Source organism: Labrus mixtus, chromosome 9 (genome assembly GCF_963584025.1).
Source record: "Labrus mixtus chromosome 9, fLabMix1.1, whole genome shotgun sequence".
Lineage (NCBI taxonomy): Eukaryota > Metazoa > Chordata > Actinopteri > Labriformes > Labridae > Labrus > Labrus mixtus.
In genome coordinates this window covers 27,367,868-27,439,956 of record NC_083620.1, presented here as the reverse complement: position 1 = coordinate 27,439,956, position 72,089 = coordinate 27,367,868, and the positions used below count along the sequence as shown (strand labels likewise).

Sequence of the window (72,089 nt, the reverse complement as noted above, 5' to 3'; positions counted from 1 at the left end):
GTGAACTCGGAGCAAATAACATGTTGGAAGTACAAACCGGTTTGCTTTCAATTCTACATTAAATCTCATAAATGCAGAAACGCCTAAAAACCTGACAGATGGTTCTGACATCTTTGACCTGATTCAATCACCACCAGCTAATTGATAAAAAGAGGAGATTCAAGTTCAGGCTCTTTGTGTGAAAACTGTGCGATGCTCTAAGTCTCAGATCTCAGTGTAATGCTGAACATGTACATGTGTGCATCCTGTTGATAAATGCTGTGGTTAGTGCGTGCGCCCCATGTGTGGAGGCTGTAGTCCTCAAAGCGGGCGGCCCGGGCCTGAATCCAACCTGTGGCTCCTTTCCCGCATCTTATTCCACTGTCCTATCTCTCCAATAAAGGCACAAAAAGCCCAAAAATAAATCTTTAAAAAAATAAAATTGGATGTTAGAATTAGTATTTTTGTTCTAGTTGTGTGGATGCAGCCATGCAGACAGAGCACTGACTAATACCGTGACTCCACATGCTTTGTAGTCTGATTCATTTTAGCTTCCAGGGGCATTTTGGTCTGCACCCGTTGAGAACATCCCCCCCGTACTGTAAATCCTCAGCGGTGTGATGCTAAGCTACTGTATATTATGATGAATGTGTAGATAAACCCTATCTCGAGTTGCAGCCACAGGATGTACTCAGAAAAAAAGAGCTGCACTGTAATATGTCGACTCTGTGGTTGAAAAATGTTAAAGAACATTATAAATAACTTCAAGGCAGTGAGCTCATGGAACATCCACCTGTGCAGCGACAGTCTGCGTAGTTTAACAGACAATTGAATAGCAGATCAATGAGCGGAAGGTTTGGTATCTGTTGGTGTGGTTTCTCTTCAGCCCGTGACAGTCTCTGCGGCGGTATAGATTTCCATGAGGCTTTGACAGCGTCGTCGCAGAGGAAGTGTTTGTTTGGTGAGTACGGTGGCTTCGCCCGCTTCCTCGTTTCTGCGTTCTCACTCTGAGACGGAGGAAGTCAGAGCTCGCTTTCAGGAGAGGAGAGCTTCTCGGTCCTCTGCAGAGAGTGTTAACGTGTGAGTCTGTAAAATAGGTCAAACGATCGATCTGAATCCGATGCACAAAGACGCGATACGATGCACTTAATTCTCCCCTTTTAGATTCAAACATTCAGGTTTGTATTCAAGACGCTCTTTTAGTTTTAGTGCTGTGATGGTAAGATGACACCCAACTCTACCCAGGATGTTTCAGAGATACAAGTTTAAGTTGAACTTTTCCTCCTGATCGTAGGGAGGACGAGTTTTATTCATAACTTAAATGAGACTAAACTTGATCCCACTGGATTGAATTGAGGAAGTCCTACTAAAAATAAAATTCCCTTCTACCAAAGATTTGAAATAAATTAGATTTAAGGTCTTATTTTTATCAGTGCTGCTCTACAAACCTCCACAGGGCCTCTAAAGAAATCTGTCTGTTTTCATGAAGTCCCTACAGGTCACATCTACGGCCTCCGTCCCATATTGTATCATTAATAACTCGCTGGGAATCAAACCTGTAAATCAACAATGACACAACAATCTACTTCCTGAATCTCAAAACAAAAAAAGGAACTGTCATAAAGTGACAGCAGCTTTTTTTTTTAATCCTCTGGGTCACTGCAGTCATTACTTCTGTAAATATTCAAACTCAGCTAATCAGACATTAAAAAGAGGCTGCTGGGAAGTCTAAAGAAATGAGTCCTACAAGATCATCAGTTCCCGGTTGGGTTGAAATGTCCCCTGGATGTGAGCCGTCTGATGCCAACTCGTCAGAAACAGAAAGAATAACAAACTGAACTTTTCTCCTGTTTGTGCTTCATTTAAATATTCTCTAAATGACTGATATGAAAGCGGTCTTTTCTGCAGAACAGCTGACATCTTTAGTTCTTCTATACACAATAATTTTCTTCTCTAATTTGGAAACCTAAAGTGAAACAAAAGCAGCTCCTTGTTTCCTCATGAGCTCATTATCATGTTGTGAAGGTGTGAAGATGAACTCTGAGATAACTTTTTAGGATATCAAAATACTGAAACCGACGTTAACGACAGTTTAAATGTTAGAGATTAGCTTAGCGTTTTAGGATCCTCCTGTCCAGACAAATACTGCAGTCTGTGGGAACTGGAGGGGGGCCCGTTCACTTCCTGAGCACTGACCCTGATCCTGATTTATGCAGGACCAGACGCTGAACCATCAGTAAACACAACCTGAGTGGAAAAGGTTTCACACGGTCTACACTCCTCACCTCTGATGGGGACGCAGGTGGGGATCTGAGGCTTCCACTTCCCGTGAGTACACCTGGACACGCGCACCTTGTTGCTGATGTGGTAGCCCGGCTCGCAGAAGAGGTGGATGGTGCTCTTCTGGTGGAAACCTCGACACGGCGACGGGTCGCAGCGGAAGCCTCCATGTTCAGGAACCAGAGGGTGAGTGCAGTTACTCTGCCGGCCTGCACACACACACACACACACACACACACACACACACACACACACACACACAAACAAAGAAGAAAAGTCTTTAAATGCAAAATCATTAAGGTTTATATTCCTCTGCATTAAAACAACATTTCCCATCAGCCCCTCTCCCTCCTTAGCCCTCCTCCCCCCAAACCTCAGCATGCATCTGTTTTCTTTTGGCTTCAATGAGGAGGATAAACACTCCTTCCACAAACAACAACCTTCACACACACCTCAGAGATTTCTCTTCAGTTTCTGCTGTAAAATAATCTCTGACCAGGACTCTGGAGGCTGTTTTGTAAAATACAGAATTGTCCTTTAAACTGACATTAATTCATAGATTTTAAAACACCAAAAACAGCACAAGTCATATAAACGTGTCGTCCATCAACTGTAGAATCAGGGTATTTATCGAGCAGCTTCTGACTGGTTTATTGAAGGGATGTTTTATGATGACGTCCAATCACTGGGGCAGTAAATGTAATCAGTTCAAGCAATAAAATAACAGCCCTGCAGTTTGGAAAGCACCACACTCTGCAGCCTTGAGCCTGAGACACACACACAGGCAAGATAGTTTCTTTTCCACAAAATAAAACCAACTCTGATGAAGCTCAGTTCAATTTCCCCTTGGACGAATCAACACCTGTGTGTCTGTTTGTTTTTATTTGTTGTGTTTTCAGCGCTCTGTGAGAGGAGGAGCACACAGAGTGAGGGTTGATGGATGGAGAGTGAGGAAAACTTTCAGTGTGAAAGGTCATAAAAGGTGATGTTGCTACTGTAAACAAAACTCATGACGTGGACGTGTTAAAGGCTCTGCAGAGGGTCAGAGATACCTGCAGAATATTTACACATAAATACATGCTGCAGACTTCAAGCTCCTCCCCCTGCATCTCACTGCTCATTCAGGGAAAAACACTCACACTGAAAAGTTGCTGACACCCTCCTAGCTGTGTTGCCCAGTGGGCCGCTTCGCCCCCGAGCAGCGAGCAGTCTTACCCACTTCCTCTATTTCATCACCTTCAACCTAAAAACGTCTACGTCTGCAGAATGATGATTCTGCTGCTTCTGAAAGCTGCTTCACATGAGCATGAACATCACACAATCATCTCAGTATCTACAAGTGAAGCTCCAACTAGACCAAAAGTCGATCTTTCTCTGGTTGTCCCCAACAGAAGTACAAATATAAACCATCAAGTTATTCACACAGTTAGAAAAGGGAAGTCAGAGCAACAGTCCCAAGAGGTGACAGCAGCTTCTGAAAACGGAGTCGATAAAAATCTAAACTTCTATGAACTCGTGAAGAAAAAGGCAGATCTGATTAATCAAAAAAGGGAAGAACAAGACGGCTCGTTTTCAAACCTCAGAAAACCGAGCGAGCGCCCTGAGCTGTGCAGAACGTCGCCTCACATCCTGCATGTTAAAGTTCATTTAGTGTTTCACAATCAGTCATCATGTAGTGATCAAAACCGGGAGCGGGATCTAAATTCATTAAAATAAGGCTTTCTTATGACTGCTGTGTCTGAGGTTGTTTTTAGCATCTCACAGTTGAGACACGTCTCATGTGTGTCTCGATGAAATGACATGAAATGCAAAAGATGATCTGTTTACTTTTCTCACTTTTTCATTATTACTGAGATGCAGCAGACCAACTTTAAATCCCTTTGAAGTGTGGATATATACCTCTCAATATTCACCAAGGGCTTTTGAATCTGTTCTTTTAAAAAGACACAACGACTGAAACAAAAATGCAACAAGAGAAATTTGTAAACCTGCCTGTGATAGAAAGTAATCTGTGTATCTTGTTTTTTAAAGACTGAATTTTCCCTTTTAAATTCTGCTGTATTCCCTTCATTCTTCTGTATCTGATGTCAGTTTTTCCACAGCCTGAGACTTACAGGACACTTTTCATGCTTCCTAAAATGCACTGAACTCCTGACAACTTCCTGAAATATTCAGGTCGAGCTGCATGTGTCTGAATTTTTCACACCGACTTTACCTGGAGTTTTCCTGCCAGCCCCCTAATACATTTTTCTGTGTGAAGTAGGGGTGAGCAGACGTGAGAATGCAGCAGGAACAATTCAGAAAAATGCAGCGCAGGAGGAGAGCAGGAAGGGGCGGTGACGTTTAAATCCTACAACTGGTGTAAGACTACATGAAATGTCCTGAAATGTCCAGGAGTTCAAATGTACAACCAGCTTCAGTGAATGCGTGACTGTAATGAGGGGATGCATTATCAGAGGTGGGGGGGGGGGGGGGGGGGGGTTTGTGTGGACTGTAGGGGTCAGAGGTTGTACCTGCAGTGAGGATCGGAGAGGAGGCCAGGAGGAGGAGTCCACCGAGCAGACTGAAGCGTCCACATGAAGACAGGACTGACGCAGACATCAAAGTGGACTTCCTAAAAGAGAGAAGAGAGATGAAGTCACTAACACACACACTAACACACACACACACACACACACACACTAACACACACACACACACACACACTAACACACACACACACACACACACTAACACACACACACACACACACACACACACACTAACACACACACAAGAAGTGTGGTTAAGTATGTTTAAAGAGAAGCAGAAGGTCACACCTCTCTCACTAACAGCTCTGCTTAAAGATTTCAGCCTCAGTTTAGTGAATCACATCTGGGGATGAAAACATTGTTTTTTTAAAGAGTTTCAGCTGTGAGACAGTTTTCTAGTTTTCAGATGTTTGCGTTTAACCAGAGACGGCAGATGGGGCCGAGCCAGCTGCCGTCTTCACTCACACCTCTCAGAGCAGCTGAAACCACTTAAGAACTTCATGTTTGTTTGACAAACAAAAACCTGACATTTGAACCACAGCAGACTTCCTGCCTGTGCTCTACAAAACCTTCAAGCTGGCGTCAGCAGCAGGAATCAACCAATCACTGATGTTAGTACAGCCTTTAGAAATATCAAAACAACTATTTAATTTCCTAATGTGGTTTAATACGGAAGCCCGAAGGGGACAATACATCCAGTGTAACTCTGTTGTCCTGTGATACAGAGCACGTTTTGGTTGTTTTCTCAAGAGATTATCTATCTCATGATCTCGGGATAACAGCGCTGGTTTTCCTTCGATAACAAGCGAAATATCTTAAGAATACGAAAACAGGGGAAATTCACTTCTTATCAAGAGAAAAAACCAGCGATGTTATCCCGAGATAATGACAAAGATGAGATGAGATCTGGAGAAAACAACCGACTTAATTATCACAGGAAAACACAGATAAATTCAATGTGTTGATTTATGTCCTCTAAGGGCTTCCGTGATTTAAATCTCCCCGTGAGGAGCTTTAAAGGTTTGTTGATGTTGGCGCCCCCTGTGGACAAAGAGGGATGTGGCATCGTTTTGCGGATCTTGTCCTGTACATGCAGAAGTTTTGTTTTCAGGCAAAAATCTCTTTGATTTTTTTTGGCGTGCAAAGATGTAAAAAAAAAAAGGTGTTTTGGCAGCGTATCGATGAATCTCCTCGACTGACACTAACACTGAGACAGAGTGTGAAATAATCCCAGAGAAATAAATAACGTCTCTCTATGTGCTGCTTTTTGAAGGTCATAAAGAGACATCAGTATTCATTTCAGTCTGTTTTATAACAAGATTTCTAAATGTGTTGGATCGCCACCTTCAGTTTGTACGAGCTGCTGAGGTCATGTTCAATTCTACAATTCACTTATCAGACACTTTTATCCAAAGCGACGTACATCAGAGAGTAAGAACAACACAAGCAAGGATCTAGAAAAAAGAGAACAATGTCAGTAAGAGCAAACGATCAGCTTTGAGTCTGATTGGACACACAGGTGCTGACAGGAAGTGACCAGAGGCAAAGCACAACATTGAGGGCAGTTCTTGAGAGCTCTAATCAGTATAGAAACCATCTTATAAGTCGTCGTTATCAAACAAAAACCATCGTCATTACCATCATCATCATCAATAATATGGAGACCATCATCATTAAGTTAGTAGGTATTCATGAAAGAGCTGGGTCTTTAGCTTTTTCTTAAAGGTGCAGAGGGACTCTGCTGATCACATGGAGTTCAATATTCAAAATGTTCCTCTCGATGCTAAAGACAATAAACACAATGATTCACGACTTTACGATTATTTAATGCAAAACTGTTCCATACGATATTTAGACGACAACAATCAGTTACTTTCTGACCTGAGAAGTCACTTTATCGGCTAACAATCGATATGAAACTCTGCTGTTTCGTTCTGTTATCAAACAATATATATTATTATATATATACTATATTTTGGAACATGTATAAACGCGGGTCAATAGTGAAAGTGTCACCACCCACAGTTTAAAGTTTCATCACTGAACATAGAGACAGCTGACAGCAGCTACACAAACCTGATCACCACAACAACACCACCACACTCCTTCTCCAGATGACTTACAGCAGCCCGGTCTCACACACACACTTCCTGTCACAGAGTTCGTGCCATGCAGAGCCGACCTCTGCCACACAGTCTGTGTAAATGCCACTGTGTGTTTCTGGTGGGTGTGTAGGTGTGCTCTGGTGTTTAAAGGTTTCTGTTTGGAACCTAATCTCACGAGATAGCAGTCATCTGTGGAGCAGCGAGGGACGCCCCCCTCCCACCGCCTCAGTGTGCCAGGAGGGCACACACACACACACACACACACACACACACACACACACACACACACACACACACAGATCCAACATTATAGAGGTTTAACAAAGTCATACAGACATGCATTAAAACACACACACACACACACACACACACACACACAGCTCTGTCTGCACAGTCTGCGTGGGAGATCTGGCTCTTAGTCATCGCTCCTCTCTCTGCGATATTAGAACTTCTGCTGTAATGTTTGTCGAGCCGGGAACAGAAAGGCTGCAGGATTATTATGACAGCACCACATATTCTTCCAAATTCATCCTCAGCTCCCTTCTCCTGAGAGAACTGCACACTGTAATGTTATTTCATGTATTTTGTGACATCATTATGGTAACAATGAAACCTGTGAAAAGTCTCGCTCAGCTGTCATTCTGACCATATTCTCACGATTTAAATGATTACAAAGTCGTGATAAAAAGATGTGACGCATCAACGCCGACACAGTTAGGATCACTAATAAGAGCAAACTGGATGAGATTTGAAATGTCACTTTCCCCCTACTGATTTCTGCTCACACCATCTGCTGCAGGACGAACACTGAAGGCTGCACAGAATATAAAGACGACTCCACGTCTGAGGCGTCACTACAAACTGCTGCAGCTGCACGAACTCATTCTGATGACAAAAACATGTTACATAGGACCTACGTATTTCAGCCCAACATCCTTTGTGCTTTCTGAGAAGTGATGATTAATATAACTTTATTTATACGGCGCTGTTCTTCAGAAAGGTGTTATTTTAAAAAGGGTGACACTGGGTTACGTCAACGGAAAGAAACGCTGTTTTTCTTTTGATTGGAGGAAAATAATTAATCAGCTTTTTATCTTTTTATTTAGCTTTATTATGCTGGTATCTTCACACTGCATGTAAATTTACCTGAAATGAGCGTGATCTAGAAACACAGTTAAGCAGTGAGTACAGTATGTTATTCTTCTTTTCTCTAGTCCCTCAATTAAACAACTTTTATACACGAGGGGAGGAGTCAGCCGGCCGTCCGGGCGATGTAAACAAAGTGAAGATAGGACTCTGAAAACTCTGAAAACATCACAGACAGTGGGACTCGGGTGTTACACCCATTGTAGACAGTCATGACTCACAGAGTTATTTTTAGAGGAGATACTTGATTTCTACATTTAAGTGTGAAAAATCACATATAAAGACTTTAATGCATGAACTCATCGTACCGCGCTGCGTTGTGATTGGTCTCTGGTGTGAGTTGTGTCTTGGATGAGCGAGTTGTTTGTCTTCCTACAACAGAAGGATGAAACATCGTTACATCATGTACTAGCTTCTTATCAGGTATCACTTCTGACTCCAAGAACTGTCAGCAGCTGTAACCTTCACTCTCACGGGTCCATCATGTAAGAAACTCTCTCTCCGTCTTTAGTGAAGACCTTTTCATGTTTTTGCTCCGTCATCTTGGTCTGAGCCACAGGCCCGTGTTTAACTCCAACGATGTAGGCTATTAGTTCCGGAGATTTTATAATCAGGGTCAAGGATCTACTGATGCACATGTTTATTCTTCATCCCCTGAAGTCATTTCTGCTTGATGTTTGTTGTTTGTGTGAAGCTTCTTGCTCCTTTGTGAAAGAGATTTTTGTATCAATGGGAATACTCCCGGTTAAAAAAATATTATAATAAGAGTGGGTATTTAAGTATTCAAAAATGCAGACAGAATCACAGTCTGGGAGCTCCAGAGGTAAAAGCTCGGTCAACTTTCACTTGCTGTAAAACATGGTATCAGTATTGATGTGCAAACCGAGAGTGCTTTGACTGGAGTCATTGCTAAACATCAGTCATCTTTGTGGGAAAATGTGGTCACATCCAGACACCAGAGGGGAAAGTTCAGACCTCTTATCTTACAAAAGTTTCTCAGTTTAAGTAGTTCTGCAGAGAAGTTTCAGAGGATGTGGAGACAGCAGCAGCAGCTCAGTCTGTAGGGCGGGAACGAGAGGGTCTGGTTGCTGGAGAGGTGCCAGGTCACTTCCGAGTACTGCAGAGGTGCACTCGTATTGAACAAGACACTGAACTTCCACAAGCTCAGGAGCGCTCCCTGTGGGCCGCCTCCCCTCCCTTTGACATCTCTGCGTTAAAGCAGATCCTTTAGGTGTGTATGTCTGGATGTGTGTGAGAAACATGTCTCAATAACAGGGTGTGAACTTGGATTTCCCCCGGAGGATTAATAAAGTATAAAGAACTTTAACTGTTACACCTGGACAGGTATGGTTCTGTTTGTCTCTAATAGGATTATAACTTCAGGTGTGGCTCTCTTTACATAAATATGTTCTGTATGTCGCCGTCTGTTTGCTTAATTGCTTAATGTTCTCTCTTTTTTTTTTTTTAAACCACAAGAGGATGTGTGGGAGGGTTAGTGTGGGCTGATTGGGATTTTTTTGTTGTTGCATATTTGTCTTCTATGAAAGGGGAATTCTGACATTTAACAACCAGTGTCCTATTTTTATATTTTTCGGTCTAAAAAAAATTCACACCTGCCCTAAAAAAAATAATCAGAAATGCTCGGCGTCGATCGCTTCAGCCGACAGAAGTCTATCGGATGAAATGAGCAAAACTAAACCCGACAAAAGTGGACATGATGAAGGATGATGAAGGATGATGTCAGAGGTAGATCTTCTTGTAAAAGGTGAGACCTTTGTTTATTCTTTTAAACCATATACACAGTGGTCAAACTTTTTTCCTTTAGAGACAACAGACTCCATTCAACAGGAGCAGGCGTTTGACATTCAGCCCATGGGCGTTTCAAACATTCAAACACATCCATGTTTATCAGACCGGGTCTGGGCAGCCAACAGTCACAGTCATGGAGGTCGTGCAGCGAGATTCGGTCCATGCATGTTTAACTGGAGCCCTACATGGTAATGTGCACACAGTCTCTTACTGGTGGTCAAAACAATATTGCATTATATTGCAGGCTCACAGGAAATGATGCATTTTCTGTTTCCAGGTACAACAGAGGTTTGTTTGGTATAAACAGAGGAAGGAGGGGGGGGGGGGGGGGGGGGTTAAAGAAGATTAATATTTCCAGATAACGCTGCAGGAAGCTCTCTAGATTAAGTCAGATGATCACATCTGACCCCTGGAGGTTTCGCTCTGACTCTCAGTTTGTTCTCTTCACCCCTCTGAACCACATCTGACCGTCTGTCGGGTTGATCAGTAGCTGCAGAGGAGACTCCTGCGCTGATGAACTTTGCTCTCTCCGCTCGGATGATTTTCTGAATGAGTCTGACAAACAAGGACAAACCCTGCAGGGACCTGGGATTCAAGTTCACCTTCAGGATGTTGTTTTTGCTCTCTGATCGAGATCTACCTTTAGGAAATCAACATGCAAACACTATTCTTATTAGACTAATGTTTCATAAGACTCCTACATGATTACAAAATATGCAAAAGAGTTTGAGCCGATGAGGTTTTAGAAGTCCGCTGGACACATTTTGCAATATTTAAAATACCACAAGGAGGAAGAGAAACACATTTCATCACACCCTCTAAACTTCCCCTTAGCTGTAATTTGAGTGGATTTACAGTGTGCAGGATTTAGTGAAAACTAGAGCACTTAGAGTTCAGATTTTTTACACAGTGATGACCACTGTCCTGACTCTTTACCTCCAAACATGTGGGAAAACCCTTTACAGACTTTAAAGTAAACAAAGAGTCCATATTTGGTTTGTCCAATCTGGGCTTCTGCAGAAACTTTCAGATGCATCATGAAGGGCTCCATGTTGGAATGACCTCCTCTTAACAACCTCACTAGTCCCTTAATTTAAACTGAAGAGTAAGCATGTTAGCATGTTAGCATGTTAGCATCACCTCCACCTGCCCTGCCTGTATGCTGTGATGGTCGAGGGTCTGTGGTGCTTTCAGCCAGTTTCCACAATGAACACTGAACCTGCACACTGTGGAAGTGCTGATGCTGCATTTCTGAGCCGGTCACAGGGACGCAGTGAGCGGAGAGGGGTGCACAACTCGAATCACCCACCAACTTTTTTTTTAACCAAGCAGATGATTTTCTGAGATTTTTGTAAATATTACAGATTGTTTTGTTTGTATTTGTCTGCATTGTTTAGTTAAGTGTTGTGCAAATCTCCTGAATAACTATTCAAACAAACAAAGAAACAAATGTGTGAGAGACAATATGACTGTAAATTCAAATGGACGGAGCAACAGCTGCCTGGAAGTGAAGCTAAAATGTTTAGAGCTCCCCCTGCTGGCTGGCAGCAGTATAAGTCATAAGACCCGCCCTCCTCCATGTTAGATGATGTGACATGAGTCCAAGTTCTTGTGGCCTGTTGTCATAAGTTTATAGACGCGCTCCTCATATAAAAACTGTTCAGTCAAGACCAAAAACTATCTTTTTTTTTTAAATACTGAGGCTTTACACCGAGATGATGAATGACTAGAATACTGTGTAGCACGCTGCATGAAAGTAGAATCAGCCAGGCTCGTATTTTCCTACTTCCTCACTCCCTAACCTCCTTTCCTTCTTTTAAAATTGGTCATAATATCTTCATTAATGAGATTATTTCTCCTACACGGTCAGTTTTCAGAGTTTGAATGTCTCTAGTTTTAGTGTTTAGCTGATGATGTTTAGTGTTTAGTATAAATAAAGTTGTATTGAATCATACTGTGTAACCTTCAACAGTCAGATGGGAGTTACTCTGGAGAGAAGGAGACACAAGAGTCTCACTTCAGTTCTGTTACCTCAAGTGGTGTCACCTGAGGTAACAGACCTTCACAGCAGGGCGAGGGTTCACAAACAGACACACACCTCCAAAACACACACACACACACACACATCCAGAATACACACACACACCTCACCATAGTGAAAATAATCCCTTAAAATAAACCCCCCAAACTCTAAATTAAAATCTGTCACCCCTCTTTGAAAACCTGAAATCCTCGACACCCCGGGGTGCTACATAATCGTCTCCTCTCCTCTTTAATCCGGTCAGTCATACCTGTCGGACCCCCCTCAGTGAACCCTGGACCCCCAATAGAGACTGTATAGAAACGGTTTATTATGTAGAAAAGCTGCTTTGTTCCTCAGCAACACGGAGAGAGGTAAGAGAAGCTTCGTGAGTTCACCATCAGGTTCCTGCTCTGATTAGTGATTCAAATCGTCCTTTATCACAATGATTAGACTCTTCATAACGCAGCAGTAAATATGAGCTCTGCATGAAATAAAAACTACAATAACAAGAATCCAGCCTGTTTCATCATAAATACAGAAAAACACAGCGCTGGTGATGCTCACACAATCAGTCAGAGCACGAATCCATCGATGCGTTCTCACATTTAAATCCCATCTTTCGTCCCCTGCTCTGTTTGAATGGAGCAGAATAAACGTGATAAATGTCTCACCTGAGGGCTGTAAACAGACAGCAGCGGTGTGACGGTGCAGAGGAGAGTCTGGTTGGTCTCTGCACGGATCCTGATCCCTCTCCTGGTTCAGGTTTTTTTTTACAAAAAAGAGGAAGGAGTGAATGTGTGGGGTCTGGTTTCGGGTCCTCTTGCTGACGCTCGCAGCTCCTGCTCAGCAACAAGTGAGACCTTTTCAGCTCTCCGGTCCTGACTCATCGATCAGCTGTGTTTGACACAGACCACACGCGCTTCCTATTGGCTGATCGAGACCGCCTAACCCCGCCCACATGCGCGGCTCACGCTCGCTCGCTCGCTCACACACACACACACACACACACACACACACAATGATACAGACAGGTATTCTTCCCTCTGTATCTCACAGGTGTTTTACTCTATTATGCCATTTTTTAAGCAATTCCTCCCCAACTTGTTTCCCTATAAGTCGTATTTGACTGTTTTTCTTTCTTAATTAGTCCATTAAAAAAAAAAAAAATGAATAAGGGCTCCCACCCCAACCCAAAACCAGACCCCAATAAACCTAGAAGGAAGCAGTACATTAACCCAGAGAGAATGTCTAGTGCCGTGTTGCTCAAACATGACAAATATTCTCTCTGGGTAACACAAAGATCAGTGGGCTGCTGCTCTTTCAACAGAACTAATCAATCTCTAAATAACAAATGTTGCATCAAGACGATTTACAAAAAAAGCAGGTCTACTGTACTCTGCTGCTGCTCAGTACAATCATGGAGAAACACAATATATCCTTCATTCATACGCTGATGACATACAGTTGTATATTTCTCTGTCGTCAGATGATTTAAGTCCTATTTTAAAAATTAACAGACTGCATAAAATATATTATCTCCTGGATGTTTAGCAATTTTTAAAGCTAAATACAGACAAGACTGGATTACTCATTGTTGGTAAAAAAAAAAAAACACAGGCACAGTCACCCCTGTCAAAACTCTGATCAATCATATCCCAAACAGATGTAGATAGGGGAAGAGAATAGAAACACCTGGAGATATATAAGTATTCCTTTGCCTCAACAGTTGTACTTTAATTAAAAGATCAAGTTTAACTGTAGTAATGTCCCAATATATTCCCCAAACAAATTCTTCATCACATATGTATTTTATTTTCTGTTATTAATCTTTCTTTTTTGTTGTTTGTGTTTATATCTTTGTCCTTTGGTTAAGTTATGACTTAACCCGTTTGTGAAATAATGTTTGTGTAATCTGTACGTAAGCTAAAAGGTAAAATAAATAAAACATTGTTGGAAAAAAAAAAGAAAGAGAAACAGCATTTCAGTAATTGTGTAATTCAGACAGAGTACAAGTGTTTTTTTGTTGCAATGTTTGGTAATTAAAAAGAGAAATTATCCAGTACCGGGCCCCTACATCTACTTTTGTTGCCGTGGTTTCGAAACAGGTAACAATATCTTTTTCTACTTTTACTATCGCATCAAAGTTTAAGTATGGTGACAACCCAATCTTAAATTACACACTAAACTCCAAATGCAGGTATTTTATATGAAACTAACTGAAAACTTGACTTTCTGTCACAGAGAGCACAAACACAGCTGACCTGAGGTCTGTGCCTCTTGTCTCTGGGTGGAGGTCCCACCTCTCCTTTTAGTCTGTTTATAGTGAAGCTGCAGAGTTTCAGTCTGCAGAGCTGCAGCTCAGCATGCTGCTGCGACTGACTGGCGACTTGACGGAAGTGCTAAAAATAAAACAGTGCTGACTCTGCTGCTGACATACAACCGGAAAATTATTTTTAAAAAAAGCAGCTTATCAGGCAGCAGGAGGAAACTTATACCAGGTATGTTTTCAGTCAATCTGCTTATCTACAGTATGACGTTCAGATTCAAGTCTCTATATATGTAAAATCCTGTGACTCGCTGCAGCCTCATTTATCTGAACAGATGTTTTGGTGGATTATCTCCTCTTCTTTTCTGGTAAAGTTTTATTCTCTTGATTAAATTTTTGATTTTAAAGGGTCAAAACACACTTCACCATGTTTCTCTAACACTAGTATGTTTATCTAGTCTGTCTACAAACCCCCGAATGATGAGAAGAGTCCATCCTCTCTGTCAATTGCCTGCTTTCACTGTGAAAGACAAGAAGAAAAACAGGAAGACAAAAACGTTCCATTCTTCAGTAGAAATGTCAGCAGAGCCGTGGGTGAAACAGGCCTGGAGTGTTGAGAATAAACATTTCAAACACACGAGAGGAACAGACAGCACACAGGAGGGATGACTTTTAAAAAATCTGTATTTGCAAAGTGAAATCTAGGGTTTTTTTTACAATACCAGTGAGATTTACAAAAAACAGGATGGTGCAGGAACGACTGTCGGAACCTGATGTTTGACAGAACATGTCATCAAAACCAGCTTTTCACACCAGAAGAGAGTCAATGAGAACCAGATGAGTCCATAAGAGAGTTTATGTTGTCACATATTTGATAGAGCAGGCTGCTGATTGGCAGAGGAAACCAGGTAGGGGTTTTCCAAGAAGCAAGACTTTACCTGGACAGTCGTCAAGATGCTGCAGAGCAAGGCACTAAACCCTGAACGGGAGGAGTACAGCTGCTAATCGCCTGCTAATAATCAAGAATGAACAGAAGAGCTTTGGGGCGCTCTTCTTTGTGAAGCAGAAAAAGGCGCCAACAGAAACGAGTCGCAGCAGTCCTGCTTCTTGAAAAAATCCCCTTTTTGACTCATGCACTCAGTAACCACATGTCTTATTGAAAATCCTCAATCTGAAGAAGTGCCCGCCACTGTTTTTGAAAATTGTCAGGAATGTTAATGAGCACTTCAGCCTGAAGGAGCAAACACCACCGGGCCACAAAAAATGATGTCAAGACTTTTCAGATACGAGCGATGAGGAGAGGAAGCGTCCTGGATTCTCCTTTCAACATCTCCAACAGTCGTAGTTTCAATTCAGAGTCACAATCTGTCAAGTAGTGATCGATAATGTTAAGGCATGAACTGAATATGCACACAGACGTAGCTTCACAGAGCTCACACACACATGCTCTCACACTCACACACATTTACACTCACACACACACAGCAGTAGAATCTGGTTCACTAAGTGTGTTTACAGTCTACTGAATCAGCAACATCAGTCCAACAGTAGAAGAAACCGATAAGTGATTTTCACATTGACGATAAAAGAAAAGAAAAAAACAGATGTAATGTGTGATGAAGTGTAACAGGAACATCCTCAAAGTGTTTCATGTCAGTTTGTTTGTGTACAGCTGAACTGAAGGAACGCCAACACAACAAACGAGTATTAGAGACGCTGATATGAGAATGAATAAAGTTAGAAGAATATTTCTAAAAGTTCACAAAGAGAGCTCAAAGTATGAGGCTGATTAAATGATGAATTGTAACTTTGTGCAGAGCACAGCAGGGTCCAAACTCAGAGTGTTTTCTCTCTGTGGGCTGCAGTGTGCGAACCTCATCACAACACGAGGAGCTCTTACCCTTAAAGCAACCAGCCTTAGTGTTTCTACCTCCAAAGATCGTGTCCTTCTTATCAAACTATCACCTTTTCTTGCTGCTATAATAACTCAGATGATCATTTGTTCCTCTCAGCGGCTCTAATACTCCGTCAGAATCCAGATTACAGCCGATCATGTCGTTGGTCTCTCAAACAGAAAAGCAGGAAACACGACAGATACATTTACCAGGACTGATCAGGAGGAGGGGTCTCACCTTCAGTATGAGGTGTGTTTGTTGTTAACCCATTCACCTGTCTTTAGAGTTAAGTGATGAATCAACATGTGCAGTCTGTCACTGGATTTAAAAGTGGCATCCATATTCAAATATGAGATTCTGACTCTCTCACACTAACTGATTTAATTCCTCCTCTCCAGCTGATTGTCTGTCAGCCCATCGCTTCATTCAGCTCGGCCTTCCTGTCTCTTGATTATAAACATTAGAACTCTCTACGTGTTTCGTAATGTGTGAGTCATGATTGACCCACTTCAGACCAAAAAAAGATCCAGAAACTGACACAGCTAAAAAAAAAAATGTTTCTGCCTGCCGAGCTGAAGAGGAGACAAAGTACAAAAACGCCCACCGCAAAGATTCTTCTTCTCAGTGAACGTTTCTGAGGAAAGAATTGAAGCGGTGGGAACAAAGTTGAAGATTAATCAACGTGCAGCCCGCAGACTGAACATGCTCTGAGGCACGATCACATGATGATACGTGTTGTTAATTGAAGCTACGTTTCTCTGCTTGCACTGTTAGCCTGTAGCTGCAGACAAACGATGCTGAGGAGGGAGCACGATCTCTGTGGTTTTGAGGTGCAGCCTAATGGACTGAGCATCAGTAACCACAGTGAAAACAAACCCTGAAGGCTACTGCTGCTTTTCTGCAGAAGTTATCGAGTCTCACATCCACCAACATGCACAGCTACATATCAACAAACACGATGACGGCCACTTTACATTTCTCTTCACACCAAAGCTACTGCTCTCTGCAGGTTCAGTATATTCGACAATTTTAGAAAACAAAACTGGGAGCTTGGAATAAAACCAACTTCCCGGTTTAAAAAAAAAAAGTCTTCCTCCTACTCTGTGCTGCTATTCTTCACAAGGCCTCACAGTCACTGATATAGCAGTGAGTATCAAATCTGTTTATGTGTGTAATAAATGTGTGCTACAACGCAGAGAAAACCTGCAACCCTGTCTTTGTAAAGTCGTGGACACATAAAGTAAGTATCCCTGACAGGAGGCCGCATCTTAACACCAGAAAGTGTTTCTTTGTATTTCTTGAAGGGAGAAGCTAACCAGTGGGTTTTTAGTAATCTGTGTCTGATCTGACTGGAGGACGCTCTCTGCAGCAGCTGATCTGGAAGACAGAACGATTGGAAACAGCAGTCTTAGCACAGAGAGTGGAAGGTGTCTACATCCTGTGTTTATGTGCATCTGTGAGAGAGAGGGAAGACGTAACCATGGCCCCCGTCTTTGTTACTATTTTCATTGCTACCAGAGAGATACAGTGTGAAACTACAGAAGTCTTCTGATGAAGCCTGACCCAACACAAAAGGAGAAGAGGAACAACAGTAACAAGAGCGGAGACGAGTTGAGCGGAACTCGGTTTCTGGGCGGCTGCTGAGGCGGTCTGTAGGGGACGTTTGGTGCAGGGGATATGAAAGTTAATGTAGTGTTCTAAGCAGCGTTATTAACTCCACCATGGACCCCGACTTCAGCCTGTTACGAGAACATCTGTAGAGGCTGTTTCTGTGGTCGCAGGGAGTTTTAATAAACATATTTCCTGCCTTGCTAGCAGAGCAAAATGTTGGTAATTACAAAAAAATCTAAACAAAGCTGCTTTTCTTCCTCAGCAGTTATACTCCTTTGGGCTTTTTTTTTAAAATAAAGCACTCTCACATCAGGAGCTGCAATTAAAGAATAATCGATTCAATCGGATAAAGAGGCGTAAAGGAACACGACGAGCTCTCCTCAGCGTCAGCAGAAAATCAGAAAAACTAACAACAGCGATGATGTCAACAGACTGACACCGCAGAATAAAAACAACTCAGTCATTGATTGCCTAAAAAGCAGCTTGTGCTCGTTTTCTACCTCAAGTAGACGTTATTTCAGTTTGAGTCATCGTCTGTGGAAATCACTCATCTAAAAAGGTGACGCTGATGAAACCAGACACCCAAATAGACTGAAGTTAAATTGGGACTATTTTTTTTTTAGCTGTTATGTCAGGATGTCTTATCTGTTCAGATGTAGTCTGTTATTCTCCCTCATGTTTCTGTAAAAACCGTCCTGCTCACATGTCGTAGTCTAGAGTAATAAAATACACAAAATAAAAAGTCTAGTGTCTATCATGTGAAATTAACCGGGAGTGCAGCTTCTATCTCTTATCAACAGTGCTTCAAAACATCGATCACATCTTTCTCTAAAATAAACCGTGAAACAAATCATCATCATAATAAAAACAATCACAAAATAGAGATATTAAAACATCAAAACTGATATATCTCTCTATGTTCATTGTACTTACACAGGGAAATAAAGAGGGGGGAAAAAAAAGAGTAAAATTCATCTGTTAAAAAAAACACAACTCCAGTGTTGATCTCCTGACGTAGTGTGTGTGTGTTTGTTTACAACAGGAAGCTAGTGTTTATCCGGCTACAATAAAAGTCTGACTCATTTCTGAGTGTAAAGTTTTCCTCCCTCAGTAGTAGGTTCTGGGTGTGATGAGGATCGAGTCTGAGTCTGGGATCCGTCTGCGTCAGAAGTCTTTGTAGTGAGAACATTCGGCTCCCAGATCCTCAAATAGTGAGAAAAAAAAAAGTGTCTCCAATTGTTTCTGAAGCCGGACAGCGAACCCACGTCGCCTTCCAAACATCAGCTCGGTGTGCAAAACCACCTTCACACTTCAAATCCAGCTCAGGTCCAAATGGAAATATTAAAAGCAGAACTCTTTCCAGGTCAGGCCCTTCGATTGGAACAAAATGTTTAAAAGAAGTAAAATCACTCGACAGGCGGGTTGTGGCTTCTCTGCTCTTCTTCTCACATGTATGAGCCATGAAACACCGTCATTAACAGTGTTTCCAACAGGTTTACACACACACACACACACACACACACACACACACACACACACACACACACACACACACACACACACACACACACACACACACACACACACACACACACACACACACACACACACACACACACACACACACACACACACACACACACACACACACACACACACACACACACACACACACACACACACACACACACACACACACACACACACACACACACACACACACACAGCCTTATTGCCTCTTGTAAAGGGAGCACACTCCCCTCGGTTCAGTGATTCACAGAGGAAAAAGAGAATACTCCTGCACTCCTGCTCTGAAGCTCTGAGCACAGTTTTGACCTCTCGTCTGTGTGCAGGAGGATCCGGATCCACCTGAACCTGCACACGCTGCCCTCCACAGTCCGGAGGTCTTAAGTGTCACATGTCTCATCTCATCCTGTTCTGCCTCATCAGAGGGACAATGCAGGACGGCGGGCCCGCCTTCGTCAGGAACGGATGCTTGAGGAGCTCGCTGGCCGAGGCCCTCTGAGCCGGATCACGCACCAACATCCGGTCCAGGAAGCCCTTGAGGAGAGGAGAGACCTGTGGGAGAGGGAGGAGAACATGCAGAGTGTTTATTAAAGGTGGGAGTAAGTAAGCTACACATCAGGTAGCTGGTCGTGCATTAGAAGTTGGATGTTGCGGACTAAAAACAACACAAGTTTTTGTGATGCTCTTTCATCTATAGTTTGATAAATTCAGACATTTTGCACATTTGGTGACTAGACTCACATATTTGAACTTGCTCATTGATATATGACTAAAACAGCAACAATTAAACAATAAATCAAGACAATGAAAATTAAATTCATGGAAAACTACAGCGCTAAGCAAACCTATCTCTTTGTTATTTCTCATACTAAACTAAGTGTCTTTGAACATTATTACCACCATAATTGGCAGATTATTTGAAAACTATAAAAAATAAATCACTTTTACAGTCAGAGAATCTGAACCAAAGGTGGAGAACAGACAGACAAAAACACACTTTAGTTGCTGTGTTCATGCGTTTGTGTATTTTCCTGCTGTGGGAATACACTTATTAATTTCCATTTCGATATGAGTTCTCGTCTGGCTTTAATCATTGTGGATGCAGGGACACACAGAGAGCTTATGAGTCATGATGTCTGCACACTGAGTTCACTGTTTCCCTCTCGATCTGAGATACACAAGCATATATTATCCTTAAGTATATTATGTTAAAAAAAAAAACAAGAGGCTAATGCTGAAAGACAAAAAATGATTAACAGAGTTAAAACACATTTTTACTCTAAAGTGGGTTTAATGTTCCATCTTATTTACATAATGATGCCATCATGTCCATGTTTGTTTATTCAAGCGAGAAGCCCTAGTGTTTGTAAGTCCATTTTATTCAGAACTCTGACCTACATTTATATTATGAAAGGTGCCACATGAACAGAGTTTATATTAATTATTATGACTGAAAGCAGCCAGGAACTGAGATATATGTCCTTCAAAATGTCTTTTCTTTGTTTCTCACTCTTTGGCAGACTCCAAAACACAACAACCTTAAAGGTCACATATTATGCAAAATCCACTTCACCATGTTTCTCTAACTCTAACATGTGTTTCTAGTCTGTCTACAAACCCCCCAATGATGAGAAAAGTCCATCCTCTCCGTCTTCTGCCTACTCCACTTTTCAGAAAATGTGTGCTCAAACAGGCCGTTTGGAGATTTCCCCTTCATGACATCACAAAGGGCAGTAGCCCCTCCCCCAGGTGGGTGACACTCCCACAGCTAGGTGTTTGTTCTGCCCTCTGAGTCTGCCTTCTCTCCGTAAACAATAGGACATGGAGCGAGAAAGCACCGAGCACACCCAAGCCCTTCCAGAGAGGGGGCGTGGTCAGACACAGCTCATTTACATATTTAAAGGTACAGACACAGAAACAGCCTGTTCTGAGCAGGGTTGAAATAGAGGGCTGTTTCGGGGCGCTCTCAGACGTTTTTACACTGGTTGAAAAGGAGGATAAACTAAATAAATGTCCCAGGTTATAACCAAACTGTTGATCACAGCCACTGTGGTTAAAATATAAAAGGACTCGTCAAATGATTGACTTGGTTTAGCTACAGCGGAACAACAACAACATCCTGATGTATTCCTGGAACAGTCTCCTCTTGTTGCCTCACACAGCCGGTGTGGTCTCTGTACCTACCTTGTGCAGGTTCTTCAGTTTGGGGGGCAGGTTGTCTCGGATCATTTTCATGGCTTTGAGCGGCGGCTCGTTGAAGTACGGCGGCTCTCCATCGACCATCTCTATGACCATGATCCCAAGAGACCAGATATCCACCTGCACACAGCGAGGAGACGTCATCAACATTAATAAAAAGTGGGCTTGTTGGGAGGTTAAGATTTAAAACTATGGTTAAATACTGAGTATGAGTCTTACCTCCGGCCCATAAGGCAGTCTGGATATGAGCTCTGGTGCCATCCAGTACGGCGTCCCAACCAGAGACTTCCTTCTTTGCACTTCTTTAGACACCTGAGCGCAGAACCCGAAGTCTGAAAGCTTCACCTGGAGACAGGGAGAGAGAGATGGAGGGAGAAAGAGAAGGAGGGAGAACGAGATGGAGGGAGAACGAGATGGGTGAAAAGGGGAAAACAGAGGGACACCAATGTCAGTATTTATTTCCACAGAGTAAACAACACAGAAACTCTAAACCCAAAAGTGATACAGATGCACCGATCCATTTTTACTCAGTTCTGATCGGATTGTGCTGCCTGTCTTCACACACAACAGAGAACAACTTAGTAACCAAGAGTTTTTCACATCTTAATAGTGTATGTGACGTTTAATAAATCAAATGACTGCAGATCGATACATGAATCAATGCTCAGTAAATTCATACCATCAGTCACTATTCTGTCTCGGGTTAAAAATAAACGTTTGGAGGAATGTCTGGCTCTGCAGTTCAGATGGTTCATTATTGCATTTTATAGATAAAGTATTTCACTATAGAAAATAAGACTTTTGAAAATGGGAAGATGAAGAAAACTATTTGAGCTCCTACTACATCAAATTGAGTTTCTGATGCACAGCTTCATTTTCATGCTTTAACAGTTGAGTAGTCTGGTCTGTGAATTATTTCCCACGGTCTTAATTAACATCCACCCCTCTTTATGAGAAGGTCTGTGCATGGCTGGATATCTGAAAAGAGAAGCAGCCTTTCATGTTGCCCACATGGGGGAGGACCGCTCCCCACAGGTGGTTCAGAAAGAGGAACCGAACAAACTTGGCATGATGACCATTACACACATAAACACTCCTGTAGACTGATACCATAACATGATGGCTGACACCGGCCTCCTGAGCATCACTAAAAACATCTTTAGTTGGAGAGAAACCATGACATTAATACTCGACTTAACCACAACACAGATCAAATGTTTTCTTCACCTACTTTTTACATAACCCCACCTACTGCCGAGAAACATTTCAGGCTTGGTTTAGTCTGCTTCCTCTGCCAGACCAAACAGGTCAAACCAAACCCAGCACTGCAACACTCGAGCGAGCAACAGAAAGCTTTATGTGAAAACATGTGACCTGAGATCACACATCTTCCTCTTAATAACCACTACAGCTGATGAAATGAAAAATAACTAAATTACACAAGTCCTCTTCTGGAATTTGTATAAAAAAACATACATGTCCAAAATGTATTTAATAAAACAACAAAAAAAACAATCAACTGTGAGCTAAACTATTTCCATCTTTGGTGCACATATTGAATTTTTAGCCTGCGTCTCATTTTGACACCAATGACAGCATGTTAGAAGCTTAAATGTTATTTTAAATTTTGTGTTTGCAGGTGAAAAAAAGTGTTTCATTAGCAGGCGTTTAAGAAACTAAACTAGTGACCACGGGTGCTTTTTTCTGCATAGCTGTGCTCTGTGATCGGTGTGACTGCCGGGTCTGCCTGGACATGCATGCTGCTGCAGGCTGAGGAGTGGATGGGTGAAACAAACCACAACTCATACAAGACATTTAACCACCAACACTCATGAGGGAGGCTGTGGTTTTTCACCTTAGTTCATCTGAACTTCACATGTGTGACGTGTTATATAGGTCATGTTGATGTAGGTGTGAAGGAAGGGACTCAGCAAAAAGCTGCGCAGGCCGGGCCGAGCTTACGAGCACATAAATGAACAAACTAAATGCAGGGTTACTAAGCAACATGTCATCACATATCATTTGGAAAACGAAGAAATGTGCCAAAATTCTCAAAATCTCAAATTGTGCAGAAAATATGAGCAACGACAGTTAATGCCAAATGACTTTAAACTGAAATTAAGTCAAGGCTCGGATGATTTGTTGTTTATACACGATGAAAAAACTGCTTATTTTAAACCTTAATTCCTGTGTTTTGTGTACTTGCTGTAATATACCACCTCATTTTCATGTGTGCTAAATGGATGCATCTCACTGCTGCAAAACTCTTCTCAGCATGAACAAAAAGGGATTGATTGTTGACGAAGTTTTGCTGAATTCAAATAGTTGTATCACCCTGAAGAGCAATGCAAAGGCAGAGCACTGAAGACATTTAGCAGGAGGCTTTGTTAGACACATGGTAACGATGTGGCTGAAACCTCATCTAAGCAGAAGCATGCATGCATGAATTCTGCAGCAGAAACAAGTGCTACATTTGGCAAGTGTTAAACTAAAGACAGGATATATTTGAACTGAACCTGAGACCAGAGACTGCCGGAGTCAGAGACCATATACTGTATGGACGCTGACTTTGACAAATCAGAGGTTTCATGTTGGTTTCATTTTCTGCATAAAGCAGAAACTTGCCAGTCAACAGGCAGGAAGTGGACAGGCATCAGCCCCAGCAGTGGTGAGCAGAGAGGCACTCGGTTCCTTTTACAGACCAACAATTTCCTTTATTTATTTCTAGTCAAACTAGGTTAAGTTCTTCCCCTGGCTGAGGTGCTGTGCCGAGGCTTTGCATTATGCAAAACACTCTGAAGGGTGTTTGTATTTGCAGCATGGGGTCATTAAAGGCCTTTCTTATCAGCAATCACGTTGACATGTCGGAGCAGAAGACGGACAGACGAAGCTCAAAACATGAACGATCGCTGTAATGTTTGTCATCACATGTCCGGTTAAATAGCTCGTTTAAATGTAACACTACCAGAATTAATGTTGTTTAAATATACACTGGTCTAGGTGTCTGCCATGAAAAGCCCTAATATTCTTTAATACTCATTAAGTGCAGCCTCACACACAGTTTGTTGATTGAAATACAAACGCAGATGTGTGAAATTAGAGAGAGAACTGTGTGATAACATTTCATTTCCTTTAACTAATACGGATACGTTTTCTGCATTCCAGGAAGCTTTTCATGTATTTAATGTCAGCATTTATTCCTTTTACAAAGTGCGTTTCCTGCTTTTAAAGGACTAAGATGTGAAATCTGGAGTAAGGAGGAGTGTAGCAGTGTGAGGTGTGAGTTACATACTCTGCCGTCATGCGTGAGGAGGATGGAGTCGCTCTTGATGTCTCTGTGGATCACACCCTGTGTGTGCAGGACGGACAGCGCCTTCAGCACAGACAGGCAAACTGTGGCGATCTGCTCCTCGTTCATCCTGCAGAGAGAAAGGAGACATCAGAGAGATATGTCAGTTCACAGTTTTAACCACCTCTCTTTTTCTGCAGTGATGTCATTCATCTGAGAGTCCAGTCAGGTGTGATCACCTCTTAAACCACAGTGATGATGTGTTCCAGTCACAACCAAAAAATAGACATTATCACTTCATAGAGATATCAGATTAGAAGTTTTTTCATACCAGTCAAAAAGGAACATGCTGTGATCAAGATTCTGTTAAATATGACAGGCCACAGTGCTCTGTCTGTCTGTGCACCTATGAGATAACACTGCCCCCTTGTGGAAGAAAGCAGTGTGACAAGCTAGCTTTATAAGAAATGAATTAAAGCAGGATGCAAAGTAGTGCTGAGGCATAAATAATGATTCATTAGAAATGAAAAGGCTTCATTAACACTACATATATTGGTTTTATAGAATACAAGGTGATAGATCTTTAAAGAAAGGTTAAAGTTGCATGTTGTGCAGCTTTGTAATAATTAAATTAAGGCAATGCAAGGAGCCTCAAACTCAAAACTTTAGACCCTCTAAGCCTTTATCATCACAAATTCATGGTCAGAGAATATGACAGTGTGGGGGAAAAGTTTCCAGATTTATTTTTTATCGCAATCAGTGTAAATAGTAACTTTGTTTAATCTACTAGGGGAACACATCCCATGTTGTCCCTCCTCTCTGTAGCCATTTTTACTGCTTTTCATATTCACTATGTTTGCGGTTTCTATTGTCTGAGTCTTTGTGTCTGTGTTTCTCTTTAACACTTGTTTTTATCTGGCTCAAAAACTAATTTCCCCCTGGAGACAATAAAGTTTAAGTTGGAGCTGTCATCTTCCAACTCGAGCCAGCTGACCTCATTTGCTCCAGACTCTGAACAGACGAGACTACCGACCCTGCTGTTGTCTCAAATGTTTTTCAAATGACACGTGTCATGTTTAATGTGTCATGTTATGTCTGAGCTGGTTTGTTCCTAGTTCTTAATAAACATTTATTGAAAACAATTGTTTTTTAAGAGTGCTGTGTAGACACAAGATTATGTTGAAATTAAAAATATATTAATTGCTTTAGGAGTTTTCTCACCTGGTGTGTGTCACGATATCAGTGAGAGCTCCTCCCTCCAGGAACTCCATGACGACCCAGAGCTCGTCTCCAACCAGGTAGCTGTTGTACATCTCCACCACGTTTTCATGGTGATAGTCCCGCATGATCACCACCTGCAGTTACCAAACAGGAAGAAGTAGCTTACTCATTAGACTCAAAAGAACAGAAAGGTGAACTTGGTGGCAGGTAGAGAGAACATGATACAAAGAGCTCGTACCTCGTTGAAGAGGAGTTCTCTGCGCTGCTGTTTCCTCAGGTCCATCTTCTTCACAGCCACCAGTTTCCCGGTGGTCTTCACAGTGGCGATACACACAATCCCGGTGGATCCCTCCCCTATCTTAATGTAGTGGTCCAGGTAGGTCCGCGGATCGCCCGGATCCACCACCATCTGTAGCGCCGCTCTGAACTGCTCGTGAGAAACCCTCTGGGGCTCCCTCTGTGGCGAGCGGCCCTGAGGGGGAGCACCTGACGCAGGGGGCCCGGCGGGCGCAGGGGGCCGCGGGGCTGGGACGCTGGGGTGAGGGGTGTGAGGGTGCTGGGTGGCTTCAGGGGTCAGGCTTGGGTGAGAAGTGTGATGTGGGTGCGGGTGGCTTACGGGGGGTTTTGAGCCGGAGGAACTTCGAGTGGAGCCGCCAGAGGGGCCGTTCTGAGGGGAGGATTCATGATGTCGGACCGGCTGGAACAAAAAGAGAAGAACGTCACCAACAACAAAACAGAAACTCATAAAAAAAATATCTATAGGAAACTGCAAACAATTAATTTACATAGAAACCAGTGAGATTGATTTAATACTCTATCATAGAGTTTGTTACTCAATAATCCAGCAGCAGCTCCCTCATTTTAAAATGATCTTCAATTGCCTTTGACAACACAACACTGACAGGGAAAGTTGCTGCTTTTATGGTATGGGGTTTCTCATGTCAGTGCACGTACCTGCCCTGTGGGGCTGCGTCCACCCTCGCTGTCCGCCCTCGGATACGTGTTAAACGGCCGTGTGTTCGGCTGAGCATTCTTTATCACCCCCTCCGTTACCGGCAGGTTTGGGGTACGAATGTTGGGTCCAGAGAGAGGCCTCTTGTCCCTGGGAGACTGAGGGCTGCCGTCCCGCACCATGTAGCTGGACTTTGGCCTGTGTTCCCCGGGTTGATCCCTGTGGGACACCTGCTGCTCCTAAAGAGAACAACGTTTGGATGAGAGATGGACTGATTGTTTTAACCCTCTTCAAATGCATAATTTCTCAAAAAAAAGAAATCAAATCGGAATTAAATAAGTATGAGAACGAGGGGCATGAATTAGGGTCCATCTGCAGTCCTAACCTGGTCCCGGTCCCGTGGTGCTCTGTCTCTGTGAGGGGGCGGAGGGGGGCCTGAGCCTGGTCTGTGCACCCTGCTGGGCTCTTGTCCACGGGGCTGCTGCTGCGGCCGACCCTGGACTCCATCATGAGGAGGGCGGATCGCACGCTGACTCTGACGGGGATCACCTCCACTCTGGTGGTCCGGTCTGGGTCGGTCCCTGAAAAGCACAGTGATGCAGAGAGGATTACAGGTGCTGCAGGTGTAAAGATCTTGTTGCCCGTGACATATTTTCAGCACGATGCTGCAGAAACAAGCAAATATCAAATACACATTCTTTACCTGTCTTGTCTGTCTGGGTTTGAGTAGTGTCTGTGGTGAGGGTCTCCGTTCTCCTGCCCTCCTCCTCCTGAAGAGTCTTTGCGTGGCTGGATGGGAGGGCTGCCCCGTCGCAGGGAGTTGGAGCGAGTAACAGACATGGTGTCAAACTCATCCAACAGCCAGGTCAGGGAGCCGTCTACTCCGAGCTTGTTGCCACGAACAATTGTCTGAAGATTGAAAATAAATATTTAGTGAACTTCAGTAAATCATGAGTGACAGGAAGAAAAGTACTCCCCAGCATAGCTCTTTCTAGCAGCCATATCAATAAACAAACTTCAAGAACTTCAATTCATTTTGAAAATGAATCATATTCAGATTTATTTTAGTCAACAACTTGTTTGTGATGTTTCAATTTCTGCTCCTCCCACCTTTCGAGGCTCCACAGTAGTGATGACCGTCACGTCGATGAACGGTTTGGGCCTTTTGGCCGTGTCTTCTATGAGAGACTGCCATTGCCGTGGCAACCCCACAAACTTTTGCTCCTGCTCGTCAAAGTCTGTGTGCACGCGATGCTCGAAGTTCGACGGAGCAGAGATCTGGATGCGAGACTTGGTTTTCTTTTTGGTGAACATGATGGCGGCTGAGGCAGCTGCAGCCGAGCATCAGACCTGCAGGGGAGGAAGCAGAAAAGAGGGGAGGGTGAGCAGGGAATATGCAAATGCACAACTTATAAGCAGGATATGTAAAACACATCTTCATAAATGCCCAAAAGCATGCAACAGGCATAAACGGCAACTTGAGAAGCATACAGTTACTGTCTTTACATTTATAAAGTATTTAAATCATTAACAGTGTATTAACTGCAGGCTGAGAGTTATTTGCCAAAAAATATTCATCCCCATTAAAGATCATTCTCAGACACAGACTGAAAGCTTTTTAAAGCAACAACCAGACTGATAAAGAAAGATGATTCTAGCATCACCACGCGATCAAGTGTGTTTTCTTGTGTGTGTAGTTCAGCTGCTAATTTACATCCCAACTGCCTTCCAGCTCATTGAGCATTTAGAGTTGTACTGACATTAAAGCAGCTGTGACCTTTAGCTGAAGGTCATCATCAGCAAGGCTCAACAATAAGACGACTGCTGCTCACAAATTATCAACGACAGAACAACTGCCCATGCTTCATATTCCCTCACAGGCCCGAGAACACAACCATGTGTATCCTCGATGTCAACACAGTGACGGTCACAGCTCAGGTGTCACTCTGTGCTGGGAAATGTGCATGTTCACAACACTGACTGATGACAGCTCTCTTACTGTCAGGTGAAACAGATGCTTGTTCTATTCTGGACTTTGCTTTATTTAAAAATAACTCAGACTTTAACTTATCAGCGTATAAGTGGGAGGATTTGCCTGTAGAGCGTTTTCCCAGCACTGGTATCTGAAGTACTCGTACTGGATAAAATCTGATGACAACAACATAATGAATCATATTTTTTGCACCTCTGTACTCTTCCTGTGGGCTTGGAAGACTTATTACCAGACACACATAATAAACAAGTATTGCCCCAAAACTTAGCATCAAACTGAGTCAAAAAAATAGTTGACTTGGGACCTGCTGCCACTGGAAGAAATTGTAACAGTTGAAATTGTGGAATGGATGATGCTTGTTGTAACCGAGCTTCTACTACCCTTTTGCCTCTCAATTCAAAGGTGATGTGAGGGTTTGTGTGGACACTATTTTGCGCATGTTTGATAAAAAAGTAGCCAAACAACCAGACTTTGTAAGGTTGATGTGTAGTTTGCAAATACATGACGAGCATGCACTTGTGGCTAAATGTTCTGTCTCCAACACTCACTAAAACACTGTTAACCGAGAGGCATGGACCCAGGCGGTTACAAAATGCCTGAGTAAAATAATTAATAGAGACAGCTAAATTCCTTTTTGCTGCTTTGGTTCTCAGATATTGTGCATGCAAGCATGTCTTACTGGAACTGGAAGATTAGTTGATTAATCCATTTGATTATTAAAATAAATTATGGCAATTATCTTTCATCTTTAATATTCAATTTCAAGAAACACTTGCTGTTAAAATTGTTTAATATGAAGATAAGCTGCTTCTCTCCTTATTTTTAATAATGAACAAAGAGTATTGGGGACAGTTGGAGAAAAAGGAATCTGAAGACTCACTGGTGAGCACTTTGCACAAAAACAAAAATAAATAAATCTCAAGGCTAATTGATAAGAAACATTTTTGAATGCATGAATTATCCTTTTATTTTCCTGTTTTTAACAAATGAGTCACATGGACAAATGCCACGTCGTACAAATCTTCTACTTTATCTGACCAGAAACAAAGAACCTGGCAACATTTCTCTGCAGCACTGCTCACCCCTGCCCGCTCTGGTTTGAATAGTGTCCCTCACCCTGCTGCTCTGTCAGTGGGAATCAAAGGAGACACTCCCGGTAGTCAAACATGGCCTCACAAGATCTATGTGTCGTAAGCAGAACCAGGCCGTGCTGTACAGCTGACCAGAGGGGGCTGCAGGAGTGGTGGGGCAGCTAAAACAGCCTCTATTCCTGTTTTTGTACAAAACACTGGTCTGATCTTAAAAACAGAAGAACAAAAACCAGCAGAAGTTTAAAAGAAGGAATGAAAAGAACCATGAACAGGAGAACCAGAGAGGGGCAGGCGGATGGTGGGTGGGTGAGCTGAGTGAAAGCGGGGGATCAGGGCGGGTCATAAGTGAGAGGGCATGAGTCATGCTGTCCACAGTTTTAATAAAAGTCTTTCACAGCAGGAGTGTTTCAAGTGGAGCAGGACCCGCCCAGGAACACACAGGGAAGAGGGTTCACAGCCAACAACGCGGCCATGACTCAGAACTTCAACACAAAACTCTCCAACAAACAGAACACACAAAGAAATCTGGATTTAGGGCCAATATTGACAGTTATAATACGTGCAGTAGTCCAGAGGAATGCTGCTGAATTATTGTTTCTGCATGGCTCAGAAACAGTGCAAAACATAAAACTGTAAAGTGAATCGGATAAGTTAACCGCTTCCAATATTGGGGAAGAGGGGGGTAACATTATGTACAAGCCAAGGCGTGGTTTAATTGCTTAATGCACAGCTTTACTTCAAATGTGTCAGTGTTGTAATGAGAGCCCAAATAGGAAAATAAATCAACATGTACTGCACTCAAATTTGAGGTTACACAACATCCCCCATAAAATCCCCCGGCTGTGTTTTCCATGAGTTTCATCCTCATATGTTAATTATTATCAGCATTTTTTTCCATCTTATTGCATTAATAAGAACTTTTTCAAAATCACATATTCCACCTTTTACTGTATATGAGGCCTGCAAATAAGAACGGTAGGTTTCATGTCATAGAGGCCGCCATACAACAGAAACACGATGAATTTATGTCCAGGCTAAGGCCTAGTCCACATGGAGGCGGATATTTTTGAAAGCGTAGGTTTTTGGTGTGTTTTGGCTTTTCATAAACATGGAAACGGCGTTTTAGGTCACAGAAAAGTTAAACGCACCTTTTGGAAAACTTCCAGAGTGGAGATTTTCAGAAACTCTTTTTAAGGTGTTTATATGTAGACGAGGAAAACTTTGGGCTTTTATGTCACACCCGTTCCTCCTCCGTTTGTCATGACTGTGCAACGCTGTCACTTTTGTTTACATGAGTTTAGCGTGATGGCAGACCTGACCAAACTAGTGCTGGTGCTAACGTTGCTAACTGGACCTGTTGCATGCTCACACATACGTGACACAGTTGCTCTCCCACTATGTCGACAGAGGCACCTTTGTAAATCAGAAGGTCATTTCAGGGGAATGGTGGGAAATTTTTAGCATGTCAAGGACACCGTTTCTGACCTGCATGTTCATGACAGCGGTAACAAAGATGTTTTTGAGAACTAAGCGTGCCGGAAAAGATTATTTCTTTAAATGGGAGGAAAACCTCTGTTTTAAAAAAAAAACCGCCTACTTGTGGCCTAAGATACACGTCAAGTTCCTTCCATATGAAAACATCTCTACTCAACTCTCCACTGAGTATTTTCTAACCATTAGCCAAACTATCTCATAATAGTGAGGTTGCAACACTGTGGTGATAAATGCCTCTCTTCAGTCATAATGAGCGTAGTGACAGCACAGAGGAGGCGTATTAATCACTGCGGAGGCTATCATTAGTGTTCAGCTGAGACAGCAACACAGCCAATCAATGCCTCTGAACTCTGGGACACAGATAGAAAGAACCGCCCTAAGGAAGAATTAAATTAATGAAGACTGGAGGGCGATGTTGGAGACTTATCTTCTCTCCTGCAGAGAACAATAACATAAACTATTATGAACATGAACCCTATATTTGATCGGTGAGATGGGAAGAGTTTCTGCTTCAGTTCTTGTATCTTTATTGAAGGCATAGGGAGTTTGACAGACGGTAAATCTGTAAGAAACATTCTCATGTGGGGATACAGAATGACACTGAGCGTCTCATAATCACAGACGGGAGGTCTGGCTGTGAATCATGCAGGATTGTGGCTTTTTCCAGAGCTTTTTTGTTGGAGATTTCTGGAACTGTTAGCCTGAGGGCTGTGGTGAAAAACCAGATTTAAATGCTGCTGACAAGAGCCAAGACACAATAAAGTGTGAATGTTATCAAGGCTGAGTGGCAAAAATTCAACAGATTACGGTGACCCTCAAAGATTTGTTGATATGAGAGAGAAGTTATTTTCTTAGAAGCATGCTTCAATTTGATATTTGCAGCATTGTGAACATAACTCTGGGTGTACATTTTTGGGCTTCACTTAAAAATCTGAGTCGGGTCTGATTTCAGTGTAGACCTTTAATATGAATCTGTTAAATGTCAAGTATTAAAATCGTTGAGTTAAATATTTCCAATAATAAACAAGAATGCAAGTGTTTATTTCAAAGTCAAATTTCTCTGATTCCATCCTCACAAAGGTCGAACACATTAAGATTTCTTAACTCTGAATCTGACTGCTAACTGAATATTAAGGTCATGGAGAAAACTAAACGCTTCATTTTGAGCATCTGCAAACTCTTTTTTTGTGTTTTCTTTCATTTTATGGACCCAATTCAAACTGTTAATCATCACAATTAATCACCACAAATTCAGTGAATCTCACTAAATGGACAATAAACTTGTATGTCGTCAGAAGAGAAATCCTGCACACTAATGTAAAATGTATTACCCTCTTTAACCAAATCATAGTCTGAAATGTATTTTTAACATTATGATTCTACCATTTATCAGAATTAATTGCCTTCATGAGTCTTCCTCATATATCAAAGTAATTTCTTTATTGTTTATCTCATCGTTTTAGTAACATTTCCACCACACACACACACACTACTCGTGGTCGCTCAGCATCACCGATTTATTAGAAAAAATCACAACGTTAAGGTTACGGTCCATCTGAACCTTTGAAAAGTGTGTTCATGAAAAAATAACGTATATCAGCAGTTTAAAACCGATTCAGTCTCACATAGTCAACCAAGAATGTGAATAAGCGCACATTAAAACAGATAGCTCGACACTCGTAAAGTCTTGACTATTTTTTGTGTTTCTTATTAAAATACTTTTTCCAAAGCTGTAAAATGGTGACGACAATCAATAGCCCACAGATAAATAAACATTAAAGTTGGTAAAGATGGCCAAATATTTAAACAGATATTATTAAAAAGAAAACAGAAAAACCTCTTCCTTTATATTTCTTCCGATGTTACTTGACTCTCGCTTATACTGAGAGACAGAGCCAGGCAGGTGTACGGGGAACAGGTGAGCTCACGGCATGCAGTCATTCAGAGTGATTAACAGCTGTAGCAGGTGCTTCTCTACTCCCCCCCCCGCCTCAGCATAAAACAGGAAACAATGTGTGAGAACCTCAGTGTCAGGAAGGAGGGCGAGAGCAACAGGTGTCTTTGGTGCTTTTACTGACAACCTGATGAACTGCTCCATTCACTTTTTAAACACAATAAGTACATCGAATAGTTCAGACAGGAAGAGAAGAAACCATAAACTCAGCTTCACAGATTCTGGTGCCGACTACCTCTCTTATATTCTCACCGTTTATTAGGGCTGGAAATCTTTGGGTGTCTCACGATTCGATTTGATTTCGATTCGAATCAGAATCGATTTTTTATTATTTATGAGTTAGTACATACTTCAGGATCTACTCCAGTAATCTGTGAGACTGGCTGAATTTCTTGTTGCTCTATTTGGCATTCTGCTGAGTTAAAGCGCTAGCCTTAGCACTTAGCAATGAGTGACTGATTAGCCCCCCAAAAAAACTTTTGGAAGTTATGATTCGATTTTAAATCTTAGAAGAGAAGAATCTAAATTTTTACATAAATCGATTTCCCGCCCCCCAACTCTACTGTTTATTATAATCATCTGAAAATTCAGCTCGTGACTTTTAACCTCTGCTGGGCTCTTTCACCTATCAGTAAATACATTTATCATAAAAAATAACAACCAGTAAACCAGTAAAATGCTAAATTTAACCACGTTTTATTATCTCACACCATGACTAATTTAAGACACAAAATAGAAAAGACTCATCCATCCATTTCATAAGCCAGATGTGTAGGAGAGCAATGTGTCCATCAAAAACTTAAAGGGAAACTCCCGCACCCTGTCTCACTTGCAAACAAACATTTATTAGCAACGTTTCGGTACTGGTTTTACTAGAGTTTACCTTTAAGACATGAAGACACCCATTTTAAAAGAGAATTCATTCACTCCTTGCTTTGTTTAATCCTCGCTGATTAAAGCGAACACAGGAAGAGAAAAGATGAAAGTGTGCCCACTGCCCACAGATCTTGATTCTAGGCATAAATAATGTTTTGCAAAACAATGGGGCAGGGCACCTTAAGAAACATCTTACAGTGTGCTTTTGAACTGCTGCACCACCCACTCCAACAGTGTAGATGCTTTCTCGCACACAGAATAAAGCAGAAGCTATAAAAGGAGCCCCTCCTCCTCCTCTCAGTAAAACAAGCAGGTCCCTCCCTGAACACAACAATCACTGTAGTTATAGCTGCCCTGTGTTTCCCCCTCCCTCCTACAAATATCTATCACTATCTCATCACCCCCACCACTCCCCTCAAACTTTCTATCTGCTCTCCATCCCCACCCCCCACTTTTGCTTTCTCACTTCAAAAACAAACCTCTCCCTCCCTTCGCTCTCTCCCTCAGCACAGCTCCACGTATGCCTGGCTGAACAGTGAGAAAAGACTGTCCTGTCAGTGGGCCAGAGTCAGGCTGATGAGCTCTGGATGAAGCTGTTGTCCTCTGGTCTGATTCAAGGACTGTACATGGGTGGTCCACACTCAGAGACACCGCTATAGTCAAAACAACTGTTTAGCTGCAATGAAGCAGTCGGATAAGAAAAAAGCTCTTTTGGAACGGGATCAGCTTTTTAAAGGCAGTGAATGTGTTGGGAAACGGGCTTTGCAAGTCTGTTTTATTGATTTATTGCAGCAGTTTTAAATCTGCCAACACATGTAAAGTGTTATCATTCAATACTGTTGACAGACACAAGAAGAGATGGGGAACAAATCACATTATCAGAGCCATCGATCACTCCACTCCACAGATTTCATCAGTTGACATTAATATAAAAAACACCATCAATTTCATTCAACTAGAAGCAGAAAACACCCTGAAACGCATTAGCAGGATTGCAGCAGGGTCCTGTTTATTTTTTATTTCAAACGTAAATAGTAAATAGACTTGAGCTTGTATAGTGCTTTCCTAGTCTTCTGTTCATGCAAAGTGCTTTCACACCACCGGTCACACACATTCACACACTGATGGCCGAGGCTGCTAAGTGTCCATCACAAGTAACTAATCCATTCATACACAGTCACACGCCGCAGACGAGGCAGCGGGAGTGTCTTGCCCACATCAGACATGTGGCTGCAGGAGCTGTGCATCCAACCCCCGACCCACAGGTTGACAGAAGACAGACTCTACCACTGAGCCACAGCCACCCTCAAAGTATGATGCTTTCCTCTTAATATTTCTTCAACTCAGCTGTTTTTAATAACTCCTGCATCGCTGTAAAGTTGCTGTTGAGCATGCATCATCTAACTATGACGTCCGTCCTTTTTATACTACCTTTAACTGCCATGTGTGAAATTCATCGACTCATCAATCTAAAGCAAGCAATACACAAAAAGACATGCCACAGAAAATAATTTTTACTTAAGAATGAAGTTGAATCTGTTGAACAGCTTGATACAAAATGTATCTGCAACACAGTGGTGACCTCACCTCACATAAAGGGTTGAAGTGTTTCTCTTCCTAGGTAATAACTATCTCATCATGTTGGGATCCATCTCGTCATGAACTCAGGGAAAAGTGAAACACACAATCACTTTTTAAAACACATCATCTGCGTCAGATAAGACAGCATGAATCACACGTTTCATCCCTCTATACTTTCATGATTTCCCGACTGCGGCTCTGTTGAGAAATACCTCGCATAGCTGTGCTCCCGAGAAGACACTGACAACACTCAGGGGTTAAGAGGGGGAATGTAAACACTCTTCAAAAAGGTCAAAGTCAATCTTTACAGCACCGGAGCGTTCATTCAGTGAAGGTTAGGAGGATTTCACCCGACCTCAACTTTTAACAAGGCAAATAAACTAAGGTGATAATAATGGCTCGTTTGCTTTCAATTGATAAATGACAAAAATACAAAAAGTTAACTTTAAAATCTGTCAAGACGACGTTTCAATCTTGCACTTCATCTTTTCTATGGCTGGCTGCTTATGCTCGACTTATAGGTGAATGCGTCCCTTATCTAATGCAAAGCTTTGGAATATGTTAAATTCTTGCATAGAGACTTCCTCATTCCGCTAAAGGCGACAATGATTAATGAATCCTAAACGTTTAACAGCCGCCCTCGTTTCAAGAACTGAGTCGATGAACAGCCTCTGAACGACAGCCGGTTTATCTGCTGAGGTAACAGGCCCGAGTACAAAACAGCCAAAGCAAAGACAACATTACCAGTGATGTCAGCAGGCAGTTTCCCACGCTACAGTATCTTGTACCTAAATGTTCCCTTGAGATAACTTAAGTAAGTAACAAGTACACAGGTATCAATGACACTGAACACCGAAGAGCAGAGAGCAGTATTCAGGCTACCCTTGTTGTTGTTGTTGTTGTTGTTGTTGTGGTGCTCTTATTTTAGCTTGCTCTGCAAAATCAGGGTGATAATTAATAGCCTGTCCTCTCAGTTTGGCAAACAGAGGAAGCATCACACACTCATACACACACACACACACACACACTGTTCCTCTCTCTCAGTGTTTCCCAGATTTAGTAAGTCTTGTGCAAACATCATGTACGCTGTGTGACCTTGGAGCTACTGACCATCCGCCCTTTTAAAAAGTGTTGTAAAGTAACAGATACTGTACAGAAGTAAAGACCTGCGGTACTTGCACTGTACAGTATATCCAACGTCTGCCTCCACTACTCCTACGGGACGTACTCTGCCTTTGGTATTGACACTAGTCAAATGCTGTGTCCACACTGATGCAGCTGTATCTATAATGTTGTCCATGTTTATTTGAACAGAGACAAGTCACATTATCTTTGCACATTCAAGTTCGATTAGTGCATCCACTTGTTATATACATGTCCATTAGCTGTTAACATGTCTGCACACTTATTTTCACTTTAACATGACTGGACAGTATGCACGGCTCTCTTTAATGTAAAACTGTTATCTCTGTTTTTGCACATTCACACCTCTACCCTCCAGCAAAGTATGTTTACTTTCAGTTATACATCATTGACTAAATTGACTAAAACTGAGTTTTAATTATTCTATGTTGAGACTTAGAAGTAATGTGAAGCTAAATACTGTGTGGGCGAGAGAGAGAGAGAGAGAGAGAGAGAGAGAGAGAGAGAGAGAGAGAGAGCGCCTGCTTCCATCTGTCTACAATTATGTTGAATTAGGTAGTTAAGATAGAGAACTTGTTTTTACAGTCACTGAAGTTCCTGTGACATAAAATGCATCGACCAGCTGATGTCAATACCATGAGATGTCAAATGTACTGAAAGATTTAGGTCATTAAAAAACAGTAAATACATCTTGTCAAAACCAAGTATCTGATCAGAGTCACAGTCTGTTTAAAAGGTGATGTTTCAACTACATGTAATCGTGTCAGAAGTTGGGCTTTCGTTTGCTGTAACTCTTTACATAAGACAATTTATACATGCTCAATTAGCGACTAAAGAGAAGAAACCTTTATGTCCGCACTTTAGCAGCACAACTGAAAAGACGGTTTTCATTAACAACCTGAAGTTGCTTCATTCATGGTAACTGACACTGCACTGTACTGCAATTCTGGTCTGATACTGAAAAAAGGTTGGAGCGTCGATCGATTGATAGCCTAGCGGTTATTCCACATGACCCGTGTACAGAGGATATTCCTCATCGGGGCAGCTGTGGGTTCGAGTCCATCCTTGGCCCTTTGCTGCATGTCACCCCCCCCCCTCTCTCTCTCCTGTCTCTCCTCAGCTGTCCTATCCAAGAAAGGCAAAAAGATCCCCAAAAATATTAACAAAACATTGACAATAGTTGCTCTATCATGTTCTACCAAAGTGCAACCTACAGGGAATTTGATTAGATTAAAAGTTTATTGTATTGAATATCCTTAATAAATTAAAAGTAGCTTAAGATTCACCTGATTATTGACATAAATAAACAGAACTAAATACCAGCTCTACACAAACGTCTTTATATTTCTTAAGAAAAATATTACTCATGTGAGTGTTTTGTCCGTATGATTTAAAAAAAGGGAGAGGACATATGCCCGAAAATAAATCACAACCTTCAAAATAAAAGTAACTTATATTCATTCATTCATATTTGGAGTATTTTTCATTTATTTATTTAACCAGGAAAGAAACTTGTTGAGATAAAAAAAAATCTATTTCTAAGAGTGTCCTGGCCGAGACGGGCAGCAGCACAATTTTACACACTACTTGCTCATTTCAGTAACACAACATACACGATACACTACTATCTCCAAACCCTTATAAACACTCATGGAATAAACATGAGCAGGAAGAAGAAAACGTATAATACCTGCCCCTTTCTCAACAAAAGAAGTTACTGTAAGACATAATCAGATGGCTAACCTGTTTTCCTTTTAAATCCTTTAATTGTTTTCTTATTCATCTGTTTTCTCTGGTGCTGTTATGTGTTGTATTTGTGTAGTACTTGTTATATCACTCACTCTTTGGTTACAGTTTGGATGTTGAATGTGAAATGTGTGGGGTTTTAATTTTTGTTTTGCTGTGTGCACTCCTGCTTTTTAACAGATAAAATAAAGTTATTTGAATTTGATTGAATTTGAGACATAATAAGTGGTGAAGCTGTGCATCTATATTTAATTAAGAAATTAAATGTTGATTATTCAGATAAAATAATAAAAGCGCAAATGAAGACATCAAGCAGTGGACAACCCCGTCCTCTCTCTAACCTAGAAACATTACACTATTTCCTTTTTGTTAAATGGCATCAAATACATAAAAAAAACTTCCTGTAAATAAGATCACATGAATTTAACTTCCTACTGAGTTTAAGCGCGAGATCACAAGGTAACAGAGTCACTAGCCTACTCTCTCCTCCTCCCCCTCCTCTCCATGTGTCACCAACACTTGTGCAGAGACAGATGAGCGGGAGTCCAGCAGCTGTCACACTGTCACAAATACGAGCCCTCAGTAACAGGTTTGAATGGTCACAGTGAGGAAGAGGAGGGAGGAGGGGGAGACAGACAGACAGACACACAACCCCTCACTCTATCGCTGCCTCCATTCAAACAAGCCAAACAATAAAGTTATTATGTTTTTCTGACTCACATAATCCCCCCTGTGAGATTTTAACAACAGCGTTTTGTTGTTGTGGCCCAGATTAACTTTCAACGCAGTTCAGCCAAATCACAAGATGTAACTTACACCTCTTAACTTGGATCCTTTACGCACCACGAACTCCGACTTTAAACACAATTCAGCGACATAAACGTGCATACAATAATCTTCTGTCGGTATTGTACTCACTTTCAGTCACAGGCAGACTACTCGTTTAGCCAGCAGCAGCAGCAGCAGCATTATCCACCTGATCTCATGTCGGAAACGCAGCTGAGGACGACGGGAGAGAGAACACAGACTCCCTGCAGCCTCAAAGTTGTTTCCGCGAACACAATCAACAAAGTTAAGCCGTCGGAAGCGTCGTCACATCCTCGTGAAAAAAAAAAAGAACCGGACACGTTACCCGAGAAGCAGCCGGTAAAGTTATTTAAAAGAGTCGTCCAGAAAAGTCAAAGCGTTGTGGCTTTGGTCTGGTAAATACAAAGTGTGTCGCATTCCTATGGTTTCAGCGCACCGCGGCCCAGTTTCATGACGTCACCGGGAGGGAGGGGGAGAGAGAGAGGGAGAGAGAGAGAGAGAGAGAGAGAGGGAGAGAGAGGGGGGGGGAGATATTAGGACAATAAGCGCCCTAATATCCTGTCACATAGAAGTACAAAAATAAAATGAAAAGTCACCATTTTCACTGCCCTTTCTTCCTTACGGTCAAATGCAATAAATCTGACGTCACACAGGTGAACACTGTTTGGTGCTGTAGTTTGATTTTTGTGCCGACTCATTTATGTAGCTTGATTATTTGGCTGCTGATCATCTTGTCTATTTATACTTCGGTGAACAATTATAGTAAAAATAACAATAATTTTAGTCACTGAAAAACAAATTACCTGTTTGTCTTTTGGCGCAGAAAAATACAAATGAACTTTGTTAATACTTGACAAAATCACTTAAAACTTTTGGTAAACTTCCAACTGTTTCTCTAAAAAAATTCTAACTTGATTAATTAATTAACAAAACAGCTGGGGACTATTTAAATGCTCACTTATTGGTTTAATGTTACATCTGTTCTGTATACTGAAAGGGTGAAGTTGCAAATTATCTACTCATTCATTAAAACCTTATACAAACCTTTATTTTATTTAATGCCTCAGTAATAAGCACAACATGGGTGCCAGGGCCACAAATGCAAATGTTTATCCCTGTGATTCCCAAAGGGAGGGGGCGCCTAGGTTATGACAGGGGGTGTGGCAAGGTGAAATAAAAACAATGCACACTGTTTTGTACTGCCAGTGAAGCATGGCACATTTTGTGAGAGGACTTCCAGGTAAACACTAATCCACACCATCAGATGTCACAACTATTAAAACAAAGACAAGAAAATATGACAAGTCATATCTTGCTGTTACATGCTGCAGTGTGTGTGTGTGTGTGTGTGTGTGTGTGTGTGTGTGTGTGGTCTTTTTGTTGAACAACTGTGGGTAATGAAGAGAGCCACACACCTTTCCTTTTGCCACATCCTAGACCTGTGTGAGATAACTTTTTCTGCAGTTGCCTCAATCAACACAAAATACAGATCAAAGCTGGACATTGAAAATGAAGTAAGATTGCATTTAAATTGTCCCCACCTGTTTTGTTAATAAATTAACCAAGTAAAGATTTTTTTTTTAGAGAAAACAGCTGGAAGTTTACCAAAAGTTTTAAGTGATTTTGTCAAGTATTAACAAAGTTCATTCGTATTTTTCTGCCCAAAAAGACAAACAGGTCATTTGTTTTGTGTAATACAGCAGTCTAAATAAAAGTATTGTTATTTTTACAAGAAATTGTATTAAGAGTGGACGTATGATATATGTCTATTGTTGCAGGAAGAAAAACCGTTATGAAGAGCATTATTGTTTTGGTCAAATGACCTCATATGACACTTAAATTATACCTGTGCAAAGCAGTCTGATCAAGGCAGGCTACTGTGAAATACCATGCCTGCCTTCTAATATAAACACATCCATCACTAAGACTTTACAGAGGCATGCAGATATTTAAAAAATCATTACACATGCAACTAGACCTTGGTGAAGGGATTGTCCCAGCATTGTTGTTTTAATTATACTTAACCCTTTCCTTTACATTCATACTGAGAGTGGCATCCGAAAACAAAAAGTTAATGCCTTAATGTCAACATTAAAAACCAATAAGAGAATAAGTGAACCAATAAAGCTGCTAAAATCTTATGAATAGCCTCCAAATTGACCTTTCCACTTTATCAGTAAACATCGATTTACAACCAAAGCTCACAATTAAACACATCTAATCAGTTGATTTAAGGAGTTCCTTATCAAATCAAGTAGACTTATGACCACTTCCTCGTATGTGTGAACGTCTTTTATCTTCTATTGAACAGAGTACAAGGTGTCAGAGTCAAAAAAAGGCCTGTTGACATTCCTGTGAGAGTAAAAATACAGCAAGAACAGGTCCACTCAACGTATCAGAGGCAGAAACACACGAACCTGCCAATCCCGAGGCGGAGTTCAAACAAAGCATTCAGTGTGCAGCCAATGACGGCCAACTTCCGGAAGCAGGTTGTGGAATGTGGAAAGGTCAATGATAAAGACGGCAGAGAGAGCACACACACGCTAGCTGACACATATTTCAGCTCGCATACACACACACAGAGCGGCAGTTTAGTTTGAGTCTGCACAGGACCTTCAGACCTTTGATCGCTCTGTGCTCAAAGGCAGCATGACATACAAAAATCATGTCAAGTTTACTGCAACAAGTTCATGAGTGGCCTAACAGTGGCCTAACAGTTCATTGTAAATGGTGTTAAAGGTCAGAGGAAGAGACGGGGCAGTAAAACAATGCACATGCAATTATGGTTTCTTTGGGCTGAATGGGTTTGAGTACAGTCATGGGAACAAGCATGAAAATAAACAACATTAAAGAAAAGCAGGTTACACTGATCTAATGTATCCACCAGAAGTAGCAGTCAGTGTATGTGTTACCTAAGTGGCAGCAAAGAGGAGAACAACAGGGTTTACTGGGTTCAATGGGAGCAGGAGTTCACAAGACAGCAGGAAGATGGAAAAATGTTCTTTTATATCTGTAAAAAAAAAGGCTGAGATTGTCTTGTATTTTTCAGAGAGTCCAAATGATTCAGACATCTGCGTGAACATAGACACATTGAAGCTTTGACAGAGGTCACCCAGCGAGTCATTTATCTGCTCTGCGTGGTGTAATGAAAAGAGTCAGCATGGTCAAAGAAAGTCTTTGTTCATCAATCGTTTTCTGAGACTTCTTGTTTTCTAAACCACTGAGAAATAGAAGTGAATTATTTCTGATTGATAATGGTAATTTAACCAAAGCACTAATTTAATTATTAGATACACTGATGTTAAACAAGTAAGCAGAGATTTGTGTGCGGAGATTTTCAAGCCAAGCTTCAACCTCCAGCACAATTTATGAAGATAATTAATCAAGTGCGGTTGCTGCCGGCTAACATGATAACACAGAGCCTGTTAGATATCATGTTGAGACAGGTGAAACCAGAGTTTAATTTGAATTTGCTCATTATCTCGGAGGATATTCAGACTGAACTTTTTATCAAGACCAGCCGATAAACAGGTCAGTTAAATCAGAGTCCTGTTGGCAGTCCGGTGATATTTCTCAGTCCTCTGTTACTCTCCTTATGACATGTTGGTGCAAACCGCCCAGCATGAGTGTCGTGTTAGACATGAAAGCACACTGTAAAAGACATGATTCAGGGTAGCACCAACTATGAGCTGTGTCATCATCATTACATGGTGATGGCATGTTGTCAAAACACAGAGAGTGCAGGGTGACGTTGTTGTGAAGAAGTCAAACATCACATCAGTCCTCTCTGTCATTAGTGAGTCCAGTCATCGCTGCATCAACCGGTGGTGGTCTGACATTTTCTGTCTGCCACCTTCAGCAGAGCAGTGAATGTTATTCAGACCAGAAGCACAGTGCAGGTAAGAAGCTGAGCAGAGCGATCTGATGTGAATACGGGCGGGTAATGTGATCAGTAAACACTATCCTCCGCCTTCACAGTGTTCTTCATGTGCAATTGAGGGCTAGTGACAACAAGTATTCAAAGATTCTGAAGTCTTGTGCCAAAAAGCAATCAGATTTAATGTTGTGGTTTGCTGAGGAATTCTATCTTTGATAAACAAATGGAGGACATCATAAAGTTTCTCAGTGCAGTTGTATTCATCCCAACGCTTAGTTAAAGCACTGAACGATGGTGTAACAGTAGCAGGACCCTGAGAGAGAATCCCCCACATTTACAGATGGACAGCAGTGCAAACCCGTGACTGGGTCATCCAGACTATTCCAGTGATGAAGGGGTGCAAAAAAAGACAAACAGATTTTCCTCTCTTGTTTCACTCCAGCTATTACAGACTGCCATTCACTAGCATTGCAGCACCAGTACAACTGAGGCATAACACTGCCTCCATCCAGATCTGTCTTTGCATTGTGTGCCAGTGTTTGTTAAACCTCCATATCGCAGTGTGAACATGCAGGCCTGAGCTTGATTTTTCAGCAGAGAATAAAACAACATGTACAAGCAAACACAAGAACAAAACTCCTCGCTGAGCTGCTGCTGCTGTGTGTACAAAGATAAAGATCCACAGGGTTGAACAGTTCAGAGTTGATTTTATGCTGCTGTTTCTCATGTGCTGCTGCAACAGGTATAGAGTATGTTATGGTGGATGAAGATGGAGCAGGTGTAGCAGGGACACTCTTACAATAACTGTAAATCCCTAGATGTGTTGCTTTTGGGCTTTAAAGATTAATGTGATAAATTTACTGAACATGTCAATACAAATATCAACAAACATTTCTATTAAAATACATCATAATAACATTTTTAGAACATCTTTTATCTCAGCTTTAAAGATCTTTAAGTGGCTTGAAATCCCCTTTTTTGTATTGTTTTCAAATGTACAGATTATATTTGGGCCACCAAAAACATACTTTGGTCCCCTTGTAATTAGAGACGGGACCGATCCGATCTTATATCTGTATCGGGTCCGATATTGAAGTAATTTAGATATGGGACCGACTGTGCCTATCCAAATCACTGATCAAGAAATATGGTTGGAAACTTTAAACATTCTCAACCCGCACAGTCTCACTTGAAATGATCAGACTGAACTGTAATAAGGGCCCACAAATTGTCTCCATGACAACGCTCAGACCAGATGGAACAGCTCCTTCTACATGATCAAAATTACAACTCTTACACTTCAGTTTAAATGATTTAATTTGAAAAACCTGACCACCGATGCCGCTTCCTGTTTGTATGTGAAGCCAGCACAATGCAATGCTGGGTTGACTACAGCTTCGTGTAGCCTTACACATATTACCAACAACAACAACAACATTTTGAGTTATGATAATAGAAATATCGGAATCATTATTGATAAATATGTATCGGAATCGGATCGGAACTGAAAAAAAGTGGATTGGTGCATCTCTACTTGTGCTAACTGGCCATGGATCCAGCTTGAAAAGGTAATAATCACTTCCTTTATATTATATCAGATCATAACATTTATTTTGAAAAAGGGGATGGTATTAACTGTTAACAAGCAAATATCAAATTGTGGTGAAAAAGAATCGTTTGCTTTACCACTTTTTAATTGGAAAGAGAACGAAAAAATGAAATGTCTCAATGATAACATTGGAGCTAATCTTTAGCTACAAATCAAATTCTTCAGATTTTTCTCTCCCTATATGCTTTACATAATACTGGCCTGAAACCCCAGACTGTGTGGCTGAAACTAAGTCTCACAAACAGGCTATTGTTATGATATTGAATATTTATTTTATTCATACGCTGTTCTTGCCTCTGTTCCTGAGCACCTACAGGGCTGTGTTGATGTTGGCTCCTGCAGTCATTCCAGAGAGGATTTTCTTTCCTCTCAAGCAATAAGCCTGGCTCCTACTCCCCGTTACAGCGAAGAACCATAATGTAGCATATTCTTTCTATCTGCCTCTCATCCTCACCAGGGCTCATTTAATCTCTTACCCTCAAGTCAGCTAAGCTTGATCCCATGTCTCGGGACTCTTTGAAGTTTGTTTTTTTTGTATGCAGAGACGTTGAATGCTACTGGCAGAGTCATCATGGATCATATCATAATCAATTTAAGCTGTAGCTATCGTTGTCTGCATTATGATTTGATAAATTGGCTTGTCAAAAGATTGAAGACTAACAAATAGGATTTTGAAGAAAAAAATCACCAAAACAAAACAGAGAAAAACAGAAAGAGAAACAAAAAAAGCATGTTCATGTACTCCAACCTTTTTCCCCCACTGGTCCCCTGATATGAGGTGGAGTTGGGGGATTTTTGCTTACTTCACTGCTGTGATTTCTCTGCAGATGTAGTTGTCTGGCTATTAGCCTATAGCTGAATCTGGCCCAGAGTTGGCTTGGCAATCTCTCTCTCACACTCTCTCTTACTGGCACACACACCCAAAACAACCACTGTGCAGGGAAAAAAACTTCACTTTCATCTTTTCAATTCTCCCCCTCCCTCTTTCTGCTAACTTTCTCCCTTACACACACAGTCCAAACCCCTTCCCTCTACTCAAGCCAGCAACATATTTGTCTGTGAAAGCTGACAACAGGAGAAAGATGAAAGACGTCCACCATTACTACAGCATAAACTCAACCAGCAAGGACACAAAGTATAACAACAACAAGCAAAACATCACAGAGAGATGACACTTTAATGCTAGATAATAAATGTATACTGACTGGAGCAATGATAAATGTTGCTTAAATAGCCTTCTACAGCTTCAGCATCATTCTTTTATGTCGATGTGAAACTTGTTATAGAGTTCATGGAAGATGCCCAAGCAGCAGCTGTATTTGCCTCTCTCTCTATCTCTCTCTCTCTCTCTCTCTGAGGGACCTTCAGGTCAGCCTCCATCATCAAACGTCAACATCCGCCCTGCCATGAGCTCCACCCCCTGCTGGACACGTCTGTCAACAGTCATCTACTGTTCCTGATTGTCTCTGCCTTCAGGACTTTGCTTCCCTGCAGTGATCCACTATGAACACCCTTCCTCCAAAGCAGGGTTTCCAAAATGGATGACAATTCAGAATGCTTTTCAGTTGTAAGTGTTTGAAACATAAATCAGTCAATGTCAAAAGTTGCAAGAAAATGTCACTGCATTTAACGTTTGTTTATTGCATTTGAAAGACTTATATTTTGTCCTGCAGATCTATGCAAGAAGGCTTGTGAAAAATCTCAATTTTATCACCAATGTGTCATAATAATAGTCGGTTTAAAACGGCCGAAGGTTTTAGTGAATCTTCTTCCACTAGGCACCAAAAGGTAAAAACAGGGTTAACTGAGATCTTCTGTCAAGATGAGAGAGAGAAAGAAGTCACAGTTGATGTTAAACGTCTCACTGTGCCCTGTAAAGTAAAATTTAAAGAGCAATGTTTGTGATCTTAAACCTTTCAACTTGAGCTGATTATTTCACACCCTGTCAAATAGCCTGAAAATGCATTGTGAGAAATACTCATTACATTTCCCAGAACTCAAAATACAAGTATCAGATCAATCATTTTCTTAGACTAATCCATTTGTAGTCCACTGGTATCCGTTTTTGTTCCAACTATGCATTTATCTGTGACACAATACCAACAACACAAGGATCATATCACATTTCATCTGTAGGTGGCCTCCTCTCACTTATTTTAAATCTGTTGTTCAAAACTCTGGGGAAATGACCACAGTTCTCCAATAATCTAAACATCAGTGGTGCATCCACAAAGTACAACAACATCTTCAAAGTTTCAAGACTTAAATCACTGAGATAGTATTGTGATCTACCAGTTCAACTTCCGCCATCTGACCTGTAGCTCCTGATGAGTTACCCAACCTGACACCCAGCCCTGACCCAGTTTTCCTTGCTGAATAACTAGCAGAGCATGATGTATTGTTGGGTTGACTTTGATGGGAGTGCACACTCACTACTGAGGGAATAATGTCTGTGTCTGTGAGAGAGAAGAGTGACCCCCTCCATACAACTCTGGCATCCCAGGAATGTACGGTGTGCCCAGCGATAATCACACAACCTTGATGACTAACCATGCTGCACGCAAAACCTCTTTTTCTCATACACACTGCAGCAAAAAAACCACCTCAGGCTTCTATAAATGGACGAGAGCTGAACCAGCAGATGCGGATAAATGACGTGAGCAATAAAAAGTGGGGGTCAGTAAAGGGCTGAGAGCAACTTAATCTCAGACAAACAATATCCTTTGTCCTCCTTCAGTCTGAGCAGACAGTGCAAGTTACAAACACAACCCCCATCCCTGCTTCACAGGTGAAAAGGAAAGTTTTGCACGGTCAGGGTTGACAGGGAGAGTATCTGTATCAATGAATTATCAATACTATGAAAATTTAAATTAAGAGAAGTCGATCACGTTGTTTGGTAAATGGGAAAAACAGAAAATAAAACTGGTCTAAATCTGGTCTCATGCACTACATCACTTTATTCTTTCCATTCTATATCAGTGTTCATACAGTTCTGGTTACTTTATTCCTGTTGTCTCTTATCCATGATTGCACTACGGTCACTTTATTTATCTCATTTTTACCTTTACAGTTATATTGTTTATATTAGTTCTGTTGTTCCATTTTTCACCATGCACCTTATTAACTTATCATAAAGTATTTGCCTACCTGCACATAGCTCTGTATATATATATTTATTTCTCGTTTACTGCACATAGTTATGGTTACATCTGTTAGTCCGATCACTGTCCACTTATATCTACTCTTTTATATTTTTAAGTTAAGTTTAAGCTTTAAGTTGTATTTAAATTGACACTTTATATTTAGGTTAAAATGTTTCGTACTTGCTCTGTTGTTAATTTACTGCTCTGTGTGCCTTTGAATTGCCCCCCGGGGACAAATAAAGTTTTTTGAATTGAATCTTTCATATTTAATTTACAACCATTTACAACTCTGTTTTTGCACATTTACATTTAATCTTCCTATTTAAGACTAGTAATGTTTTTAGTACTTATTTACTTTGTATTTAATATTATATTAGAATAGAATAGAATAGAATAGAATTACTTTATTGATCCCAAACTGGTAAAGTGTGGAATATTATGTTTAAATTTGCTAATATTGTGTTTTTTGCTCATATTGTGTGTTTGATAACCTGCTGCTGTAACACCACAATTTCCCAGTTTGGGATCAATAAAGTAATTCTATTCTATATTCTATATTCTATATTCGCTTTAAGCCGAGCAGAGAGCTAAAAGCTTCTTAGCAAACAAACTGAGCTCCAAGTTTCCTTTCTGTGGATTTTAACTTCTGAACAACTTTAACAAGAGACGCTTTAACTTGCACCAGGACCACAGCTTGAACACCTCACATTAAGACACTCTCCACACAGACCGGTCCACAGAGACCGACCCACACAGACCGGTCCATCTGGGTGTTTTCAGGTCCGCTCGGACTCAGACTGGTTCCGCTAACGTTAGCATCTGTTAGCATCTAAACCGGGGAGCAGAGACGCGCCCCAACTTCATCTAATATCACGACCAAAATGTGCTTACTCACCCCGAAACTGCCAGGAAGAAGTTTTCTCTGCTGCCACCGCGGTGTGGAAATTAACTTCCCTCTGTTGAAATTAAAGCGGACACCGGGTAACTTTGTGACAAACTGTGTAACATTAGCCGAAGTCTCACTTTCCTGACGCCATGTTGAACAGGGGGGGAAATACTACATCCGGGAAACTGCAGCAGAGCACCATGGCAACCGAGTCAGCGACGGGGCCGCTGGGTAGGATCAGCATAAAGCTATGTTGTAGCATTACTTAAAAACAATTAAATTACATTAAACATTTTAAATAGCTGTATTTTTTTGATGATTCTAATTATTTTAATTATAAAATTATTTTATAATTGTAACAAAAGTGCAATCCTAGTAGTTAGTTTTGATATTTTTAGTGCTTATTTACTTTGTATTTAATATTATATAATGTTTAGTTTTGCTAATATTGTGTTTTTTTGCTCATATTGTGTGTTGGATAACCTGCTGCTGTAACGCCACAATTTCCCAGTTTGGGATCAATAAAGTAATTCTATTCTATTCTATTCTAGTATGACCATGAAGGCTCACTGCAGGGTCAGTGTACGCCTGGGGGTCTCTTCATGTAGTCAATTTATTAGGTGACTGATCGACCCTGCACCCCTCCGACAAACACTAACACGTTTTAACTGCACGACACTACTAACTGGAACTTTGTTATCTGTATCAATGAGAATATTTTAGTCAGTCTTTTCCAAATTATCATTTAGAGTTAAACAAATAATAACCTCATGACACATCAGAACATTTCATCTGCTGTCTTCCTCAGACAAAAAGGTCAAACTGGGATAAAAAAGTGACTGCCACAGGAGACGGACAGATGCAGCTGATGCTCACACTTTCTGTCTGTGCGGAGCAGGGGTCGAACCCCAGGCACGCTCTGCCCTGCAGGCCTCTTAGAACGGGTTATTTTGATGGAGTTCACCTGCTGGACATGATGCACCAAGCAGAGGTGGAGCCGGTGGCATCATCTGTATGGAATATGCTGCACAGAGAGAATGCATCTCTGAGCCTAGGAGGAGGAGGTATATCCAGGAGAGGCCCTGTGAGGTTAAGCATCAGTTTGAAGTTCCTGTAGAGGGTATAGATCCAGGTAGTTGACAGCACTCTCCCAGAATAAATACACTCAGGCTGCTGTGTTTGAGAGAGTGTCGCGACCCGCTTCAGGATGAGGATGTGCTCTGTGACCTCTAAACCTCTGCAGCTGAAGAGATAGAAGCACCAAGCGGAGAGGGACAAAGTGGAAATGAGAGGAGTAAAAGGAGACATGACAACTCTCCTCCAGCATCTTGTGGGTGAAAACAGTGTGGAGGAGGCAGATCAATCTTTTGGATGAGTGAGAAATACACATTTTAAAACATCTACTAAGCAATCCCTGAAACACTGGACCAGGAAAGCTTTCAGTTTTCCACAGAGGTGCTTGACTCTCAGACATTTGCCGCTCAGTACATCCTCACCTTTCCCCGTGACCACCTGCACATCAGTCAGCCATGCAGCTTTTACCTCTCTGCAGCCTTTCTACATGTCCAGATGTGTTGGATGACAGAGAGCTTCCTGTGTCATCACATCAAGGCAAAGGATAAGAGAGGAATCAGGGGAGGAATCAGACTCCGACTTGGAGGAGCTGTGATGGTCGATGAAGATGATTGTGATCGTGAGGGTGACCGAGCATGAAAGTGAGAAGGAAATTTAAGCTATTTTATGAAGTAAAAAGTATCTAGAAAGCTAATTTTTAACCATTTTTAAGGGCAATTCAATGCAGGATTCTCTGAATATCATAATATATATTTTTCTGTAATTATTGTTTTTTGTTAATGCAACACCGTCAACATCATGTCAGCAGGAAACAACCACTCATAGCCCCGCCTCCTCCCTCGTCTGTCTTTGTAGGTCAGCAGGACAGCTGTAAATGTGTTGTCTGTTTCCTGGTTCAATCAATACACTGATGGATGGGGTGAAATAGTGCATATTTGAAGTATTTGTGTTTTTCTATTCCATACAGATTAATTTCCCCTCTTCCATTTAGGGGAAACATTTATTGTAGATTTTCCTTCACTGCATTTATTTACAGCATTAGTTTCTGTACTTCTTGGATGTAATGTGTGCAAACCAAACAAGATGGTAAAATGGTAAAAATATTTGAAATATATGAAAATATATGAAAATATCTATAAAAAAAATCAACTATCAGTGTTTAAATTCAAGAATAAACAATCTCTAAAAGTAATTTTATGAACAGAATGACCGGATTCATCAGTGCACTCATCAGTTAATGTCACTCCTGTGAAGTAATATCTTCACCATAATTTATTTTCAAACATCACTGCAGAGTTTAATCTGTGCAGCACTGACCTCTAGTGGTCAGAACATGTACTGTTTACAAACAGAGGCACACACACACCATGGGTGATCGGTTTTGTGGTTTAATTTGTAACAAATGTTTCATGTCATGTACGTCTTTGTAACCTGCTACTGGATGCTTTGAATTTCATCAATAAAGTATCTATCTATCTATCATCTATCTATCTATCTATCTATCTATCATCTATCATCTATCTATCTATCTATCTATCTACCTATCATCTATCTATCTATCTATCTATCTATCTATCATCTATCTATCTATCTATCTATCATCTATCTATCTATCTATCTATCTATCTATCTATCTATCTCTTCCACATGTTTGTTTTTGAGAGATAATTTAAGAGTTGTGTCTCCCCCTATCCCATTTTTCTTTTGTAACATAACAATGAGTAATTTTGCCCGCTCTTTTGTAAAGCGTCTTGAGATAACACTGAATTATATATATAAATAATGATTGATTGATGATATGAGGAGAATTAATTCAAATGAAAAACCCTCAGAAAATATCCAAAAATAGAATAGCCGGCTAAACATCAGAAAAAAAAACAACTGGAGTTCTGTTTGTGAAATTTCCAAAATTTAAGAGACCTCAGGACGGCTGTGGCTCAGTGGTAGATTTGGTCGTCTCACAACCGGAAGGTCGGGGGTTCGATCCCTAGCTCCTTAAGCCACATGTCTGATCTATCCTAACCCAACTTAACCCCCAGTTGCTCCCGCTGCTTTGTCAGCGATGTTTAAATGTGTACACATTTGGGATTAGTACATTCTGATGCAGCCTCTGCCATCAGTGTGTGACGGTGTGACCTGCGGTGTAAAAAGCGGTTTGGCAGAAGACAAAATAAATGATATACAAGCTCAAGTCCATTTACTCTCCAGAGGATCTTTATTGAGTCCATTACAATGATGTGTTTTGTGCTTTTCAGAAGACAAAATCTATCTTATTTTTCTGATAAATATAATAATCTATAAAACTTAAAGTATATTAAAATGATTTGTGACATTTGAAGGATGAGTCCTTTAAAATCAACTTCATTTAATCCCACAGTGTAAACAAATTCTGGAGTATCAGCGACTTTTTTCTTGCCACGTTGCAAAGTGAGATCAATACTGTGAATGTGCTGAAGCTGCTGATTCCTCCTCTTCATTCTCTGACTTTATTTCTCTCTTTCTTTATGCAGAGAGATGTTTACTGAGCATGCTCTCTCGTACACAGCTTTCCTCCGTCGTGTTTAATGTCTGCATCCGATGTGCATCCTGTGTAAATCTATTTTAATCATGTTTCTGTTTTTCTATTTTCAACTTCTGAAACACTTTTACTCTGTGAATCGTTGTTTTCTTTTAGTCCTGGTTATTTCCGGTTCATGTTTTGGTTTCTTGTTTGTTCCGAAAAGTTGTTTCTCTCTCTGGCTGAACATTGTTTCTAAATATGCAAAGCTGTTATTGTGAATATGTTTTTGTTTGGATGTGAACAGCCGAAGGTCATGTTCAAGGTCAAAGATGGAGTCATTTATATTCAGAGGATGGCCAACGCTCTTTTATAAAAACTCACCTTTAAAGACCTCTTCATATGAACGTGTCCTTCGACCTTTATCGTCTATAAATATCATATAAAGAACATGTTTGGATCTCTGTTTACCCTCTTTTGTTTTTGAGTATAAAATGCCGTCAAACCCTCTCATTAAAGACCGCAGGTTTCAGGTTCGACTCCTGCTGAGGCTCTAAATCTCTCTCCTCCACAGCTCAGCAGTTTGTGAGCCGCCTCGCTGCGTTCCATCCTCCTCTGGAGTCCTGACAGTCCTGATTGGACGGTGCAGAGCAGCGCTACAGTTCTGTCTGTGATCACTAATTACATTACCAGGGGGTCGTTTGTATACAGATGACGGTGGTGAAGAAGAGGAAGAGATTCACTTTGAAATACAGTCTATAGTGTGTTTCATCACATCTCTCATATTTCATATTTCAGAGACCTGAATCTTCCTTTAAGCTTTTCAAGATGTTATATATTTGGATTGTTAATATGAACTCATATTTGACTACAAAGCACCAAAAAACTGTGGAAAACACTTCCTGTCCCCCCCGATCATTTGTGGGCTCTTCGGGGTCCGGGGCCTCTTGTTATCAGCCTGCTGTCACTCGTCTCAGCTCTCTGTGGCGGAGCTAAAAACTGTCATAGAAGTACTTCATGTCTAGAAATCAACCAGATATCTCAATATATATTATCTCTACTCTTCCAAAATAACCCAAAATAACCCCACAGGTAACACTTTGAACGAAGGTCACAGTATTCACCATTAGCATGCTAATTAGCAGCATACTGGCTTCTTATTAGTCATTATTGAGTGTTTATTAGTACCTTAATCTACACGCCCATCGTCTGATACCTCCTGATAGTGATAAGAACTTCTTTAATGTGTGAAGTGAAGGAGACAAAAGGACATCTTCCCATCCAAAGAAAACCTTTAAAATACAGACATAAAAAGCTTTAAATGTTTTTAAGTGTTTGTTTCTCAGGTTGAGCCGACAGCTGATGATCTGACAGATGATACAGTTTCTGTGTGAGAAAAGTCTTTTTATTTATTTACTTTTAAACATCATGAAGTTATTTTATTGTTCCTATTCTGGAAATGAACTTTTACCATTTGGGCATTTTAGAAACCTGATTTTAAGCCTCCCAACTTGTTTGTAACTGTTTTACATAAGTGTGTTTATTTATTGCAGTTTTGTACTCGCTTCATTATCTCAGTACATCTTGGACTTTTGTAGACTGATTTTAGCAGTCTTGTATTTATCTGTCTCCTGTTTTTCTTTTTGATGTAATGTCTGTTTTCTAATTATTTCTGTAATGACTCGATGTCTTTGTAAATGACTGTTTTCCTCCTCAATGATCTTTCGAGTATAAATAAAGGTTTGATGAATATTCTGAGATAAAACTAGACGTCAGAATGTGATGTTTTCTGATTCTGTCCGTCCTTCCTGCTCGTGTTGGACCTGCCGACACACACAGAGAGGAGGAGAACAGGCAGGAACAGTGAGTGAGTGATGATGACGATGATGAAGATGATGAAGATGTAGAAGTACAGCAGAGTTAGTTTGAGCTGCTGCAGCTCGGAGCGGACTGATGGAGACTCTGCTGAGTCATGAGAGACTTCAGGTCGCTGCTGCTGCTGCAAGAAGAACGACTTCTGACGACTTCAGCGGATCATTTAATCACTGATAGACCGAGGCAGGGAGGCTGTCAGAGTCCCTGGAGAACGAATGTGTGAGTGTGTGAGTGTGAGTGTGTGTGAGTGTGTGAGTGTGTGTGTGTGTGTGTGTGTGAGTGTGTGTGTGAGTGTGTGAGTGTGTGAGTGTGTGTGTGTGTGAGTGTGTGTGAGTGTGTGAGTGTGTGAGTGTGTGTGTGTGTGTGTGAGTGTGTGAGTGTGTGAGTGTGAGTGTGAGTGTGTGAGTGTGTGTGAGTGTGTGTGTGTGAGTGTGTGAGTGTGAGTGTGTGTGAGTGTGTGTGTGAGTGTGTGTGTGTGTGAGTGTGTGTGTGAGTGTGTGTGTGTGTGTGTGTGTGTGTGTGTGAGTGTGTGTGTGTGTGTGTGAGTGTGTGTGTGTGAGTGTGAGTGTGTGAGTGTGTGAGTGTGTATGAGTGTGTGTGAGTGTGTGAGTGTGTGAGTGTGTGTGAGTGTGTGTGTGAGTGTGTGAGTGTGTGTGAGTGTGTGTGTGTGTGTGAGTGTGTGAGTGTGTGAGTGTGTGTGAGTGTGTGTGTGAGTGTGTGTGTGTGTGTGTGTGTGTGAGTGTGAGTGTGTGTGTGTGAGTGTGTGTGTGTGTGTGTGTGAGAGACTGTCCACGTTTGTCTGTTACGGTCACTGACCGTTTCTATTTTGGTTTTATTCATGTTCTTGTCGTTAATTTGCCCGTCCATTTTGAATTCTAACATTAAAAACACTTGAGACAAAGTGTGGGGATCAATGAGGTGTGTGTCTGTGTTGAGATAAAGATTTTGTCTCCATGTTTTGTTGTGTGTGTTCACGTCACAGAGACTGTGAAATGAAAAATCACTGAGGCACAAAGTCTGTCTTTTCTTTAAGGACGTATCGTGTTCACGGCCCCTGAGAGGATTTATTTAAAAAAGTAAACTTTTGGATGGAGTGACATCATCTTTCAGTCTTTGGCTTCAACTGTTACACTTCATTCTTCATTTCTTCTGTCCTCTCGTGTGTCTATGTGGAGCCTCCCTGCAGGTCAGAGACTCTCATTGAATCGTCTCACAACAACCTTTAAAATGGTCCTCTGCGGTGTTAGAGTATATTCTGATGAAGAACATTTCCAACTAATGCTCCGTATCATTTGTTTCCCTTTTTCCCCACTTGACCTGCTGAAGTCTTTTATAAATATTTATTCTGCACCATTTAAGGACTTTAGATGATCAAACTCATGAGGGAAACATTTTGGCCATAGCCCTGAAAGCTGGAGCAATAACGAGTTAGAAACCTGTTAGAATGAACTCATTAACTCATGTATAATAATATTGTGCAATGTTTCACTTCAACATCAAATATTTTCTTTCAATGCTGCTAATAAAACGAAGAATTAAGAGAACTGTTGTTTTTAGTTTTCACTCTAAGTGTGTTTTTATGTTTGTTCAGTTCCTGATCTCAGCTCTGACATGATGGTGTTTTGGTGAAATGTTAAATCTATTTTATAAGTTTGTTTCCAGTAAGAAGTCTTTCCCGGGTGTTTTCTCTTTAACATTGAGAAGAAAATAAAAAACAAAGACGATCACAGCCTCAAACACGCTGGTCAAGAGAAATGATTCTTGTAAATGAAAACAGTTGTAGCCGGATTAAAAAGTGTAACTCTTAGTGATATTTGACATTTTGTGGCATTATTAAGAATCCAAAACAGAGAGCGAGGCTTTGAACTTGTAAAATAATGTTACTCTGAAGGACTCTAAAGAGGGAGAAGAAGTCTAAAACAAGAAGCCGGTCTTGCATCGCTCTTTGGCTTTGGCTGCTCTGCTGGATCCTCACAGGTTCTCACCACACACTGAATAAAAACATGGACGACATGACATCTCTGCAAAAGTGAAGCCAAAGCATTTTGGGCTCCTCCCTCTCATCATCATCATCATCATCAACCTTTATTTAAGTTCTCGGAGAGATCATTGAGGGCGACCCTCATTTACAATGATGCAGAGAAAACATACATAAATGATAAACTCTAACTGGCTGCAGTGTAGATCATAAGCCCCGCCTCCTCCATGTAAACAGATGGGACACGTGTCAGACTATAAAATCAAAATACACAACAGATACATTTTTCTCAAACCCGGTTTCCATCTTTGTAGTCATCATGCTGAATTATGAAACACTGTTCACTTTTCTCAGACAAGTTTGGTTTTAATTTGTTTGGTGATAAAATAAAGAAGTGATTGACAGCTCCTGCGTTTCTGTGTGCACCGGATTATCAGACGAGGAACGATGAGAGGAAACATATCAAACTCTAACACAAGAGTTCATGAACTCTCCATAACTGTGAGTGTCTGCTTCAAACCGCCACACGAGGCTGTTCTCCTGTGGACCGAACCCACCTGAAGGATCTTTGATGATTTATTGATATAAGTTAATAAATCTGTGTTCTGGTGAGTGGAAGGGTCAGGACGTCAATACAGATGCTCCTTCAAACGATCCCTGCTGTGTAGACTCCAAACGTCATCAGCTGCAGGGGTATTTTTATTTCAATTTTGTACAACAGAGGTGGAGACGTGTCGTCCATCTTTATATATAGTCTATGTGCTTGAAATCTCAAAATCATGTTTCAGAAGAAAACAAAACTTCTCAATATTTCTAAAGTCTAACAAGTCATGAACTCGTAGTCAAGTTGTACAAGTCTCAAGTCCCCATATTTCCAACACGAGTCTGACTCTAGTCTAGTGAAGTCGAGTCCTCCACATTCAGACACTAGTATACTGATTTTTTAAACCATACTTCCCTTTATATTGAGAGGTAAACTCTGCATATTGTGCAACGTTTTCAGGAGAAATTAACTCAAAGGAGCAGAAAGCAAATGATTGAGAGAGTGAAAATGAGAGTGACAACAGAATCAATAAAGTTCCCTGAATGTTCCGACATGCTGCATACCTTAAAGTGAAACACTCCTCATGTTGCTGCACAGAGAGGAAGACTTTACTAACACTCCTCTTCATGCATCATTATTAGATAAACAAAGAGAAAAGGTCAGTGGATTTCAGGACGCGGCTGTCTCACTGAAGAGGAGGAACATCTACTGTGAGGAGGAACATTACCCCGAGTCATTTAGAGAATCAGTGTTGATCTTGTACAGACAACGGGAGTCTAAAAATGTCACACAGGGTTGTTTTTTTATAGACGCAGAAATGTTTCAGATGTGAAGACTCAGAGCAGCAGCGAGCTGACGTCAGCTTCTGTTGTGTCACCACAACAACAACAACAACAACACACGGCTTTTGGTTTTCTCTCCACCACACACAATAATGACACACACCGGTGGAATAAATGCATAGTTTATCATATCATAACAACAAATTCTCAAGGCTACGTCGTAAATAAAACAGTCTAGTAGATTTGAGGGATCGTAGCCTAAATGAAAAACAGGAGGTGAGGTGAACAAACAGTGTCGTCCAGAAGAGGTACGTTGGATATTTATGCTCATTCTGTGAGGCGATGCAAGACAAAAAAGTTGCTCTAAAAAGGTTAAAACCGCTGCAACTACTGAGTATAGAGAGTGATCGCCCTGCATGTCATACAGCTACGAGCTACTGGAGATCACCGTGTAGGCTACTTCTGCTACAGTACAGTATCGCTTTAAGTTCCTCTAAATACCTGAATACAGACAGCGCCCTGCTGCAGAACGAGAGAGAGAGAGAAACGTCCATCATTCCTCTGTAGGCATCTTTTTTTTAAAAAAGAGTCTCTGAAAGTGCAGAGAAGAGTCACAGGGAGGGGGGGTCCACGAGGGGTCCAAGGGGGGGGGGGGTCCTCAGGTGAGGTTGAAAAAAGTTCTCAAGAGGCAGATTATATTTGATCATAACATCAGAAAGTGCATTAAATAAAGCATGGAGGGATTACTGTGCAGGTCCACTGGGCTCAGGACGGAGGCTCTTCACACTAGTAGAGTGAGTTTGCAGAAGAAGTGCTAAAGAGGAGCTGTGTGTCGTCTTTAAAGGCTTTATATGTGATTCTTTTGATCCAGCAGATGTCGCCCTTGAGCACCAGCATGAAACCAAAACAACTTGCGCTGCATTGTTGTGTTAGCATGCTAATGCTAGCGATCTTTATTCTGCTCGTATCTTCACACTGCATGTAAATTTACCTGAAATGAGCGTGATCTAGAAACACAGTTAAGCAGTGAGTACAGTATGTTATTCTTCTTTTCTCTAGTCCCTCAATTAAACAACTTTTATACACGAGGGGAGGAGTCAGCCGGCCGTCCTGGCGATGTAAACAAAGTGAAGATAGGACTCTGAAAACTCTGAAAACATCACAGACAGTGAGACTCGGGTGTTACACCCATTGTAGACAGTCATGACTCACAGAGTTATTTTCAGAGGAGATACTTGATTTCTACATTTAAGTGTGAAAAATCACAAATAAAGCCTTTAAATGACCTCAAGTGATGTCACTCGAGTCAGCTTCAATTGAGGCTGTAGGAGTTTTGAGAAAGAGAAATCACGTTTGTCTGCAAAAAGAAAGACGAGATCTTTCCAGAACTCTTCAAGTGCTGCTCAGCCGATAACTTACATAACATCCCAAAACTGTTTGAGGTGAAGATGCATTGTGGGTAATGAAGTGTTGCCAAAGAAGAATTCATACAATAAAAGATTTGTTTTAGTTTTGAGCTGTCAGAGGATCTTCTTACACTGAAGTTATAATCAGGGAGGTCTTCATTTGACCCTCCTCACAGTCTAATATATATTCTAAAGGCTCTTTTAGTTATAGGATGATTTTCATCTTTGTTGATTTACCAATGACTAAAGAGAAGCAAACAAGACACGGCATTTCGAGCCAACATGCTCTTCCTCAGACAAGTCAAAACGTCAATTATCAATAAAATCCTTCAAATGGGAGCTTCCTGGTGTGCAGATCTTGTTTGCATCTCTTTATTTGTGTTTTTGGATCCTGCACCCACTCAGGGATGTGCATGTCTTTTCTTTTCTTTTTCAATCAATAACTAATTTAATCAGTCGACCTAAAAAGCATCAGAGAAGAAAGTAAAATGTGTTAGTCTGTAAATGACTCCAAAACCAAATTATACTCTATTAGGAGTCAAATTGAATTATTTTTAATAATTATAATTAATAATTGTTATTATTTATCTGTGTCGACTCCGAGGAGAGGATTTGGACTGAATACTGAACCAACAGAGACTCTTAAAGAGTTCTGGTCCACTGCAAACCGTCACTGAAAGAGTCTCTTTCTGAGCCCAGGAGCCCTTCGTCCCAGAACCCAGGCATGATTCATGGGATTTATGTAGAGCCTCCATTTTAACCCCGCTACATGCAGTAAAACATCCTAACCCGGGACAAAGCCCCCCCCCCCCCCCCCCCTTGAATAATCTTAAAGTATTTATAAAGATTCTGTTTCTGGAGCGGGAAGGTGAACATTTTCTTTCTAGGACAAGAAAAAGCTAGAAGCATGTGACCCCCCCCCCCCCCCCCCCCCCCCCCCCCCTCTCAGGACTAGGTGTTTGGATAAAGCTGGCAGAAACACAATAACAACCCCCCCCCCCCCCACCTGCATGCGGAACACTGGTGCATCCCGGCAGCACATGTCCTCTCTCAGGTCCTCAGTCTGCATCCCAAAACTCATGTCATGTCTTCTTCTTCTTCCTCAGCGCATCCATCCCCTGCTGCAGCCTCCTGTCAGGTGTGTGCAGACTGTCACCTACATACAGATGTGTGCAGATGTGTGCGCGTGCTACATAGTCATCCAAACCTCGTGCACTCGTTGCGGGGGGGCGCCTCGGTGCTGGTGAGGTTGAAGTGCGGGTCCGGGATCCAGAAGAAGACGTAATAAATGACCAGGATGAAGGCGGCCACGGACACGCAGAGGAAATAAACGATCGCCATCGCCACTTTCACCCAAATCTTGTTTGACATGTTGGTGTGTTTGGCCCGCAGCTCTCCCGGGTAGCTCGGCCTCCGCTTCATGTCCCCCCCGTTCAGCTTCTCCGCCGTCACCGTCACCTGTCTCCCGGCCGCTTTCATCTCTCCGTCAGCGCTGACACCTCCTCCTCCAACGATTTCTCCTCCGCACACTCCTCTGTGTTCATCTGAGTCCGGACAGCAAAGCCCCGCTGTCCCCCCTTCTTCTTCTTCTTCTTCTTCTTCTTCTTCTTCTTCTCCCCTCCTCCGGCTCCGGTGTGTGCTCAGGATTCAGTCCGGACCGGGAGAGCAGCTGATCCGGTCCCGCAGGTACGATTCTATCCGCAAGACGAGGATCTGTGGTGTGACCCCTGCGAGTCCTCAGTGCGCACCGGGCAAACTGAACTCAAGGAGGCTGTGTCTGTCATCAGCTGGATGGGACCACTGGCAAGCTGGGCAGGGTCACAGAGGCGGTTTCCGGTGGGGCTTTTCAAAATTAAACTAACTTAAATGCAACTTTGCAAGGTTCATGTTCAGGGTGTTGCAGAAGCTCTACCGTAGATAAATAATCATAACAAGACAACAAATACAAAATATAAAACCAAATAGGAGTGAGAAGAGCTTTCCTAAACTGGATGATGCCATGTGCCTGATTCTGCAGTTTAAAACATTTGACAGAAAGCTGCACAACATATTTGATAGATGCATTTTTTACGACTTATACGCTTTATCTTATAAGCTGCACACAACAAAATACCAACATGATGACTGGAACAAATACATGAAGTCTGTGTCAAAGAGCCAGTGGTGATTCTGGAGCCTGTTGGGGCCCTATAGGCAAAAATCAATTGGGGGGGCCGTTCAACCCACGTTCAGCAGGGCAACAAGAATGAGTTCTGTCAGATGGGTTTCCTATTGTTATTGCAAAATTTGCACATTTGAGGCTGCAGCTATGTGGGGCCCCTAACTGGTCTAGGACCCCGAGCAGCGCCTCTGCAAAAAACGTAATGTTGGCGTGAACTCAGTCTGAGTTGATCAAGTTAAACATTGGTAAACTTATAGACAATAAAAAGTCATGCAATTGTTTAAAAATTACAAAGGTTGTGTTTTAACTTATCTTTAAAACTGCACAATTTATTTATTAAGAAAATAATCTAGCGTTAAAGAAGCGTTTCAATTCTGGAAAACTTAACCCATAATTTACCAAGCTAAATGTAACACTCAGAATCATTTTATAGAAATGATCTGAAATACGTTGATGCAAGCCTAACACGCGTCTCGTCTGCAGCAGCTACATAACCTCCACTCATCATGTTCCCATCGCTTTTAAGTTTAAAAGTTAGAAAAAGTCATTTCTTGATAAAACAATCTGTCTCTGTGCACAGTCCGACTTACTCTAATTTGGTGGATCATTATTTTGTCAGCATTTTGAGGGGGAGAAATACTCTTATTTTGAAAGGCAGTTCATTGTGTTTCCGGCTCCGTTCCCCGTGATTGTCTCCGACTTTCTGCAGCTTCAGTTGAGGAGGGGCTGAAAGTACGCAGCATCCAACGATTGGGTCTTAGTTTGAGAGAAACGTCCCGCAGCAGAAGAGGAGAGCTGCGGTGTTCAGACACAAACCATCACCGCGTGCAGCAGCAGCAGCTCACTGGAACCCATCAAACACATCAGCACCATAAAACAGCTCCCACACACCGATGAGTCACAGGCCGCAGCCATTAAATGTAGGCTGAGCTTTCAGGGGGGGGGGGGGGGGGTTCAGACCCCCTCATTATGTTCTGTTCACAGGGGATGAAAAGAAGAGCTGGAGGTCTTTTCTTCCTCCTGGTCCTGCAGCAGCCAAGGTCAAAACCCTGCACAGGACCAGAGTCAAACTCCACAGAGCAGCACTCTGGGTATTCAGAGTGTGCACGGGGCAGAATGATTTGAACCTGAGCAGCCATACATCATGTGTCTGAGGTGGATGAATGGAGGAGACGATGCGTGATCAACACACGTTTCAGTGGATGTAATCATGAGAACCGGGCAGCTTTAACACAAAACCAAAAACTGAGCATAGAAAGAAATCAAACAGATCCAACTGTCGGCGTCAGAGAAACAAAAAAGATTTATTGTCTAAATGAGAAAAAACAAACACTGCTGTGTGCTTTACATGTGTACACATTTTTTGGACAGCTGTACAAACATCAGGGCGGCGTCTCTCTGATGATGTGTGAGCCCGCCGCGGGGGACGTTTATTTCATCGATGGCTTTGAGAACATTAAAAAAAAAGCTACAATTTCAGATTCATGCTCGTCCTGATGACTTTCTGTTCACAGCTGCGCACCACTCACAAAGAAAGGCAAATCTGATGTTTTAGATCTGAGAGAGATTTCATGTATCAAACAGGAAGACAGTTTTAGAAACAGGTGGACATTTCTACTGTTGTTTTAAATACAATCAAAAGCTCCGAAAAATAAAACAATCATATGCAAAAAAAGAAAAGAAAGAAAACATGTTTTGTTTGAAGCTCGCAGGCGACATGTTGCACAAACACCCGACTATGGAATGTTTATTAGCATTTAAAAAGCTGTACATATTGCATTCCTTTCATATCCAAATGCATCATTTTACATCCGTCTGATAAGAGAACACAAAAACATTAAAGCATCCCATTTATCCCCCGGGTCCTCAAACGCCACATAAAAGCAGCTTCAGCCAACATGACTCAAAGACCGATTACAAACTCAAACACTAAGCGGACTGAAGCTCAGGGTCTGCTGAGGTACGAGGGAAACGTTTCACTCTGAATAAACTGAAGATGTAAAAACAAAAAAAATAATTTTTTAGTAGTAATTCATGTCAGACCAAGTCACGAAAGTCTGATTTTTAAAAGTAAGAAACAAGATTCCAACGCATGGCTGTGGAAAATATTGAACAAAAGAAGCTCTCGTTGTTGGAGTCAGTCTTTATCATCCATGATTTAACAATAAGACCCTGAAATGTAAAAACATTAAAGAGGCAGTGTGTCGTCTAAAGGAGGAAGAGAAACAACAGATTTCTGAAGATTTGTTGATTCACAGCGAGTAAGAAGTATATCAAACGTTTCCTGATTGTGACGCAGAATCATTAAAACCACTCCATGATCGTTTTCTTTTTTTCATCAACATGAGGAGATGTGGAGGTTTCCTGCCCTAAAGTTTAAACACCTGATCCGAGAACAGAATCCAGGTCAGAGCATCGAGCGCAGCGACTGAAAGTGTGTCGTCGACTGATTCATGTAGCAGCCAGTCGCTCGCTCTGACTCGCACACTGAACCCACATGATGGTTCTCCATCACACACACACACACACACACACACACACACACAGCAGGCCTGCACCGCCGCCTCCAATGCAACAACATTTAAAAACATCATGATCGACATGCAGAGGAAACATGTCTGTATACTGATCCTCTCTCATCATGAAAACAAAAAAGAGCCCAGACTGATTTAAAGTCAAATCCTGCAAACGTAATCATTAAAAGCCACAAATTAAAAACAAAGAGCGAGCAGGCTGCAGGCTGGAGGGTGGAGGCTGGAGGGTGGAGTCCCCCCCCTCCACATTATGAGGACTAATGGAGCTGAGATCATTCTGTCACAAGATGGCCGTCAAAATCACTCACAGGAGGATTTGAAGTTGAACTAGATCTGTGATTCTCCTGCTTTAAGAAGACTGAAGAGGAAACCATGGAGGCAACAATCAAAGGTGAATCCAGGACTGATCGGCGGGAAAATTAAGTCTGATAATGAAGACTGATCTTTAAATTCAACTCGGACTAACTGTTGACAATCAGCCTTTCACATTAAACTTTTTTCTCCAGGTGTTTAAGTTGAATTGAATATGTAAAGAAATGCATTAATCTGTTTCTCGTTAAGAAGCTGTGTGAAGTCTGATGTTTGTCCTTGTTGTCAAAAATGTTAATCCTTCAATGCTTTTTGATACCACATTAGAATCTCTGATATTTTGAGAATCAAACATGCTTAAAGTCTTTATATGTGATTTTTTGATCCAGCAGATGTCGCCCTTGAGCACCAGCGTAAAACCAAAACAACTCACACTGCATTGTTGTGTTAGCATGCTGAGTGAATAATCACATATAAAGCCTTTAAAAGTACAAAAAGCGTTTTTAAACCGAAAGCTCCTGTTGGTGAAGAGAGAGCACCGTCCAAATTGCACAAAGCGTTGCCAAAGTGATTTATGCAATCTAGACGGCGAGCTGGTGCTCGCATTTATGATGCTTATAAAAATCTTTTTACCTCATGTTTGGTGCATAGAGCTTGTTTTTGTTTTTGTATCTGTGGTATCAAAACAGTTGCTGATATAGTTTGAGTTTTTTTTCTAATCTTTTACAAATCTGAAAATGCCTCGACTGTAGTGTGATGATGTCACTTCAGTCATCGTAGGTCGGAGCTGAAGAAGAAGAGTTTGAATAAAAGATAAAAACCTGTTTGTGTTAAGTTTAGAAGAAGCTCTCGACTGAGGGGCTACGTTAGCCGCTATTAGCATCCTACACTCATCTCTAGGAACAAACTACCAGGGGTCCAGTTGCATCATGGGTAGCCTAGATGCAAAGGAAGAAAAACGCCTGGGTCTTCAAAACTACATCCCTGACTCGTCTAACCTACATGATTCTTTATAATGAAGCCAAACTCTACAGAGAAATAAAGAAAGTTGTTTCCTTCCTGAGTCGGCTGAGCGGTCTGAAAACAGAGATGTGGGACCCTCAACATGTGCAGCCTGGGGCTTGGTGTTATGAAAAACATGTAATGTCCTGGTGAAGCCTGAGTGCACATCCTGCTTCTTTAACTGTGGACAGAGCGCGCTCAGTAGGCGCCTGCTTGAATTAGTCATCGATCGGATCAGCCGAGGACCTGTGAGTGCTGAATGTCCTCTTATTGTTATCACCTACAACACCTGCTGATTCCACCTGTGAGGCTCGGAGAGGTCAATTCAGAAACTTCAAAATCAAAACTGAAAACTAAAAAACAAAAGCCTGCGTCTGAGGGATTTTTCCTCTGCATATTTTTTTATTTTTAAACACGGGATAAAATGATCAGACTAAAAAGAAATAGTAACCCTAAGTGGAAGAAAATATCTTGAAGTGTTTCCATGATGAAAACCAGTGACACACCTTTACCCGTCACGCCTGAAAACCCCACAAAGTGAGACAAAACATGGAGGCGGATCCAGACCCCTCTGGTCCACAAGACTTAAAAACTGCTCAGAGAGAGAGAGAGAGAGAGAGAGAGCGGTCTGTGATGGTGATACACAGTCTCTCCTCCTCCTCCTCCTCCTCCTCCTCTCATTGTCTCTCGTGGTTTGTTTGATGTGTGACGGTCACTCCAGTGGTGAGACGTGTCATCATGCTCTTCTTCGTCCATCTCATCTTTCCGCCCTCCTCAGAAGAAACTCTTTAGTTTCCCAGCAGCTTCAGCCTGTAGATACAAACACATCATGGAAGTGGTGCATGTGTGTGTGTGTTTAATGCTTTTATCCAAAGCACTTCACGGTAGCCTAAGTGTGCACATTTCTATGGCGAGCAGCCCCTGGGGGCGGGGCGGGGGGGGGGGGGGGGGGGTTGACACTCAGTGTGACTGTAGCAGCATTAAATCTCCTCGCTCTGCACATTCAGCTCCTCGGCCGCGATCGCACGCAGAGATGACGAGTGACTAAAAATCAATACTCAATCATGCAGCTGTCAAAAGTGTTGCTCTAAAGGATGTATATGAACATCTCTCTGATCTTTGAGTCACAACAAACCTCTTCTGAGGTCTCACATACTGAAGAAGTCAACACCACTCAGCAGTCCTTCTACACTTTAAATCACTTTAACTATAATAACTGTCCAAAGGAAATCTCCTATCACGGATCGTTGTAGCATTTTATTCCCCCCGATTGTTTTCTGTTATGATGAGACGCATAAAACTACAAGAAGCAAAGAACTCATATCCTCAATAATCTATAATTTCATCTGTTGATTAAACAAATGAATCCGTCTGATTTTAGGTTCTCCAAACTGATGTTGGCTCTTTCAGCATTACGTGATTTTTAAAGGAAAAGTTTGACATGTTTGAAATAGTTCTAGGAGAAGGTGAAACCACTCGTGTGTGTGATTAAACTACAGTTAGCAGCTAGTCGAATTAGCTTAGCAAAAGGACGGGAACAGCTAAGCTTTACGTGAAAAGCTCCACATCTGCTGCATTTAAAAAAATTTTTTTTTTAAAGGTCACATATTCTCCTCCTCTTCTTCAGTTTAAATAAGTCTCAGAGCTCCTCAAAACATGTGTGTGAAGTTTCTTGTTCTAAATCCACTCTGATCCTGTATTTGATCATGTCTATAAACCCCTCTATTTCAGCCCTGCTCAGAACAGGCTGTTTCTGTGTCTGTACCTTTAAATATGTAAATGAGCTGTGTCTGACCACGCCCCCTCTCTGGAAGGGCTTGGGTGTGCTCGGTGCTTTCTCGCTCCATGTCCTATTGTTTACGGTGAGAAGGCAGACTCAGAGGGCAGAACAAACACCTAGCTGTGGGAGTGTCACCCACCTGGGGGAGGGGCTACTGCCCTTTGTGATGTCATGAAGGGGAAATCTCCAAACGGCCTGTTTGAGCACACATTTTCTGAAAAGTGGAGCAGGCAGAAGACGGAGAGGATGGACTTTTCTCATCATTGGGGGGTTTGTAGACGGACTAGAGACACATGTTAGAGTTAGAGGAACATGAGGAAGTGGATTTTGAATAATGTGACCTTTAAACGTTCTCTCTCTGAAATTGTGAAGCACTGTCTTCAGATCACAGTCAGGAAAACTTCCCTGCAGACTATAAGAAACATCACAAGATGTAATTCAATCAAAACCTCAAAGCCGTCTCTGTTCTGTCGGCTGGATCATCTGTCCGGCATGCTGCAGCTCATTTCCTCTGAAAAACCTTTTACAGACTTAATTGTGTCTCTGATTTCCCTGGTCTGCTGATCCCCACCCTGACACCGACACACACACACACACACACACACACACACATCAACAGCACACACACACACGCTTAATGCCCACATGAGCTCATTGGACGTCTGCTGTTTATCACAAATGAGTCATCTTCTGTAAATGTGATCTGAGTGAAGAAGAAGAAAGAAAAGAGAACAGCAGCATCTTTGCTTACACTAAAAGTGGTTTCATGTTTATCTTAAATGGGCTTCTTGACTTCAGGAAATTGAAAAGAACTTCACTGTGTATCGTTTTTTCAAACCGAGGAACAAGTGGATCTAAAATGTTTTGTCCTTCAGAACTAAAACTTCTCCATTAGCCGATGTGACGACAGCACGGCCACAGACTGAATGAGCAGATGAACGACGACTGGACCTCCTCACGTCTGTGGTTTTATTCACTTAGCTCACTTTTAAACCACAGTCTGCACAAATCAAACATGAACCATGTCGGTTCAGCTTTCAGCTCAAAGCAGGGGACCGGAGAACACTGAGTCTGACCACAGGCACAGCGGTAGTTCTTTTATTTCCCCACACACGATGACGATGTGCACACTGATGATTTAAACTACCGCGAGGTGCTTTGGATCCAAGTATTCACAGAGCGATCGTATCATGTGGTTTCATTATCAGGAAGTGCTCTTTTTTCTACACAACAAAACAACAACTTCACATCCATTAAAAACTTAATCAGGGAGATGAAACGAGCAGCTGAGTTCAAACAGGAGCCAAGTTAACGCTCCTCCTTCAAACACACACAAACAGGAAACAAGCTCAAACACCATTAAAGTGTGGACGGACAGGAAGCAGGCCGGAGGTTTCATTCATGGCAAACAGAAACAGGAAGCTCTCAGGGTGTTCTTTTTGGCATTCTGCTGAGTTAAAGAGCTAGCCTTAGCACTTAGCATGACGTGACTGAAAAAAAAATGGAAGTTATGAAACTATTTAAAATCTCAGAAGATAAGAATCTCGATTTTTACGATTTTTTTTTACTTAACTTGATTTGTATCCCAACCTCTACTGAGTCTATGTGACATCTTGTGTTTCCCTCTTCACCTCTGACACGTCGTCTCTGAAGTTTATGTCCAAAAAGTCTTTTATCTTGCTTAATGTCATCAATATATCTCTTCCTGACGGGACACCGTTTGCTGAAAGGTTATGACTCTCTCCAGAGTTTGTATTTTAAAAAAGGTGATTTCACTCCTGATCACTTAAGTAGGACCAAACACGTGTCACTCTCTGGCCTGATTCCCCCCCCCCCCCCTCCCCCGGAGACACTCGATAAACGCAGGGCCCTGATCTGTTAATAGATCTCAAAGAACTCGTTGGCTCGGCTCAGAAACACGTTGTCCTCTCAATCTGTGCACCATCTTCAGTCCAGATTCAGGACTGATCTGAAAGGTGATTCCTGCCAGCTAACACATTAACAGCTATCTCTTTGAGTCCTGAAACAAAGACCTGGGATGGTTGCCAGAGAGCCTGATACACTCACTCGTCGTATGTAGCCATGATGCAGCACTTTAGCTCTAACTAATAGAGTCATTTAGGATGTTTAACGGGCGGCTTAGGGGACGACTTCCTGTTCCACTTTGCCATGAATGTACAGAAAACATGCAACACAACACATCTTACTGTGGTGACTCTTTTTCTCTCTCCTCTGCAGACACTTATTTGTCACTAGATTCTGAAACCTGAGGCGACATCAGGAGTGAGAAAAAGAGGCATTTACACCGAGGTTTGGAGATACAGGAAGCGTGCCATGCAGCGCCAAAAACATTTTCATCACAGCCAAGAGAAGATGAAAAAAATAAAAAAGGGAAACATCGTGAAAACAGGAGGAGGAAGTACAGGAGCAGTGTGCACCACACAGGGAGTAATTACAACACATATGATCACAGGAGGGGAAAGTTAGTGTTTTCAGTCCATCACAGGGGGGAGCAGGAAGACAGCCAGGAGGGGGTTCAAACAAGCAGGGGGTGGGGGGTGGGGGGGTCCTGATTGGAGGAGGAGGCTTGTGTGATAGGCTTGTGTCAGATCCAGAAACAGGAGAAATGGCTGAGTCTGTGTGTGAGTGTGTGTGAGTACATAATCTGTCATGCCACCCAACATGAATTCATAATCAAAAAGAAAAAAGAGAGAAAATAAAACAAGAGCAAGAATCTGTCGGCCGGGGAACCGAGCAGAACCACCCGACGCAGAAAGGCAGAGTGAAGCGAGCGAGGGTGTTAGCAGTGCACCGACAACTTCCTACTGTAAGCCACCGTCTCAAAGTCGCTGATGTGGACCGCACCTGAGGACGTCTGCTCCGAGGACTCCGCCTCCGCCTCTCCAGCTCCAGCTGACGGAGCGTCGGCGGTCTTGGCGGTCTCTGCGCCGGCATCGTCTTTCTCTCCCGCTTGCTCGGAGGAGATGGGATCAGCAGACGGGACGGCTGCGGGGGGAGGGGTGTCCGGTTTGTCTGCTGTCAAGAGACAGAAAAGAAAGAATTAAAATACACGCCGATGATTTTCAAAAGCAAGTCTTTTAAAATGATAAAATCTGTGTTTTTAAAGAGCGTAAGGACAGAAAAGAACAGAAGCTTTAAAATAAACTTCTATTTCATAAAACAGGTGCATATAAGAGGTGTGATGTCATCATAAGGAAACACCTGCACACCATCTAATTTGCACAAAAACATTGACGACATATTAACATGCAGAGATTTATGATTAAAGATAATAACTTTACTCTCTTTACTTTTCTTGTAAGTCGTTATCAGTCCATAAATTGTTCTGTTTTTCTCGGTAAGTGATGTCATACTGTCATGCGTTATAATTAAAATATATTGATTGACAGCCTGAACATCAGAACGACACCAAACAGACGCTAACATTCAGTTCAAGGTCGAGCGTCACAGAGTCACGAGCACAGCCGCAGAGACTCTCTGGTGTGATTTATTTTTGTTTGTCAGGTTTTTTTAATCACCGTGTGATTGAGCATCAGGTGTGTCCTTCATCACAGCAGCCTCTGAGGCCTCGGAGGAGGGGGCGGGGTCAGACGGCGGCGCAGCGGAGGAGTCGGCAGGGACGGACTCTGGTTCTGAAACGATCACCGTCTGCTGAGCTTCCGGAGGAGGGATGACGTCCTCGGCTGAGAAGAGGACGATAGAGAGAGTAGAGAGGAGGAGGTGAGGAGGCAGGGAAGGAGGGAGGAAGAAGCACAAACGAGGAAGTTAAAACGCGAGGAAAGTCGAGCAGGGAACTTAAGAAATACAGAGAAAAGGAGAGCTCTATTTTAAAATGTATTTCCTGTCTGTGACGAACTTTGTAACCCGACACCGAGACAAATCCAGGAGAGACATCAGAACAAACAGAGCGATGGAGGACAGAGGACGTGGATCGACAGACAACGAGGAGACTTGGCAGTAAAGCTGTAAAAACAGTGAAGCTATCACTGGAGTCGGATTTTATCATCCTTTCTTATTTCTCCATTTTGTATCTGAAAAGGGATGAGCGTAAGTTATTCAGTATGAAGGTGTGATAACCTGCTCTGTTTTCTCTCAGGAGGAAAGACATGAACTGCTGAAATCTGAATATAGTTTGTTTTTTTTGCCTTTATTAGAGATTCTCAAACTTTTTCCTTCCTGCCCTCTATTGGATATTTATCATAAATCCCATCTATGACGAGGCAAAAAGGCCAATCATAGTTTCAGATTTAAGCTTAGCCCTGGGGTGGCCTATCCCCAGCCCCTGCCCGGGTCGTCCCATTCCTCTACATTTAATAAAGATGACAGTCTAGTTAAATATCCTACCTGTGTCCTTCTCTCTCTGTGGCTCAGCAGGTTCATTAGAGCAGGCAGCTTGGCTCTCCTCCTCCTCCTCCTCCTCCTCCTCCTCCTCCTCTTCCTCTTCTTCTTCCTCCTCCTCCTCCTCTCCCTCCTCCTCCTCCTTCTTCTCCTCCTTCTTCTTCTCCTCCTTCTCCTCCTTCCCCTCCTCCTCCTCTTCCTGGTCCTTCTTCTGGGGCGGGGTGGACTCCACACTGAGGGGTTTCAGCGGGCTCTCGCCTCCCATGCTGCTCCGGGGCGACAGCATCTCCATCTCCTCCCCCCAGTCTGACACAGGCTGGTGGCTATCCAGAGAGAGGAAGGGGCTGAGGGGCTTCCCTCCCTCTGGTGACTCCTGCACTGCGGAGGGAGGGGGGATGTGGATCTTGGGTCTGGGGGTTCGCTGCTCTTTGGGGCTTCCTGCCGATGTTGTTCTGGACCGATGTGCCGGTGATGTCGGGTTGCTGCCTTTGCTCCTGGTGGGTTTCTCTTTCCCTTTGTCTTTCTTCTCGTCTCCCCTGGAGTCGTGCTCCGAGTCGCTCTCGTCCTCCGCCGCTTCATCGTCGTCTTCTCCATCGCTGGCGTCCTCCCATTCCTCTTCATCTTCCTCTCCATCCTCGTTCTTCTTCTTCTCCTCCACCTGAGAAAAGACAGAAGGCCGTGATTCTTCGGAATGAAAGTGAAGGTGTTTGTGACCTTCAACCTGAGGGAAGGGATTCTTCTCTTCTCTTCTCTAC

The 72,089-nt window shown here is 41.9% G+C and overlaps 3 protein-coding genes across 5 annotated transcripts in view; all 3 read right to left on the bottom strand.

Annotated features, from left to right (window-relative positions):
* Positions 1-12,748, bottom strand: part of zgc:152863 (uncharacterized protein LOC562658 homolog) — a 14,223-nt gene extending 1,475 nt beyond the window's left edge. For both annotated transcript variants that reach the window (XM_061047209.1, XM_061047210.1), the window contains exons 1-3: positions 12,545-12,748; positions 4,773-4,873; positions 2,265-2,468 (exon numbers count right to left, since the gene is read on the bottom strand). In XM_061047209.1, the coding sequence (XP_060903192.1) occupies positions 2,265-2,468; positions 4,773-4,860 (292 nt within the window). In that variant the 5' untranslated portion in view covers positions 4,861-4,873; positions 12,545-12,748. The remainder of the gene's footprint in view (positions 1-2,264; positions 2,469-4,772; positions 4,874-12,544) is intronic.
* Positions 12,749-14,805: 2,057 nt separating this feature from the next.
* Positions 14,806-49,193, bottom strand: pak4 (p21 protein (Cdc42/Rac)-activated kinase 4). 2 transcript variants are annotated; one of them, XM_061047235.1, is made up of 11 exons: positions 49,043-49,193; positions 27,944-28,183; positions 27,537-27,742; positions 27,219-27,414; positions 26,836-27,072; positions 26,120-26,578; positions 25,882-26,015; positions 24,664-24,790; positions 21,591-21,716; positions 21,357-21,491; positions 14,806-19,724 (listed from the first exon to the last, which is right to left on the bottom strand). In XM_061047235.1, the coding sequence occupies exons 2-11, from the start codon at positions 28,145-28,147 to the stop codon at positions 19,569-19,571; spliced, it is 1,980 nt and encodes a 659-aa protein (XP_060903218.1). In that variant the 5' UTR covers positions 28,148-28,183; positions 49,043-49,193; the 3' UTR covers positions 14,806-19,568. The 2 variants fall into 2 exon arrangements, with proteins under 2 accessions (XP_060903218.1, XP_060903219.1); XM_061047236.1 differs by lacking the exon at positions 49,043-49,193 and adding an exon at positions 39,630-39,969.
* A 20,582-nt stretch (positions 49,194-69,775) lies between these two features.
* The window catches only part of LOC132979966 (coiled-coil domain-containing protein 9-like), a 16,268-nt gene continuing 13,954 nt past the window's right edge, over positions 69,776-72,089 (bottom strand). The window contains exons 12-14 of the mRNA XM_061045790.1: positions 71,341-71,992; positions 70,515-70,679; positions 69,776-70,011 (exon numbers count right to left, since the gene is read on the bottom strand). Of these exons, the coding sequence (XP_060901773.1) occupies positions 69,776-70,011; positions 70,515-70,679; positions 71,341-71,992 (1,053 nt within the window). The remainder of the gene's footprint in view (positions 70,012-70,514; positions 70,680-71,340; positions 71,993-72,089) is intronic.

What these genes read in the sequence shown, in the direction of transcription:
- pak4 (XM_061047235.1), bottom strand. Translation starts at nt 28,147, where the DNA reads ATGTTCACCAAAAAGAAAACCAAGTCTCGCATCCAGATCTCTGCTCCG. An exon ending in GAGAACTCCTCTTCAACGAG is followed by an intron (nt 26,016 to 26,119) that starts GTACGAGCTCTT and finishes TGGTAACTGCAG; the next exon opens with GTGGTGATCATGCGGGACTA. An exon ending in GATATCGTGACACACACCAG is followed by an intron (nt 24,791 to 25,881) that starts GTGAGAAAACTC and finishes TTCTCTCTGCAG; the next exon opens with GATGAACGAGGAGCAGATCG.